The following is a 69,348-nucleotide window of genomic DNA, read 5'->3' on the forward strand; positions in this document are numbered from 1 at the left end:
TATGAAAAGCTACTGGGATGATGTATTTGGGGTAGTTCTTATCACAGCATGTGGCAGAAACATTTCCATGGTTTCAGAAACATGATACTTAATCCTCTTCTTCCAGGTTAACTCCTTTCTTCCTGTGGAGTCCAGCCTGGCCCCTGCTCACCAGCCTGCTTTTGACTTCACTACCGGTGGTATTTTCTCTTTGTGAATTTCTATCAATTTTTAATGCAGCGGTGTCAGTTTTGCTGTAAGATGAGAGGAACTACTAGAAACCTTGAATTATACATGGTGCGGCAGGGGGAGGCTGGAAGCGTTTTCCTTTGGACCCAAAGCTTTCGGAGCCGGTCTCCGGCCCCTGCAGTTGGGACTCTGGTGATGGACGAGCCCCAGAAGAAGGCCGGCCAGCGGCACGAGGGCCGGCCCCGCAAGGTGAGGTTCAGGATCTCCTCGGCCTGCAGCGGGCGGGTGCTGAAGCAGGTCTACGAAGACGGGCAGGAGCTGGAGCCCCCGGCCGAGGAGCACTCGCGGCGCTTCCTGCGCCACGGCTTCGAGCCGGGGCAGCCGCTGGAGCCGGGGCAGCTGCTGGAGAACAGAACGCGCTGGCCCACGGCCCTGACCGCCCGCAGGATCAGCGTCCTGCGCCAGGAGCCCGCGCTCGGGCTGGCGGGCACCGCCGCCCTGCCCAGCGACTGGCCCGGCGCCAGCCCCTGCAGGGTAAGTGCTGGAAAGGATGGATAAATGGAACTGCCTGGCAAAAGATTCACAAGATCAGCCATGCCTACGGGCAAGCGCTGCCCGTGGCTGCCCAGCTCGGGCACAGCCCCGGGCCGAATCCTGCCGGGGAACGCGCTGCCAGAGCCTCGCTGCGGCCTCGGCCACGTAAAACTTCTGCCAGGCCAGGGCTTGCAGAGGGTGCCTGTGACTCCCCAGCCCTGGTTCCAGGAGTTCCGTGTGCTGAATATGCCACGATCCTCAGGGTCTGCAGGCGGGGACAGCATCTGCCAGCTGTGCTCCAGCTGTGCTCTGGCTTCTCCTGCTCCTGGGCTGCATTTGTCCATTGGGTAGAGTAAAAGAGAAGGTTTCCATAGATATTGATATCTGTACATGGGAATCCTACTGCACCTAGATCAGTCAAATGTAAGGAGGATGTTAATTAGGTATATTCAAAATATTAAAGTCGTGTGACTTTGGCTGGCAGGAAGCCAGTGCTGCCATCAGGGTAGCAGGTGTCTGCATCCTCTGGCAGCCAGAATTAATCTCTGGCTACTTTGGCAATCCCAGCTTAGTTTCACTGGCTATTTACCTAACATATAATTAATGCCACTGGCAGAGAAGTGCTTCTTTAGTCCTCATAAAGAGGCAGTACATGCACAATATGTGTAAATACTTTTTATGGCCTTGATTGGAGCACATTGAAAGTCTGTTAATTCCTAGTGCTCACCAAAGCTGTGCGTGGGAAACCCAGGTGGCTGATATTTGACCTGCTGACACACTGGACACGCAGTTTGCCTGAAAACACCAGACCATGATGAATCTCTCCTGCCCAAAGACAGTGTGCTACTGTGATCTTATCCAGCCCCTTAATTTGCTTTGCATTCTTGGGTAACTGCTCCTCTCCCTCCCAGTGTCCCCAGGCACAGATACCTGGAGTAAGCACGGTGTCCAGCAGCAGCCTGTGCTGCAGCAGCACGCACTGGGTGCTTGGAGACGCCGTGTCCCTGTAACACACACGAGGCTCTCACCTCCTGCAGGTGGGCAGCACTTGTGCTCACCCGCCTCCCCTCGTGCTTCTCCCACAGGGGAGCGGGTGCCCCGCTGCCAGGAGAGCACCACCCTCCTCAGGGCAGCTGGTGTGCCTCGGGGCCTTTTGCAGGGGAACATCTCCCTTTGCGTGGCTTCTTGACACAGACAGAGTGAAATATGAAGAGTGTGTAAAACAATAGGCCCCAGTAACTCCATATGACACCCAGGGAGGAGGGGCCAGGTCAGCAAAGTGCTGCTCTCAGGGAAAGGTTTGACCAAGTTCAGCTTTAAAATGACTAGAAAAAAAAAAATACAAATTTACCCAGTAGGGCTGTACCTCCAATTTGCTGGATGCTCTGGGGGTGGTCAGGGGAGCTGGCCTGGTGGAGGGGACACTCTTCTGGAAGCAGGGACCATCAGAGCTTGCAGAGTGAATTTATACTAGTGAGACACTGGCAAATTCTTTCTTCAGTCTTCCCCAGTTGTAGATTTTGGCAAGATCATCATCTACACCAATAACCTGAAAATCATCCGTGCACCGATGGGCCAGAAAGAGCTCATGAGAAGAATCATCCAGACTGAGGGAATAAACGACTGGACGTTCGTGTACCGGGAGAAGAAAGAACTATTTAGTGGTGGTCATAAAAAAGATGTGGAGAATAAGGTCACTTGCAACCAGCATGTGCAGGTAAGAGAAAATGGAAAGTGCTTTTTCCCTTTAACCCTGGTCAAACCACCCGAGCCCCATCCACCTCTGGCTCCTAGCTAAGTTTGGATAGAAAGTACCACTCTGCTCCTCGTTTTCCTCAGGAGATAACGAGCAGCACTGTGCTGAGACCCTGCTCTGGGGACAGCAGTGCTGCCTCCAGGTGCTCCTGTCTCCCCTGGTTGCTTCCCCTGGAGGTGGCTGGCATCTGCAGAGCTTGGCTGGGCTCCATCCCTTGTCACCCCTCCCATGGGATAAGAGCAGGCCGGAGTTTCTCCAGCCTGACAAGGCTAAACACAGCTGCTCTGTGGCTGAGACTGCTTCAGGCTCAAATTTTGGTATCAGCTGCAATAAGGTCGTGCCTTACATTTGCTTTCTCACGGGGGAGTGTTTGTTGGTCAGAATCCCAATTAGTCTGACCATGATTTGATCCCACAAACCCCAGTATTGTCATGTGGAGCTGATACAGTTTCGTGGAACTGAGTCTGGCCCGTGGGTCACAGCGATCCTTCTGCTCCCAGGAATTTCAAGGTGGGATTTGAAAGAGGCTGCCTGGCACAGTGGGAGAGAGGCAGGCACAAAGGACATCTCAAAAGAAAGTGTGCATGATGAGGGATTTGGGGAGACAGGGTAAGGAGCAATCCCTGAAGAAATGAAGCGTGGCTCAAACCTGAGGCTCCAGAGGGGAACTGGTGTGATAAGAAATGACAGGGGCATGGGTGGAGCTGTGCAGAGGAGAAAGATGAGTTTGGAATATTGTGTTATAAACCCAGTGACATTAACTTCTCATTTTCTAGTAGTTGCCACAAATTGTCCCCAGGCATGTGGGAGCCCTTTTGTCCAAGCCCCTGCTGCGGAGAGCTGATTGTCATAGGCAGAGTGGTGTGTCGGAGCAACCACGATGGCAAAGACCGGGAGAGAGAGTTTCAAGAACGCTCCTGACTTTGGTATCCCGCACCCACTAACAAATTCTTTTGTGCTGTCTGCTCCAGGAGGGCGATGCGGAACGCGGCTGCTCCCAGTGCAAAGGCTCGGGCTGCGCTCCCTGCTCGCTGTGCCACGGAAGCAAGTTCTCCATGCTGGCAAACCGATTCCGGGAGTCCTACCGGGCGCTGCGGTGCCCGGCGTGCGACCAGAGCGGGCGGCAGCCGTGCCGGGTGTGCGCCGCCTGAGCCCGGGGACGGGCAGCGGGGGACGGCCCTGTGCGCATCGCACCGGGCAGGGAACGGCCTGTGCGCATCGCACCGGGCATGGGACGGCTCCTGTGAGCATCACACCGGGCGTGGGACGGCTCCCGTGCGCATCGCACCGGGCATGGGACGGCCCTGTGCGCATCGCACCGGGCGTGGGACGGCTCCCGTGCGCATCGCACCGGGCGTGGGACGGCTCCCGTGCGCATCGCACCGGGTGTGGGACGGCTCCCGTGCGCATCGCACCGGGCGTGGGACGGCTCCCGTGCGCATCGCACCGGGCGTGGGACGGCTCCCGTGCGCATCGCACCGGGCGTGGGACGGCTCCCGTGCGCATCGCACCGGGCGGGGAACGGCCTGTGCGCATCGCACCGGGCGTGGGACGGCTCCCGTGCGCATCGCACCGGGAGTGGGACGGCTCCCGTGCGCATCGCACCGGGCAGGGAACGGCCTGTGCGCATCGCACCGGGCATGGGACGGCTCCCGTGTGCATCGCACCGGGCATGGGCCGGCTCCCGTGCGCATTGCACCGGGCGTGGGACGGCTCCGCTGCTCCCGGCCGGCGCTGGAGCCGGGCTGAGGCCGGCTGGGCACGGGGAGTGGGTCCCTGCCCCACCGAGCCCGGTCCCTGCCCAACCGACCGACCCGCGTCCCTGACCGAGCCCAGTCCCTGACCGACCGACTGAGCCCGGTCCCTGACCCAGCTGCATCCCTGCCCGACCGACCCGGGTCCCTGGCCGGCTCCTGTCCCTGCCCGACCGACCAAGCCCGGGGTCACGGGGAGCTCCCCCGGCAGGTGTGCAGGCAGTGCAGTGCAGGTGTGCAGCAGTGCAGTGCAGGTGTGCAGGCAGTGCAGTGCAGCTGCTGCCAGTACTGGGACCAGTCTGCACTGGGGAAGATGCCCAGGGGTGCTGGTACCAGTCTGTACCAGTGCAGGTGCACAGTCATTACTGGTCCCAGTGCAGGTGCCCGGTGCTGGTCCCAGTGCACTCCAGCCCAGGGCTGTGCTCCCTTTGGCCCAGCAGTTCCCCTCCGGGTTTAACTTGCAGAACACCAACAAGGGCACTGCTGCTGCCATTCTCTCTCTGTGCCCTGCAGGGTCTTGGGCACTTCCCGAGGTTTTGCTGATCTGACACCTGCTTCACTGGCACAGGGATTCATTCCTTTGGGGTCTGATTTATGGGGGGAATTGAAAACCCTTCCCAAACCTGGAGGTATTAAAAAATGTATGTGAATTTATTATTCTAAATAGAAGTTATTAAGCTTTAACCTCCCTACAAGGAAGGGCTGAATTGAAACTCCCTGAATGCTGCTCAGCACTTCTCAGGACCAGGCTGAGGGTGAGCAGGACAGCTCTTGCTTAACACTAATCCTGTGTTGTAATCTGCAGCAGGTAAACTCTAATTAGTAAGATGAAGCAATGATGGGGATCCTTTGCAGGCTGCCACTGGTGCACAGAGCACAGGGGCTGTGCTGTGAGAGCCTGAGGCAAACAGGGAAAGTGGTGTTTTTTCTCTAAAGCGCTAACTTATTACCTTTTCTATTCAGGAGTGATGTCAGGGCAGCCTTAACTCCCATATTAGCTCTGAGACCCCGAGGAGACAGAGGCTGCTCACGTGTGCTTCACGCTGAGGCTGCAGGACCAGGCAGGGAAATTTATGGCCAAGTTTCTCTTTCCTGTGGTGGGTTACAAGGTTTCTCTGCAACACTGAAACGATTCAAAACAATACTGTCCTAGCTCCTGCACTTCCACATGTCTTCTGCTGACATTGTGCTGTGGGTACTGAGGGTTTCTTTTTTTAAAAGCGCATCAATCTATAGGAGATGCTTGATCGCCTTCATTCATCATATCAGTATCTGCAATGTCAAAAAAAAGTTGTCCTTGGGGTATCACTGAGGACAGGTGAGACTTCCCAAATCAGAAATTGCTGTCAGGCAGATCCCTTCCCTCAAATGTGGCCTGTTTGATCTCAGTTTTTTTGGGCTTGCTGGAGAGTTTGCTGGCCTAAGATAAGAAAAAAAATAACCAGGCAGAATTGCCTGATAGTGTTTACAATAAAGCTAGACACGAATATGCACTTGTAAAATCAATATTTATTGTTCTTTGGTAATTACAATGTTTCTCAACCGCTGTCACTCCTCCTGGCTGTGTCAGCTGTTCCCATCATGTGGACATGTCACAGGGCCGATGCCTGCAGCCGGGAGCTGAGCTCTGCCCTTGCTCAGCCCCATCCCAGGGGTTCCAGTGCCCTGGGCAGTGTGGGCAAGCAGAGCAGGGATTTGCTTCCCCAGCTTCCAGTGTCCTCCTTTTGTTTTTGGTAATTCGCTGACTTGACTTACCCAGTAAATGCTCTTATTTCACACGGCAAAAGTTGAAATGTCCTACAGCATCCTGGTGAGCTGAGTGCTGAGGCAATGGGCTACTGGCCACATGTTGTTGGTTATTTCTGCTGCACTCAGAGCCCCCCATCCCTCCCTGCATCCCCTCAGGGCTGGTGGCACAGGGGGAGGGCACAAGGTGAGCCCCAGCACTGCTCCATAACAGCCTGGCTCTGTCACCAGCTCCTGGCTCTGTCACCGGCTCCTGGTCCTGCCCTGCTGCAGCCTGGCTCTGTCACCAGCTCCTGGTTCTGCCCCAGTCCTGCCTGGCTCTGCCAGCAGCTCAGCAGCACAGATCTGGCTCTGGCATGGCCCAGCCCTGGTGGGCAGAGCTGAGGCGCCTGCTGGCCTCGGGCAGTGCCACCGTGATCTGCCTGGGCAGCCTGGCTCCTGCTGCTGCCATCCCAGAGCTGGACAGTGAGTTCTGCTGGGTGGCCTTTTATCAAAAATTGTCAGATCTTTACAAACTGGATTGCTTTATGTGTCGGGGTAGGAGTGGAAGATGACGTGTTGCACTTCTGCTGAAAAATAACAAGTTTTTCCTGTTTGCTGAAAGCCTGGAAAGATGACACTGGACTTGCTGAACTCACCAGGCTTCTGCATGTCATCTCAGCGGGGTCAGCTGAAGTGTCTCTGAGGAGAATGGTGGGTGAAATACAGCAATCTCTAAAAAATGTGGTTTTGGTTTAATTGAGCACCTATTATTTTTCTGGCATTTAATGGCTCAATAATAAAAGCTGACCCCTGCAGTGGTGGTGTGCCCTGTACCAAAACCCAAACTGTCCTGTGTGTAATATTAGTTTACAAAGGAAAACCCCAAATATCCCTGCAACTACCAGGACTTTGAACAGTAAGTACAGGCAGAGACACTTGCTCTGGAGTCTATTTCTCGTGGTTTTTGTCAACTTTCAAGGTGTTCTTGTTTGCCCTGGAACAGGAGCACGTGAAAAGGCATTTAAGGGTTTCTCTAAAGAAAAACCCAAGAGCAGAAAAGCGACATTTCTCCTCCTGCCCCGCTGCAGAGCTCGGAGCTGTGTCTCGGGCAGACTCACTCACGGGCTGTTGTTGGCTGCCACACCATGGCGAGCCGATGGATGTGCTCCCAAAGGCGTGGGCAAACTTGGAGCAAACTTGGAAAAGAGAACTCAGGGCCTCCTCCCGCTGACTTTCCTGAGTGTTGGGCAGCTCAGGTGAAAGGAGAAGCAGATGGTGCTCTTTGTCGTGGAGGGTTCGAGCCCGAGCAGGCGTGCAGAGGGAATTGTGTCCCCAGCCCCTGGTCCGTGCGAGCCGGGAAGGGCGGCTGGGCTGAGCGTGAGGCCGGCAGCAGAGCTGGGGGTTAAATAATCCCAGTTTGTACGTGGCAGCAGCGTTGCAGGGCTCTCACCCAGGCGCTGAAGAGGGGATTCCCAGAGTTACTAATAAATGCCGTGGTTAAAGCTCCTGCCCTGCTTCTCTGTGTTGTGACTCTGCAGGTGGAGCCGTGGAATGTTGCTGTGCTGCAGGTCAGGGTGGGAAGGTGAGACCAGACAAGCTCTCAGAGAGACCAGAGCCAAAGCTGCCGGGGCTCTTCAAGGCCACGTTAGTGCCAAGACACCTCCTGGCCCACAGAAATCCCACGCGTGGCCTCAGCTGGGGGATTTTGTGTATCAGCTGCAGCTTGTGGTCCGTGGGGATGGAGCACAGGGGTCCCTTGGGCACTGGAAAGCCCCTCTTGGGTTTGGGACTTTTTGGGTGGCCTCTAATTGATTGCAGGGTGTGTTTTAAAGTGAGTCCATGACCTGGGAACAAAGCACTTAGTTCAAAGGTGATGAATTGATCTGTATTTGAAATATGCGTGTTCATATATGAAAGGGTTTTGTATTTATCAATCTTTATCACAGTGACTAATCTGTGCAGTGGGTTTTTAATTTACATTTATTCACAGCCACCACCCTTCCAAAGCAGAAAACAAGTGGAGGAATCTGGAAAGCTTTAGCTGAATTTGCAATATCACTGCCTTATTTCCCTGCAGTTAAAAAAGAAAAAATTGGAATATTTATGAATTTAAACATTATTATTTTTGCAAGTCTTTGAAGCTGTCGTTTTATGTGGGCTACATTTGATCTGCATGTAAACCCAGCCCCTCATTGCTTTGGAATCTTTTGATTTTATACAAACTGCTCTGTGTGAGCTGCAGCGAGTCTCTGTGCTGCAGAACTCTGTGCAGCTCAGTGATTCCCCTGCAGCAACTTCTAAAAACGCCGCTGGTACCTGCTGGAAAGGATGGCACACGCTGCAGCCACCAAAGGTACGTGGGGTCTGAGCTGCCTGGGTTCAAATAATGGCCAAGGTGACCCCTTCTGCCTGGGGTGTTAGTGGAAAACAGTCTATGCATCTGCTGGGTGATGGGCCAGAGCACGGAAATTCTTGGTGTCGTTTTATCTGCTGGGTTTTAAACAAGGGGAACGACTGGTTCCTCTTGGAGCAATGCGAGGGATGGCCCTGGAGCCACTGGGACCCCCATACTGAGTTGCTGAGGGATTCTGGAAACACTTGAAGCCAACAGTGGGGTGGGAAAAATAATTTGAACCTATGGATGGGTTACAGGCAAAGTCAGTTTTGTGGTTGCTTTAGGTCCAGTCAGTGTGATGGAGGAGAGAAGTCCTTGAAATAAGCAAATCATTCTGGAAAGAAATTTATTGCAGGAGCTCATTAAGGATTTTAAGAGAAGTGTGCACACTGGGGATACCTGTCCCTGTTTCCCAGGCTTTGGCAGGCCCAGGGATGGCGTGTGGGGCTGGGCACTGCTGCGGGCTGGGGATCCCTGAGCCCGGGGGTGTCTCTCCCCCTGGAGGTCCCTCCCCGGTGTCCCTCCCGGGTCCCTCCCGGGTCCCTCTCGGGTCCCTCCCGGGTCCCTCCCGGGTCCCTCCCGGGTCCCTCCCGGGTCCCTCTCGGGTCCCTCCCGGGTCCCTCCCGGGTCCCTCCCGGGTCTCTCCCGGGTCCCTCCCGGGTCCCTCCCGGGTCTCTCCCGGGTCTCTCCCGGGTCCCTCTCGGGTCCCTCCCGGATCCCTCCCGGGTCTCTCCCGGGTCTCTCCCGGGTCCCTCTCGGGTCCCTCCCGGATCCCTCCCGGGTCTCTCCCGGGTCTCTCCCGGGTCCCTCCCGGGTCTCTCCCGGGTCCCTCCCGGGTCTCTCCCGGGTCTCTCCCGGGTCCCTCCCGGGTCTCTCCCGGGTCTCTCCCGGGTCCCTCCCGGGTCTCTCCCGGGTCTCTCCCGGGTCCCTCCCGGGTCTCTCCCGGGTCCCCCCGCGGGCGCTGCGGGACGGCCACACGGTGGCGCCACTGCCCGGGAGGTGCCGGGGGACCGCGGGGACAGCGGGACAGAGACAGAGAGACAGCGGGACACTGGGAATACCGGGAATACCGGGAATACCGGGACAGCGGGGACACCGGGACACCGGGAATACCGGGAATACCGGGACACCGGGGACACCGGGACAGCGGGGACACCGGGAATACCGGGACACCGGGGACAGCGAGACAGCGGGACAGCGGGAATACCGGGAATACCGGGAATACCGGGAATACAGGGACAGCGGGGATACCGGGAATACCGGGACAGCGGGGACACCGGGACACCGGGAATACCGGGAATACCGGGACAGCAGGGACACCGGGACACCGGGAATACTGGGACACCGGGAATACCGGGACAGCGGGAGCAGCATCGCCGGGGGACAGCGGGGACACCGGGGCCAGCGGCGTGCGGAGGGCCGGGCCGGGCCGGGGCCAGCGGCGCTCGGGGCTCTCGGGCTGCCCGGCTCCTGCCCGTGCCCGGCCGGGCCCCGGGGCTGCGCTGCCGCCGGAGCTCCCGGGCCGCAGCGGGACCGGGACACAGTCCGGTCCGGCCCGTCCCGGGGAACCGGACCGTGCAGGGCTGTGCCTGGGGCTCCTGGCCTCTCCCAGGCGTTGTTACAGCTGCTTGCAGACTTGTAGTGCTATTTCTTTCACAGTTAGTGTAGGAAATTGAGTCTACTTCTGTTTAAATACTGGGTAATAGAACCTGCTATTTAGTGAAAGATTTATGTAAATGGCTCTTTGTTTCACACGACTGGGCCTCGGAGAGTGCAAGTTACATCGATAATGTAATTATGCCACTACTGCCATTTCAAAGCAGCACGCAGTGGAGAAGCCTCCAATTTTGGTATAGAACAGGCCTTGAAAACCTTGTGCTTTTAAAATCAACTTGTATTCTGCAGCAGGAAAAAGCAGAAGAGCTACTGGAGTTGTCAACCTTTTTAACTCAGAACACGAGATTCCTTTTACATCAGAATTTTGTTTTATTAGTTTTGGAGCACCTGTGATTGCACATCATAATTGTACTACATCACTGTGTTAGCCTTAAAATGCAGTTTCCCCGCCTTTGCTAAAGCTTTGTGTTTTCTTTCAGAACAGGCTGAAGGCAGTACTTCTTTAACCTGGCACTCCTATTAGTATGGAAGTCACAGTAATGTTCTGGTATTATCTGAGATCACTAAATTATCTTGTGCTTCAGAGTGCAGTTTGTCATCCAGGTGAATGTTGGTTCCTTTTGCAATGGGGAGTCAGGTCCCTTGTGTGTCTCATTCCTAGCCAGAGTTTGGCAAGCTCCCAGGCAGTGTTCTTCCTCAGAAGTGCTGCTCTTGCACGCTTTTCTGGCACAGCATGGTGCCCTGCAGCAGCCTGCACCATGTCCAGGATGTATTAACAGTCGTGGCACCACGTGGGAAACAAGTGCCGTAGGACCCGGGGGAAACAACCCACTTTCTTCCTCCTACAGGAACTGCAATCAGATGCTCATTTTGGATGAAATAGCAGCTCTCAGCCATTATATTTTTAGTCCCCAGTGCTTTAATCCCCAGAGTTTTGGGCCATAAATTCTTTGCCATGCGTTTGGAGATGTGTTTTGGTGTGGTGGTGGTGGTGGTTTCTCGTGCCGGGTCTGTGCTGTTTGTGGGTGAGCTGTTGGTGGGGTGCTGAGGCCCCAGGGCAGTGCTGCCCTTCTCTGAGCTCAGGACCTGTTCTGCCCCAGAGCTCTCCCTGCTCTCTGCTCGTGGAGATGCTTCCTGCTGTCCACACAACGTGCTTTGTGCTTGCTTCAGTTCAGAAACCAAACCTAAAGAAGTTTCATTTCCCGGATCCCAGCAAATGCATCTGTTCCACAAGGTGCTCCATGATCCCAGAGAATTCTTTCCCCTGGGCTGCCTGCCAGCTGGCTGCTCCTCTGGGAGTGTTCTGTTCTTGATCTGGGTCATTAAATATTAAAAGGCAAAGTGATTCTAAAAGGCAGCCGTTTTTTAGAAGTACCAAATAACTGTAATTTGTTTCCTAATAGATAGTTTTGTCCTTGTCACTGAGTGCAACTCAACAGAAAATAGTGTGTGATGAGGCAGGCTGCTCTGTAAATCGGTGTGCTCCCGGGAGCAGAGCTGGCCTGGGGGCAGGAGGAACTCAAGCTCAGTCTCTGTGCTGGGCCGGTCACTTGGCTCCACGAGCTTTCCTCCCCCCAGTGCTGCCAGGGCAGGGGTCTCGGGCTCCTGCCAGCCCCTGCCAGGCTGTGGGAGGGGTCCTGGCCCCACGGAGCTGCTGCAGGGGCTGTCAGTGCAGAGTTTGTGCCTGAGCTGTGCGAGGCCGGCTGGCACAGCTGGGCACAGCTGGGCACAGCTGGGCATGGAGCCCGGGGCAGCCCTGCTGGCAGAGCAGCAGCAGCACCGGGCTGTGCCTAAAAAAAGAAAAGAAATCTTCCCTAAGTGCTCTGTAATTTGTACAAGCATTTCTGCTTGTACATTTCCTGTGCTGTGAAGTCTTCCAATTCTTTGTTTTTATTTAAAAAATGGTAATATATGCTTCTGTGACTCTTCCCTTCTGATTCTCTTCTCTCATCAGGTTTGCATTTGGGGATTACATACTGGAGACTTGCAACGTGCCAGAATGTAATTCCTGAAACTGTAAGAAAGGTAATTGAGTCAAGTTGTAAAGCCTTCGTGCTTTGCTGGGGTTTGTCTTGTTTCAAAGGATCCCATTTGCTCAGATGGCTTTTTTAACAATTAGGGACGCTGCTGTTAAGGAGAAGTCGGAGCCCTTTGCCTGCTCCCGTGGTGGGTTGTGCTGCCCTGCAGGAGCTGCCCGAAATTGGCTTCTCGGACCCTTCCTGGGCTGCCCGGCTGCCCTGGCAGGGTGGAGCATGAAGGTCAGGGTGACCTGTGGGCTCTGGGAGCCCGCCTGGGCTCTGAGCAGCTCCACAGCCCTGGAGTGTTCGTGGGACCCTGGGAGCTGAGCGCTCTGGTTTGTGAGAACCCAGCTGAGGTGCTCTCCAAACCCTCAGTCCTGCCTCTGAACCCAGAAATACGCTCAGATACTGAGAACTAATTCTACTCTATCTTTTATTTTTATTTTTTCGCTGTTTGCTTGTTTAAAGCTGTATTTCTTACATTACCCGGATCAGGCTGTTAAGCTAACCCTAACCTGACACCTGCTTGGAAAAAGAACCTTGTCTTAGCATGCAGAAAAGAAAAATCACTCTGCAAACTCACGGTCTGGCATGGACACAGGATGTGTCCTCTGCCAGTGAGGAGTCTGTGAGGCTGAGGCAGCTGGGAGCACCCAGCCTGGGCAGTGCTGGGCGCTGGGCAGCCCCTGTGCCTGCTCAGGGCTGCAGCTGCTGGCCCAGAGCCTCAGAAATGGCTTTTTGTTGCCTTTGGAATGCCTGGAGCGAGAGGAGGTTGAATAAGATTTCTCGGGCCCTTGAACGCATCTGCAGCAGCAGCTGTAGGTGTCCTGTGGCTCTCCTCTGCCTTTCACACATGAGCTTGGGTTCTTTGGCCAGAGCACAAATAACTGCTGGAAATTAATTTTCTGTGCTGCTCTGCAGCCAGAGCAGGCTGCCTGCTGCTCTGCACAGCAGGTGAGGCAGAGCCTCCACTGTGCTCTCGTGTCTGCCAGCAGATGCTTGGACAGAAGTTTAAAAATTATCAGCTCCCTCCTGCTTGCCAGCCCTTGGCATGGAGCATCTCCCAAAACCATTTCCTTTGCTTTCCCTGTGGGCGTCTGCTGTGCCCCAGGGCTGGAGCTGCTGTGGGGCTTGGCCTGGAGGTCATGCCTTGAGCAGAGGGGAACACAGAAACGTCCGGATGCACATTTGTGGCAGGATCAGAGTGGAATTTCTGATCCCTGTAGCTTTGAAATGAGCAGGTATGTGATACATGTGACTGTCCTTAAAAAAAGGTTTATTTCCAGCTGATGTCAACCCCATTAATTCCTACTTTGTTCTGGTGTCTCTTGTAATTCGTCGCTGCTTTTGCCTGGTGCTGTTCCCTGGGAAGCGTGGCAGGGTTGTCCAGCAAGGTCCACGTGCCTTCAGAAAGCTCTGAGGGTGTTTATGAAAATACCCAGTAACTCCAGAAAAAAACTAAATCCCTCATGGCTTAGGCATTTTTGAAAGCCCACATTGGGATGCTGGACACATTCCTCTGGCCTTTTAAAGTGCTTTGTTTCAAGAGTTTCCTGGACCTCTGTCCTCTCGGGGGCTTCCAGAGCTGCATTGCAGCTGTGGGTGTGGGGCCTGTTGTTGTAGGGACTTGAAATCCTGCAGCTGCCACTGGCTCTGCCCCGGGCACGGTGCCCAGCCCCAGGGAGCTGCAGCCAGGCACGTCCCTGTCCCTGTGTGCTGTCACTGTCCTGTTGGTGTCACCTCCACAGGGACAGGCTTCAGGTGTGCTGTCACTGTCCTGACACTGTCACCTGCACAGGGACCGGCTCTCAGGTGTGCTGTCATTGTCCTGACACTGTCACCTGCACAGGGATGGGCTCTCAGGTGTGCTGTCACTGTCCTGTTGGTGTCACCTGCACAGGGACAGGCTCTCAGGTGTGCTGTCACTGTCCTGTTGGTGTCACCTGCACAGGGACAGGCTCTCAGGTGTGCTGTCACTGTCCTGTGGTGTCACCTGCACAAGGACGGGCTCTCAGGTGTGCTGTCACTGTCCTGTTGGTGTCACCTGCACAGGGACAGGCTCTCAGGTGTGCTGTCACTGTCCTGACAGTGTCACCTGCACAGGGACAGGCTCTCAGCTGTGCTGTCACTGTCCTGACAGTGTCACCTGCACAGGGACAGACTCTCAGCTGTGCTGTCACCTCCCAGGAGTGCCCGGAGCAGGAGTGAGCTTTCACACAGAGCCATGCACGGTGCCACTCCCGTGGGAGCAGACATGGCACCAGCAGTGCACGATGTGCAGTTGCCCTGGCGAGAAACAAGGAAACACGACTGCACTGCAGTGTGCCCAGCTGGCTGGCACTGCCTGTGCCCGGCTCTGACTGCTTCCTGGGGCTGTGTGTGGGGCTCTGTGCCCGGCTCTGCCCGGCTCTGCCCGGCTCTGCCCATCTCTGCCCAGCCCTGCCCGCTCCCAGGGCCGTGCCTGGGCAGCCGCAGGGCTCGGTGCCTGCCGGGCTCGGTGCCACCAGGAGTCCCGGGTGGTTTGGCTCTCGGCGGTGGGATGGGGCCGGGCTGCCGGCCTTTGCATCCTTTCCATGCCGGCCTTTGCAGCCTTTCCATGCCGGCCTTTACAGCCTTTCCATGCCGGCCTTTGCATCCTTTCCATGCCGGCCTTTGCAGCCTTTCCATGCCGGCCTTTGCATCCTTTCCATGCCAGCCTTTGCATCCTTTCCGTGCCGGCCTTTGCAGCCTTTCCATGCCAGCCTTTGCATCCTTTCCGTGCCGGCCTTTGCATCCTTTCCATGCCAGCCTTTGCATCCTTTCCATGCCGGCCTTTGCATCCTTTCCATGCCGGCCTTTGCATCCTTTCCAGGCCGGCCTTTGCATCCTTTCCAGGCCGGCCTTTGCATCCTTTCCATGCCGGCCTTTGCATCCTTTCCGGGCCGGCCCTTGCATCCTTTCCATGCCGGCCTTTGCATCCTTTCCATGCCGGCCTTTGCATCCTTTCCATGCCGGCCTTTGCATCCTTTCCAGGCCGGCCTTTGCATCCTTTCCATGCCGGCCTTTGCATCCTTTCCGTGCCGGCCTTTGCATCCTTTCCATGCCAGCCTTTGCATCCTTTCCATGCCGGCCTTTGCATCCTTTCCATGCCGGCCTTTGCATCCTTTCCAGGCCGGCCTTTGCATCCTTTCCATGCCGGCCTTTGCATCCTTTCCGGGCCGGCCCTTGCATCCTTTCCATGCCGGCCTTTGCATCCTTTCCGGGCCGGCCCTTGCATCCTTTCCATGCCGGCCTTTGCATCCTTTCCATGCTGGCCTTTGCATCCTTTCCATGCCGGCCTTTGCATCCTTTCCGTGCCGGCCCTTGCATCCTTTCCGTGCCGGCCTTTACAGCCTTTCCATGCCGGCCTTTGCATCCTTTCCGTGCCGGCCTTTACAGCCTTTCCGTGCCGGCCTTTGCATCCTTTCCGTGCCGGCCTTTACAGCCTTTCCATGCCGGCCTTTGCATCCTTTCCATGCCGGCCTTTGCATCCTTTCCGTGCCGGCCCTTGCATCCTTTCCATGCCGGCCTTTACAGCCTTTCCATGCCGGCCCTTGCATCCTTTCCATGCCGGCCTTTGCATCCTTTCCGTGCCGGCCTTTGCATCCTTTCCATGCCAGCCTTTGCATCCTTTCCATGCCGGCCCTTGCATCCTTTCCGGGCCTTCAGAGCCCCGAAAGCAGCAAGCTGCCAGTCCAGACCCTGGCTCTGGCGTTGGGCAGACCCTCACCCCTGGGCGTGGCGGAGTTTATCCACTTTAAGACTGACAGGCACATCCTTTATTATTTTCAGCTAGACCTGCAAATCAGGGAGGGGAGACTGCAACCTTCCTGCTGTCCCTGATGCAACTGGGGCAATTGAAGTGACACTTGCTTGGTCCCAAACAGTCAATTTAACCACGGCACAGCTCTTCCTCTGAGTGGCAGGTGCTAGTTTGTCCTGAATAAATGTGTGTGTGGTGCTGCCAACTGCTCCACATTCTAGCAAAGAATTCTTCTGCTTCCAAGCAGGGCGTATAAATGTCTGGAAATATCTAACAGCAAGTAGACGCTGCCATGAATAAACGATGAGCCGTGGAAAAGGCACGGTGGGCGTGTGTGCACATCTGGAGGCCGGGAAGCACTGGTGTCACTGTCCTGGTGAGCTCCTGCCCTGTCCCCGAGCTATCCTGCAGGGTTCTGGGGATGCAGCCCGGGAGGGCTCCTGGCTGCAATATCCAACCAGGTTTGTCCTGTCAGCTGCTCCCCTCTGCTCGCAGGGGGCTGTGTTTGGCTGAGGGACAATTTCTGGGGTAATGCACCCGTGTTTACCCTGAACACGTGTGCTGGGTCAGGTACGAGCTCACCGGGCAGGTCCATGGTGCCAGGGAGGGCCCTGGGAAGAGCTTCCAGCAACAAACCCAAGGGAAGGTCAGTGGCCAAATGCTGTAACTGCCTGGATTTGTGCTGGAGGTGTGTGCTGGCAAATCCCTGTGTGTCTGGGCAGGCGATACCTGTCTTTCTGCAGTGGAGAATCCTGTGCAACCTGAATTTTTGCTGTCGTTTGATGTCCCTCAGCGTTTTGGTTTGACTGCTTTCCCCCTCCTCCCTGGGAACCTTCCTTCACTTTTCATTTGGTATGCTGGGATTGCCACCAGATTTCCACTGCTGCCCAACACTTCCCTCGTTTCCCTGGGAGCTGCAGTCTCACAGCAAGCAGGGCGCAGGAGGAGATGCCTCCCTAGTGGGGAGAGGTGCATGGGGTTCTGAGCAGGACCTGTGAGCTGGAGCTGGGAATTCAAGTGCTCTCCCACACAAAAACTCCCTCTTTTGAAGAGCTTTGCACTGGATGGAACTTTTAATTTGGTTTTGAAAGCCAGGCAGGCTTTGGAAACTCTCCCTGACACTATCTGAACAAGGATATTGCTAGACTTTTCATACAAAAGACACTAATTAAACTCCCATCATGAAAACAATTAGACCAAATTTGCAGTACTTAACTAGTCAATAATTTAGTAGTTGGAGCTCATTAATAGACTTCTCCCCGTGCCTGTGCTGGGCTGCTGCAGCCCTGCCAGGGGATCAATCCGGGGTCAATACCTTCCCTGAGCCTCCCTCTTTGTGCCCTGCACCGGTGCCACGGAGGGCTGGGGGATGCAGGAGCCTGGCAGAGTTTTTTGTGCAGAGGTTTTGTGCGGAGGTTTTGTGCAGAGGTTTTGTGCTGCTCCCCCTCTGCAGCCCATGAGCTGCCCCGTGTCCCCCTCTCGGCTGTGTGTCCCCTCTGGGGTGTCCTGCTGGCCCGGGGGACACCCAGCCCCTGGTTGCACTGGTGCTGCTCTGTCTCCTTGTGTTTGCCTTGGGGTGCTCACAGTGTGTGAAGAGGTGAATCCCCTGCTCGGGGATCCAGCCCCAGCTTTCTCAGGCACAGCTTTCCCAGTTTTTACTAAGTGGGCAGAAAAAGGAAAGGGTGCTCTGCTCTGTCCCCGTTTCTCAGGACAGGCTTCTCACAGACAGGCAGCTGTGTGTTGGAAACTCACAGTCAGTTTTGGAAACAAGGTGTGATGAAGGTAAGTCATTAATTACTTGAATTTCTTCACTGAATTAGATTCTAATTTTTTTTCAAATCACCGTATTATCTGCACTCAAAATTAAATTGATGTTTTGAGTCCTGATTTTTTACATCTTTTAATTGGCAAAAAAAATGTTTGACCCTTTCTTTGTCTACAGAGAATAAGCAGAACAGAAATGGATTTGCTTTTATTATGGTAATCATTTTGTTTCAAATACATTTTAGAAGAGGGCATGTATAACTGTATCAGTTTCTGTAATTCATTCTCATTCCTGATTTCCCCCAGGCGTTGAGGCAGTTCTTCTTCCTAACGCCTCGTTGTACTAGCTAATACTGTAATAACAATTTGTGCTTCTATAGCACCTTTACACTGAAGTAGTCAAAAGCAGGCCCTGGGAATTTATATCATGTCACATCTTTCTGTTAGAGGGTTTTGCAGCTGGGTGTATTTACTGCAGCCCCAGCCACCTCCCCTCCAGCCGTTCTGGCCCTTCAGTGGCTGTGCCTCAGTCAGAATTTGGAACAGGGATAAAAGCTGCAGCAGAGCGCCCCGAGGGAGCTGCAATTCCAAATTGGTTCATGGAGTGTCCTGCTGCCAAAGCAGAGCTAACCCAGCCCACCTCTCCTGCAGCTGCCTTGGGAGTGGGGGCCAGTGTGAGCCTTGTTCTCCAGAGCTTTGGGCTTCCAGGAGATTTGGGGGCTCTGGTCATGCTGTGCAGAGCCTAAATATCTGTGGGGACCCCGTGGTTAATTCTGATGAAGCTTGGCCTGGTTTGGCTTGGCTTGGCTTGGCTTGGCTTGGCTTGGCTTGGCTCGGTTTGGTGTTTAAGGGGCTGCAGCAGTGTCCTGCCTGGTTTCCCACTGAGGTGGGCAGGGTAGGAGCCCCGAGCCCGGCAGCACCCACAGTCCCCATGGACACCCCTGGGGTCTCTGCAGACACCCCTGGGGTCTCTGCAGACACTCCTGGGGTCTCTGCAGACACCCCTGGGGTCTCTGCAGACAATCCTGGGGTCTCTGCAGACACTCCTGGGGTCTCTGGATATTGCCACGGTCCCATGGATGCCTCTGTCTGCTGGTGCAGGGCCCGATGGCCCCAGATCTCTTTGAAGCAGAGGGCAGGCTGGGCACTCAGCAGCACAGTGCTGATGTTTTGGGTTCTGCAGTGCCCCTGGCAGGAGCGGCGGTGATCAACAAATGCTGTTTGCCCCTCATGCCCACCCTGCCCTCTGCCCCTGGCAGCAGCTCTGCCCCCCTCGCACCCCCTGGGACAGGAGAGGCTGCTGGGCCAGCCCGGCCCTGCTCCTTCCTCATCATCTCCCTGCTCCCTCCTCATCATCTCCCTGCTCCCTCCTTATCTCCCTGCTCCCTCCTCATCTCCCTGCTCCGTCCTCCTCATCTCCCTGCTCCTTCCTCATCTCCTTTCTCCCTCCTCATCTCCCTGCTCCCTCCTCATCATCTCCCTGCTCCCTCCTCATCTCCCTGCCCTGACACCCTGCTAGAGCTCAGCACCTAACGAACACCCCATCCTGCAGTCAGCTGCCACCTCCGTGTGTTCAAGCCAAGCAAAAGGAGCTTGAAAAGGGAACCGAGTGAGAATGGTAGAAACGTGGGAGCACTTCCAGGGGATAAATAATGTCTCAACACAGCAGGAGTTTCCTCCTACAAAAGGATTCTTTATTGTGTTACAGGTGTGGCACAGGTGAGCTCCTGTCCCTGTCACCTGGGAGTCAGTCACTCCTGGCAGGTTCCAGCTGCAAACGGGGCTGCAGAGAGCCAGAGCTGCTGGGGGCTGCGAGGCTGCTGCTGCTGCTGCTCTGCGTTTGCCTCGTGCTCCTGCCACCCTGGACAGGCTGTCCCGGGGGCTCAGTGATGGGGTGGCCCTGGGGTGACAGGGTGGCCCTGGGTGACAGGGGGTCCCTGGAGCCATGGTCCTGGGGCCAGGTGAGGACACGGCTGGCAGGGTGGCTCTGCAGGAGCTCGGTGCCTCCTGGGCTCTGCCCTGCCCGTCAGGGGAGCTTTCAGCTGCAGCTCTGGCGTGCAGCGTTTAATGGGCAGGTGGGCTTTGCTCTGCATTGCAAGTGCCTCCTTGCCCTGTGAGCAGTGTAAATTTAGCTCCCTCAGGCCTGGCCTCCCGGGGCTGAGATTTGTGTTTGACCTTTACTTGAAAGGAATACATTGATCAGACTTTGATTTAGTTGTTTCTTGCTGAAAAGACCGGGTAATACTTTACCTGCCCTTTCCTATTTTATTCCCTTAATGGAGTCCCCTCCTTCCCCTTCTCCTCCTGAGGACCATTTTGCCTGGAAGTGTGCAGCACTGAGGAGAAGGAGAAGAAAAAGCAGCTGTCCCAGTGCCAAGGGGAGTGAGCCCACGGGTGACTGCCCTGGCACACCTGTGGGGCCTCATGGGGATCAGGGAGAGCTGCTCCTGTGAGCAGGGCACGGCCGGGTGGGACTCTGGGCTCAGCTCGCAGCCTCCAGGGCTGTGTCGGTGCTGTACAGGGGCTGGGCCAGGTGCCAGCCCCGGGGCAGGGCAGCCCTGCACTCCATGGCCCTGGCTGTGCTGTGTTTGTGGCAGGTGTGCCTTTGGTGGCAGGTGTGCCCTTGGTGGCAGGTGTGCCCATGCAGGCGTGCCCGTGCAGGTGTGCCCATACAGGTGTGCCCCATACAGGTGTGCCCATGCAGGTGTGCCCATACAGGTGTGCCCGTGCAGGTGTGCCCCATACAGGTGTGCCCACGCAGGTGTGCCCGTGCAGGTGTGCCCGTGCAGGTGTGCCCGTGCAGCCCTGGCAGGCCCGCAGGCCATGGGGCACGCAGAGCACAGCGCTTCCCTCCCCACCTCTTGCTTTGCGGTGCCCGCGAACTGGGACTCTGGATGCTGAGCAGTAAATATTTACCAAATGTAATGGCCAAGACTAAACACATTCATTAGCATATTTATTTTTTTTGAGCTGCTGCCTCGTGTGCCTGAGGAAATGATCAAATTGCTTCCATTTCAACTGCCATGGATCATTTTGGTCTGGCATTTTTAGTCTCACAGCGCTCTGGATTTTGGAATTAGAGTGAGGAAGCATTTGTATTTGCCCCAGCCCAAAGTAATTTTATGAATAGTAAAGGTTCAGTAAATCCTTCCTCTTCTCCCGAGCCAAGTTACCCATCTGCTTGGAGCCAGGAACGGGAGGTGAGCGCGGGAGAGACGGGGAGAAGGCAGGGAGCCGGGAATGTGGAAATGTGGAAAAGGAGCCGGGAACGTGGAAAAGGAGCCGGGAACGTGGAAAAGGAGCCGGGAATGCGGGAAGGGAGCCGGGAATGTGGAAAAGGAGCCGGGAATGCGGCAGGGAGCCGGTTCTGAGGGAAGGGAGCTGGGAATGCAGGCAGGGAGCTGTAGATATTGAACTCCAACAAAAGCGGTGTCAGGACGCGAGGAGCTGCTTGGATGGGATGTGGAGCGGGAGCTCTGGGAACTGGGAGCAGGGGGCAACAGAAGGAGTGAAAATAATGCCACAGAAATCACCGTGCAGGAAAGGCAGCTGGATCCACGAGCAGCAGGAGGAGCCGGCGCTCGGGGAGGGGCCGCAGGGTTGGGACGCGGAGGGGCCGCGACCTGTCCGGGGCCAGCCCGGCCCGGCCGGCGCCGCGGAGCTCTGCTGCTCCAGCGAAGCGCCGCTGCAATTTGCCCTCCGCAGCCCTGCTGCTCATTCCCACCCTGGCGGCGGCTGCCAGCTCCGAGCACACCAATTAATGCAGCTCAGGGTGGCTGTGCTGCGATCTAAACCCATCATTTAAACTCCTTGTTCCCGGCTTTCAGCTCTGTGTGATTCTTTGCTGCGTTTATTGTTGTTTTGTAAATCGCTTCCTGTCTGTCTCACTAATGGGACAAACATTCCAGCCGGAGTGGCAGGATTTGGGGCATTACCTGCTTTAATATTTATCAGCTGCCGGATTTGAAGCGGTGCCGGGGCCTTGGGGAGCTGCGGTCCCGGTTCCCTTTGCAGCCGGGAGCCCCCGGGGCTGGTAGCCCGGAACATGAGGCTGCTGGCCAGGGGACAGCAGGGTCCATCTCCGGGGCTGGTACCCGGGACATGAGGCTGCTGGCCAGGGGACAGCACACACTGCATTGCACTGGGACAGCACACACTGCATTGCACTGGGACAGCACACACTGCATTTCTCTGGGACAGCACACACTGCATTTCACTGGGACAGCACACACTGCATTGCACTGGGACAGCACTCACTGCATTTCTCTGGGACAGCACTCACTGCATTTCTCCGGTTTTTTAACTACCAGACACTATTTGTGTGAAATAGAAATCGCTCCAAATGCCAGGAATCGGCTTTCCCTCATGCAGGATGGAATGTTTTGTTCTTCAAGGGCTCGGGCAGGTGCCCGGGGGTCACCCTGTGCCTGCTGCCTCTGCAGGGTGTGCTGGGTGCCCGGGGCTGGTGCCTGCCTGCCCGGCTTTGAGAAAGGGTTTTGGGAGCAGAGCCAGGGCTGGGCACGGGCTGAGCACAGACCGTCAGCGGTGACTTCTCTGACTGCTCTGTAAATTCCTTCATGCTTCTTTTTCTCTTCCTTTGGCTCTCATTTGCTTTGACCATCAGAGAGGCACAGCCCGGGCCCCTTGGGCACCTCAGGCCGTGCAGATGCTGCTGAGGCTGTGAAAGTGCCAGGGTTTTATACGAGTTTCCCATTGACACCGCGGGAAAGACCTTGCAACCCAAGCGCTCTGCCTTGATTGATTCCTTCTCATTACAGCCCTGAATTATTTGCAGAGGGAAATGACAAGGCTTTATTTTCTCGTGGTGCTTTATCTTTCTACAAAATGCATCCAGCGAAGCTGCTAATGGAAAAGCTTTTAGCCCGGGGCGGAGGGTGATCCGTGTCCGGGGTGAGGTGAGGTGGCTGCTGACGATGCTCGGGGCTGCTGCCACCTTCGCAGCTGTCCCCAGGGCACTGGGAGATGGACCGGGCAGCGCCGAGTGATGGCACAGCGGTGAGGATGAACTGTTTGCTTCGGAAATGGAAGAGAACAGAAAAGACCAGCTTATTTCCTTATCCCTCAGAGGCAGGGATGCTTCACGGCGTGTCCTGGTTTCACCCGTGGGGTCCAGGCAGCCCAGGCAGCTGGAGGGATGGTGCTGGCTGTACTCCATGGCAAAACACAAACACATTCCCAGGGGCGTGGGAGGAATTATCTGCAAAACGTTCCCTTCCCAGCCAGGCAGGGCACAGAGGAGCTGGGATGGGGCACTTCAGGTGCATCCTGCGCCAGCGATGCTTCTCCTGTTCCATCTTGTTGAGGTTTACTTTCAAGCTTGCAGCATTTCTAATGATGAAAAAGCAGGCTGGCTGGCCATGTGGGGAGAGATGCAGCTCTGAGGAAAAAGATAAGGAGCTTCTGCAAATATTTATGTACAGAAAATTGAAGGAATTGTAATGAAGCTCATTTCCAGGGGAGCTGGATGTGTTTGTGTGGCTGGAGCAGGTGCAGGAAGGGGCAGCTGCTCCCTGCTGCTTTTGGGGATGCCCAGTGACACGTCTGGAGATGAGGGGAGGGGGTTTTGTGCCATTCCCCGGTACAGCCCCAGCTCCCAGGGAAGTCATGCCGGGTTGTTTGCCCTCGGGTGATGCTCTCAGGTGCCTCTGTGGTGGCCATCAGCACCATCAGCCTGCCCCATCCCGATTTAACCCTCTGCTCCCTGTCCTTCCCCACTCCTGGCCTGGCAGGAGGGTGCAGGGCTCGGCTCTGCTCGCCCACCCATCCCAGGGGCTCGGGCAGCGCCCAGCAGGAGGTAGGAGCCATTGAAAAAGTTCATTTTTCCATGGGGGTGCTAGCGTTGTGTCCAGGGTCAAACTGCACCAGAGCCTCTGCTCTGGGGCTGGGGAGGGCTGGGCAGTCCTGGCACCGCGGGATGCGGGCACAGGGCTGGAGGCTGTGCCCACCCTGTCCCGGGGAGGGGACAGGAAGGGTGAAGGTGTCTTCAGGTGGTTTGCAGCCCTCTGGTGCTGGGGGAGGCTCCAGGAGTGGGGAGGGCTCCCTGAAAGCCAGGGGCCCACAGCTGGATTTCATGTTTCAGATGACCCTGAGCCCATTTTCACCCACAGTGCAAATTTGTTCCCTTCAGTGTTTCTACTAAAAGGTGCAAATGTCTGGGAAATTCCATATTGTGCAGTGACCTACTTTACAGCTTTTTTTTTAATGCACTGGGAAAACTGCCAAAAAGTCAAGTCTTAATTTTTCAGAGGCTGGGCACTTGCTGCTGCCTGTCTGCAGGAGCAGCAGTGGGGTGACTGTGCAGCCCGAGCCTGCTGTCCCTGGGGAGGCAGGGGTGCAGCAGCCCGGGCTGCCTGGAGCCTGCCCCGCTCTCCAGCCAGCTCCTGGTAATAACCCAAATTTCCCTGCTGCTCCCTAGAGCCGAGGTGCCCGTGGCCCTCGGGGTGCGGGGGTGCTGTGGCTGTGCCAGGCTCTGTCCCTGTGCCCATCCATCCATCCCGGGCTGGCCAGCCCCTCCGGGCTGCCTCTCCTCCCCGGTCACTGCAGGGTTTTGACCACCTGGAAGCACAAACAAGTTGGGCTCATCAGTCGCATTGATTTTCTCTGGGTGCATGTGGTTATTTGGGTTTAGAAGGAAGGAGAGGAATTCAATTGAACGTGGCAAGGACTCGGAGCTGTTTTCCATAGCCATCTTTGAGTCCTGCTGGAGACATAAAGGAGGAGAGGGAAGCGGCTGAGGGGTGCAGTTCCAATTAGGGGCCATCTGCTCGAGCTCACGGGCTGCCCGTGATTTGTCCAAAGCACTCACAGGGCTGCAGATGCCTCAGCTGCCTGGGGAGGGAAGGAGGTCAGTGCTTACCTGAGGTACGCCTGGTATTGGCTGTGCTGCTCGCTGCTTCTGCAAGGCATCATTTAAAAACAATTTTTCTGAATTGCACCATCTGGAGGGAGGAAGAAAATCGATGAAGTATTTACATGCGGCTGGGCACTCTCCCCACCTCGGGGCCCTGCTGTTCTCGGGTGAGAGCTGGGGCAGCAGTACGGGCTGTGGGCAAACAGAGCCCAGGCTGGGCTGTGCCAGCTGCCCTGCAGCTCAGGCTGAGCAGCAGTCTTGGCTCCTTCCAGCTGCGCCTTAGGTAATTATTATCCTCCCTCAGCTCCTGTGTGATTCCTTACTATCCTGATAGCGTTCCGTGGCTGTTTCAGACAAATGAGGTCCAGGAACTTCCCTCCTGATCTCAGGGATGGAGCACTTCTGCCTCCATGGCACCAGAGCAAAACCTGGTGACAGGAGATGCTGGGGTGGGCTGGGGCTGGTTTGGTGGCAGTGGAGGCCACTTGTGCATCATCTCCTCACTTGACAGAGCTGCAGCATTCCTTGTGCAGTTCTGTGCCTGGGGGTCTGCTGGGTGCTTTGAAACGCCTTTTTCAGCTGTACCGAAATACCACTGCTGCTTGTTGGCCGGGATTTCGTTGTGCTTCAGCTGGAGATAACCTGAGGGTGAGCAAAGGGAGGATTTGAGCAAGGCCAGGTCCCGTTTTGCCTTTGCTGCCTCCCAGCATGGTGTCTGACACCAGCTGGCAGTCCTGCAAACTCAGAACTGCAGCTGTAGTTATCCTTCTGAGAGTCCATCCTCTGGGATCGCTGCTGAGTGGCACCCTAAAACCAGCCCTAAAACCAGCCCTGAAACCAGCCCTAAAACAACCCCGGGGTCACAGCTCCTCCTGCCCTGTGCCCCAGGCTGCTGCTGCTGCTGCCCTGCGCTTCTCCCCAGGCCCCGTGTCCGTGGAGCATCCGAGTGTGGGCTCGGGTGGGAGCAGGGGCTGGGGTGCAGTGCAGCGGGGCTGGGGCAGCCGGGGCAGCTCTGCCCTCTCAGCTGGGCACTGCCCAGAGGGGCTGCCCTGCACTGGCACCCCTGGGTCGGTTTTTGGCAGGGGTGGCTGTGGCTCGGGACGTGGAGCGGCGCTGGCCGCGGCGCTGGGGGCACGGCTGCTCTGGAGCCTTGGCAGCTGCTGCAGCGCTGGATATTCTGCTTTCAGTGCCCCTGCGGCCGCTGCCTCGCCAGCACTGCTCTGTCCTTCCCCACCCTGCAGCCCTGGCGGAGGCCGGGTCGGAGCTGGGCACCAGGAGATGCCTACAGCCCCGTTCCTGGCAGCCAGGATAAATGCTCCTGTGTTTCACTGGCAGGGAAATGTCCCCAGGAAGGGATGGCCTGGGCTGCTCAGCGTGCCTGTGCTTTTCAGCTGATTGAATTTCATTGACCAGGTTAATATTGAGCCCTGTGCAATTACTGGCTGAGAATGGAATATCATTTTTTTTTGCCTTGCTTTTGAGCTGTGGAAAGAAGGTTTATATTTCAAATGTTCTTTTAATCGTGCAAGCAGGCCCTTGAAAAAGTCCGTTTAATTTAGGGCAGGCTGGAAGAGTGCAGTTCATGAGGTTTTTCCCCAAGTAAAACTTATAATTTTTTTTATTTTTATGCTGAACTATAGCTAGAGAAGGAATTAATCTTCATTACAGAATAAGTTTGATGTGAACCTGTGTGACCAAAGCAGTCTCACTGCGTAGCTCAGGGAGCAGGATTGGGAGGGCTGGTGCCTGTATCTAGCTTTGGTTTTGGGTTGGTTTTTTTTCATTGTTGGCTTTATAGCTGTTCAAAATCTTACTGTACAGGTGCAGTACTCTTTTGAAATGCACATAATCCCTTCCTTCAGTTCACAGCTGCACTAAGAGCCTGTTGGCAGGTTAGGGGCAAGCTGGGTCTGCTCGGGGCAGGGATTTATGGAAAGGACAGGTGGCACCAAGCAGGGAAGGGGAAGTGTCACTGAGGGTTCTGGGCACTCCCAAAAAGGGTCTCAAATAGAGTCCAAAACCTGCTGCTTTGGCATGACATTTGAATGTTGAATTTAAGTGAAATTTTGAACATCTGAGATCAATTGGAATATTCTCTGTGCTGAATCCGTTGCATTAAAAATAACAACAAACATGGAAATTGAAAACGATGGGATGCCTGTTTAGACACTCCTGACGGTGTTTAATGACACGCTGTCAATGGATCAGTCGAGCGTGGTTTGAATGCAGGACCCATCTCCGGTGGAACCGGGTCCAGGCAGCGCTGAGGGCGGGTGGGAGAGGCTGCAGGGTGCTGCAGGGTGCTGCAGGGCTGCTGCAGGGGTGCTGCAGGAACCTGGGGTGCTGCAGGGGTGCTGCAGGGGCCTGAGGTGCTGCTGCAGGAGCCTGGGATGCTGCAGGGTGCTGCAGGGGCCTGGGGTGCTGCTGCAGGAGCCTGGGGTGCTGCAGGGGTGCTGCACCCGGGGCAGTGTCCCGCAGTTCTCCCGGGACAGGGGGTTTGTCTCTCCCGGGACACTGGGGTTTGTCTTTCCCGTGACAGTGGGGTTTGTCCTGCAGCATTCTCAGGTCAGTGGGGTTTGTCCCGCAGCTCTCCCGGGACAGGGGGGTTTGTCCCGCAGCTCTCCCAGGACAGGGGGGTTTGTCCTGCAGCATTCTCAGGTCAGTGGGGTTGGTCCCGCAGCTCTCCCAGGACAGGGGGGTTTGTCCCGCAGCTCTCCCGGGACAGGGGGTTTGTCCCGCAGCTCTGGGGGCTCTGGCGGGGCTGAGCCCGGGTCGGCGCTCGCACAGCCCCCATCCCCTCCCAGCCCGTGCCCCGCAGCCCGGGTCGCTGCTGTGGGATGATTTGTGAGTCAGAGCCGTGAGGAGAGAGCTCCGGAGCGCAGCGGTAGTAAACAGGATCCCGCAGACTGAGAAAACTGCTGACTTACAGAATGCAGCGCTTCCACCTCCCAGAAAAGCACCACTAATAAGTTTGTTTTCATGTTGTCTCTTCATGGTTGCGGCTGATGAATCACGGCAGGTTCAGCCCTGGAAATCACATTCAGACACATGTGCTCATCCCAGTCCAGGAATCCTAATTATCCGGCCTGCCTAAGATTGGTTCCTGGTGTTTTAGCATTAACTTGTGTTAGTCTGAACGAGATTTGGGCAGCCCTATAATCGAGTAAATAAGTTTTTAAGATTCCACACCGTTAATATCACTGGTACTTGTAATTGCAAATCTGTACAGTCCACAGCAGAGCTCACCTGGGCAGCGCTGCCGCCCTGCTCGGCGCACACCTTCCCCTCCTGCACGTCTGCCTGCCACTCCTGTAGTGTTTGTTTAATTTGGGCTGTCGCTGGTTACACAACATCTCACTCTTGCTGCGCTTTTCAAGGTCAGGTTGGGGTTTTATCTGAGCAAGCAGCAAGAGCCTGTGTGGGAATCTGGGTGGAAGCTGTGCGTGGTGAACCCAGGATAGCAAACAGCTCTTGCAGCAGTTGTCTGCTCTGGCTGTATGGGGAGAATTACTTCAGAGCTGGGGCTCTGCTCACTAAAGATGTGCTAAAGAGCTTGTCTGAATTCCAGGAGCTTGTCTGCTGGTCAGCGAGCTTTCCTACATCAGCTCCTCTTTAATGGCTTTACCTGCTCACTGGGAACAGGGACAGGGCCCTTGGCTGTCTTTAAATACAGGGCAGGGAACGAAACCTGGCTGTGGGTAATTCGCCTTGACAACACTTAATTGTAAAACTGGGACAGGCTGGAATTTATCAGCACTGAGTCATCTTCCATTAATTCCACCTGAGGTCTGCTGAACTTTGGGGTGCATCAAAGCTGTCCCTGTTTTCCAGTCAATTCCTGCAATGTTTGAAAGCTGTTGTGGCACCAAAGGCTTTGGACACCAGAGCTGTTCCTTATTCCTGGCACGGTGGTCCTGTCCCTTTGCCACCTCTCCGGGGTCTCTGCAAAGGTAAAGCCAAAGCCAGCTAAGGCCAAGTAATGCAGAGCAGTTTCTGACTGTGGAAAGTGAAGGCTTAAAAATGCACAGTAAATAACAGCAGCAAAATCCTGGGCTCTGATGCATTCTGCCAAGCGTCCGTGCTGTTTTCAGGCTCATGCAGCTGGCAGTTTTGTATTCCCAATATCTTAAAAAGTGGGGCCATAGAATTTCAATCACCTTCCATCTTACCAAGAGCCTGACTCCTCCAGAATAACTCAGAGGGATTGACTCAACCGTATTTTTCATGTTTCCCAAATGAGTAGTGCAATGCCAGGAAATCAGGAAATAGGCAGCAGGGCTATCTCCATCTGAGGAGATGAAGGTCAAAGACAGCTTCATTCTTCTCAAGGCTTCTCCTCCCAAATGAATTGTAAAAATGAGCACAATGCAGGCAATTAATTGTGGAGAAAACAAATTCTTAAGGCGTGTTAAAGATGGAGAGGGAGTTCCTTTGATGGCAGGCTCTGTGTGTGGTGGTGTCACCTCCTGCCGTGTCTCGGATCTCAAACTGATCTACGTGAGAAGTAGCAACATTCAATGGCCTCGTGCATGCTTGACCCTGGTGGTGTCCCTCCACTTTCCCCCCTCTGTGGTGTGTTCTGCAGCGTTCCCAGCCCCTCAGTGCTCCTCGGGTGTCAGGCTGGCAGGAGCCCCTTGTCCCCTGGCACACAGCTGTCACTGCTCTGTCCATCCTCTGTGCCCAGGGCTGTGTGCCAAAGCTGGGAATGCCCTGAACCAGCTGTCATCTTCCCCTTCTGCTCCAGACAGCTTTTACCCTTTTGTGTGCAATGCAGGTAAACAACCCTTAGATTAAACAGAACTCTAAAATTTCAGAGTGTGCGGGTCAGGATCAGTCAGGGCAAACAGCTCCCCCCTCTTACATTGAGGGCAAGACCTGCAGAGCCTTGACTTTGTCCACCTTTGACAAAGAACTGATACTTTTCTTCAATGAAACCTTCATCTTTGCATCCCTTTGCTTTCACACTCACTGTCTAGAGAAATCCTTACTCCTTCATGTAGTCTGAAATAATACCAATGGGCTGCCTGGAAAACAAACTGAAAACCAACCCTCACCTCTCAGGTACCAAAGTTCCAGGTTGGATTTAACCCAGGGCCAGGTTCTGTGTGTTGTGTTTTTGTCTTCACCTGGTTCTCACAGGTACTTATATTTGTGTTGAATAGCCACAGTACAGCAATTCTTTGATGCTAAATCCCAGGGCTTTAGTCTGTCCTCTGCTTTCAGTCCAAGGAATAATCATAACAAAAAGCAGGAAACAAAAGATGTGATGGAGGCTACTTTGTAGAAACAACCCTCTGCGTGGAGGTTTTCATGAGAGGCATCTTGCAGCTCTCAAAGAGTGGCCATATTTGCCATGGCATCAAATCTTCCATCCTTGCTGCCTTGTGATTTTCCTCATGTTTTTGGAAAAAGAGATCTGGAAGTTATCTCCTGAACATGTTTCAAACAAATGTCATCAAACAGCTGCCAGCCACTGGTAATCTGTGCCTTCACCAGGAACTCAGAGCACAGGTCCCGGCACCAAGGTCAATCCCAGTTTTGGTGTTTCTGACGTGCAGAGATCCACCTGCAGCCTGTGGAGGATCCCAGGTGGATGTCTGAAGGAGAATGGGACATTCTGTGTGAGGAGAAGACCGTGCTGACCGTGCTCATGGTGAGGAGGGGCTGGGGTGATGCTCAGCCCTGCTGCGGCACAGCCGAGTGTGGCTCAGGCTGGGCAGGAGCTGCCGAGCCGCTGTCAGGCAGGAATGGCCCTCAGGAAATGTTTTCTTTATCAAGAGCTTCAAAGAAGCTTTTTAGTTGTGGTTGCAAGTCAGATCTTCAGTTTTATTATTCTGAAAGGTTAAAAATCAGCTGAATTGTAGTGGTCTTTCTTCCAGGGTCACTGTGCAGTACTTGGGCTGGAAAGGAGGGAGATGCTTTTCATCTCTTCTGAGGCTGAAGCTGCAGTTTTTTGTAGTAGAAAAACAACCACAATAGCCATGCAATTAATTTTATTAAAAAGCCCAAAAACTGTATGTACGTATGGCAAGTATATTCTATGTGCTCCATGTATTGCAGAGTCTGCTGAGCTGCTCGTATTAAAAATTGGCAGAAATTTATAAGGACTCTGTTTGTTTAAAGCATGGGAAAAAAGCCGAATATCAATTTAAGTATGGGGGTTTTTTTCAACTGTAGTTGATGGAAACTGTTTACTGAGTTTTGTGTGAAAACCTTCAACCTGTGAATTTCAATTTCATAGTTCACTCGTACGTGGGAAGTTAATTTGAGATGGGAGCAGCTCTGATCTGATTAGCAGGTCAGGAGCTCTGGCACCTCTGGATGGAGAAGCAGAGAGCTCTGGCTGGGTTCCGTGGGAGGGCAGGGGCTGAGAGGTCCCTCCCCAGGCAGCGTTTGGCTGCTGGGCTGGTGCTCCTCTGAGCTCCTGGGGCAGTGCTGTGGGGAAACAGGCTGCAAATCACGGAATGGCTGGGCTTGGAAGGGGCCCTGAAGCCCATCGTGCTCCGAGCCCGGCCAGCCTGGCCTTGGGCACTTCCAGGATGGGACTGTTCCTCTTGCCTGCTGGGCAGGTGGGACAGGGGGAGAGCCCGGAGCTGCCTCTCTCCATTTTCAGATCAGGCAATTCACATTTCGGTGTTTGGTTTCTGCCAGGAGCCTCAATTCCCCTTTGTCCCCACCCAATGCAGAACAGAGAATGCCTTTCCATGTCTATTAGCCAGACAGTTGCTGTGGCTCTCCCAGGATTTGATCCGAAGTGACTCGCTCCAGCCTTGTGGAAATTGTAATGATGGAAGATGCATCAGCAGTTTTCACTCTGGTTTTGTTTCCAGGGTGCCCATCAACTGCTCAGCAGCGCAGTGAATGAGCTCACGGGGCTCCTCTGCTTCTCGCTGAAAGGAGACAGGTTTTGCTCAATGAGACAGGTGGGAGAGAGGCAAGGAGAACTAAAGTTTACCTTCTTTCATACATGTCTAACAGGATACGATTAAATATTAAAACTATGCAGTTAATTCTGCTGTATTTACCAAAAGAAGATTTTCTGAGGAGTGGTTGTTATGGAAACAGTAGCCCTCTGTCCTTCCACTTGGAAAGGATTTATTTTAAGGGAGCTAAAACCCTTTAAATATTCAGCAAGTATAAAAAGGTGAGATCATAATATTCATCTTACATATTCTCCGCAAAGCTTCAAAAACTTCCCTGGTACTGAGAAGCAGGAGAGGCTCCAGAGCCTGTCTGTGATGTGGAAAAGGGAAGGGACTCAAAGCAAGGAGCTGGGATGTGGGAGAAGGAAGTGAGGCTGCTTGAGTGGAGACATTGCAGGAGCATGGAGGAGCCTGCAGAGACCCCGCTGGGCACTGCCCTTCCCTCGGGACCCCCCGTTTGTAGGGTTCAGTGGGACCCCCCGTTTGTAGGGCTCAGTGGGACCCCGTTTGTAGGGTTCAGTGGGACCCCCTGTTTGTAGGGCTCAGTGGGACCCCTGTTTGTAGGGTTCAGTGGGACCCCCCGTTTGTAGGGTTCAGTGGGACCCCCCGTTTGTAGGGCTCAGTGGGACCCCTGTTTGTAGGGTTCAGTGGGACCCCCCGTTTGTAGGGCTCAGTGGGACCCCTGTTTGTAGGGCTCAGTGGGACCCCTGTTTGTAGGGCTCAGTGGGACCCCCTGTTTGCTGTTTTTAGGGATGCTGTGGGACACCCCTGTGCTGTTTTTGGGGTTTCTGTGGGACACCCCTGTTTGCTGTTTTTGGGGTTTCTGTGGGACACCCCCGTTCTCAGGGCTCTGGGGCCTCGGGGCCGGGCTGTGCCGGGATTTGGGGCTGCCTGGGGAGCCTTTCCTCCACCGTGCTCACAGTGGGGTGTTCCTCTGTGGGGTATGAAGGGAATTTTGTGTTCGGTGAACCAGAAATCAGCCTAGCGGGTCTCGGGTGGAGCTGCAAACGCTGTAATTTGCTGAACAATCACAGGCGTTAAAAAACCCAACAAGGCAGTTCCTGGACTAATGGCAAAATAACCCACCTGAAGCTGTAGCAGGAAAATTGTTCCCTCAAGTATTTTCAAACTAAAAATCAAGCTTCAGCTTTGCTACATTCCTGTTTCTTTTGTGCTTGCTTTCAGAAAAAAAAAACAACAAAACCATTTAGACCTCAACTATAGGTTAGAGAATTTTTTTCTCCACCGAAAATGAATGATAAATATATCTTGAATTGTAATTTTCTATTTCTTAACCTTTCTTTGGCTACAGCACACATACTAGTGTGTTGTGTTTCTGACACTTTCCTGGCTGGGATTTCTTCCTACAGCAGTTATTTTCAGGTTACCCCATGGATGTGGTGAATCTGAGCATTATAATGAGGTATAAACCTCAAACTGCTTTTTCTTTTGGAGCAAATCCACAAGGATTAACTGCACTGCTGAACTGTCAGGGCTTTGGGGGTGGCGTGGGGAGGAGTGAGGGGCTGGGATGGTCACCAGGGAGCTTGGGGGGGTCACCAGGGAGCTCGGGGGCAAGGGGGTGCCTCTCCTGGAAGGGGGTTCCTCTCCTGGATGTGGGTGCCTCTCCTGGATGGGGGGTGCCTCTCCTGGAAGGGGGGTGCCTCTCCTGGATGGGGGGTGCCTCTCCTGGATGTTGGTGCCTCTCCTGGATGTGGGTGTCTCTCCTGGATGTGGGTGTCTCTCCTGGATGTGGGTGTCTCTCCTGGATGGGGGTGCCTCTCCTGGATGGGGGTGCCTCTCCTGGATGTGGGTGCCTCTCCTGGAAGGGGGTGGCTCTCCTGGGTGGGGGGTGCCCTCCTGGAGGCACTGCTGGTGCAGGGCCATCCTTTGGAGTGCTCTGGGCAGTGAGGCCCTTCCCCTCCCCTGCACGGGTCTGGGTGGGCTGGCAGCCCCCGGCTCCCTCCCACGGGCTCGCCACCAGCCCTGGCATCACATGCCAGGCACAGTCCTCGCCTATGCAAGCGTTTTGATTTTAATTAGGAAAGACACTGCTCGCAAACTCTCATCTGAATTCAACTGGCAATATTTCTCTGTGTGCCAGGAAGAGTTTATTAAGCTTCCAGATCAAACAGGAGCAGCCGAAAGGATGGGAAATCAATGCCGCTTTAATAAATGTTTTGCATTTGAGAAGGGGAGAAGGGGAACATCACTTTCAGTGGGAAACGTTGAAATTAGCCCTCTTCCAAACTCCTCCAAAGGCAGAGCTTTTGGTAGAAGTCCAGGCACTGCAGGTGCAGTGGAGGGAAGGGAGCCCTGCCCCAGTGCTGGGGTCCCAGGGGTGCTGCTCTGAGCTCTCAGCTCTCTCTCAAGGGCTCTGGGGCACGGAGTGGGTGCCCATGTGCTGCTCCTGTGCCAAGCTGTGCCTGTGGCTGGGTTCTGGCTCCTTTTGTTTGGTGTGACCTGGGAATCAGCAGCGTGGCTCCGTGCGCTTGGCTGATCCTCTGCAGAGTGGGAATGTCACCCGCAGAGAGCAGAGAGCAGAGAGAAGAGGGCAGAGAGCAGAGAGCAGAGAGCAGAGGGCAGAGAGCAGAGAGCAGAGAGCAGAGAGAAGAGGGCAGAGAGCAGAGAGCAGAGAGCAGAGGGCAGAGAGCAGAGAGCAGAGAGCAGAGGGCAGAGAGCAGAGAGCAGAGGGCAGAGGGCAGAGGGCAGAGGGCAGAGAGCAGAGGGCAGAGAGCAGAGGGCAGAGAGCAGAGAGCAGAGGGCAGAGGGCAGAGAGCAGAGAGCAGAGAGCAGAGGGCAGAGGGCAGAGAGCAGAGAGCAGAGGGCAGAGGGCAGAGAGCAGAGGGCAGAGGGCAGAGGGCAGAGAGCAGAGGGCAGAGGGCAGAGGGCAGAGGGCAGAGAGAAGAGGGCAGAGAGCAGAGGGCAGAGGGCAGAGGGCAGAGAGCAGAGAGAAGAGGGCAGAGGGCAGAGGGCAGAGAGCAGAGAGAAGAGGGCAGAGGGCAGAGGGCAGAGAGCAGAGGGCAGAGGGCAGAGGGCAGAGGGCAGAGAGCAGAGAGAAGAGGGCAGAGGGCAGAGGGCAGAGAGAAGAGGGCAGAGGGCAGAGGGCAGAGGGCAGAGGGCAGAGGGCAGAGAGCAGAGGGCAGAGAGCAGAGAGCAGAGAGAAGAGGGCAGAGGGCAGAGGGCAGAGGGCAGAGAGAAGAGGGCAGAGGGCAGAGGGCAGAGGGCAGAGGGCAGAGGGCAGAGAGCAGAGGGCAGAGAGCAGAGAGCAGAGGACAGAGGGCAGAGGGCAGAGGGCAGAGGGCAGAGGGCAGAGGGCAGAGAGCAGAGAGCAGAGAGAAGAGGGCAGAGAGCAGAGGGCAGAGAGAAGAGGGCAGAGAGCAGAGGGCAGAGAGCAGAGGACAGAGGGCAGAGAGCAGAGGGCAGAGAGCAGAGAGCAGAGAGCAGAGGGCAGAGAGCAGAGAGCAGAGAGCAGAGAGCAGAGGGCAGAGAGCAGAGAGCAGAGAGAAGAGGGCAGAGGGCAGAGGGCAGAGAGCAGAGAGAAGAGGGCAGAGGGCAGAGGGCAGAGAGCAGAGGGCAGAGGGCAGAGAGCAGAGAGCAGAGAGAAGAGGGCAGAGGGCAGAGGGCAGAGAGCAGAGAGAAGAGGGCAGAGGGCAGAGGGCAGAGAGCAGAGGGCAGAGGGCAGAGGGCAGAGGGCAGAGAGCAGAGAGAAGAGGGCAGAGGGCAGAGGGCAGAGGGCAGAGAGAAGAGGGCAGAGGGCAGAGGGCAGAGGGCAGAGGGCAGAGGGCAGAGAGCAGAGGGCAGAGAGCAGAGAGCAGAGAGCAGAGAGCAGAGAGAAGAGGGCAGAGGGCAGAGGGCAGAGGGCAGAGAGAAGAGGGCAGAGGGCAGAGGGCAGAGGGCAGAGGGCAGAGGGCAGAGAGCAGAGGGCAGAGAGCAGAGAGCAGAGGACAGAGGGCAGAGGGCAGAGGGCAGAGGGCAGAGGGCAGAGGGCAGAGGGCAGAGAGCAGAGGGCAGAGAGCAGAGAGCAGAGGACAGAGGGCAGAGGGCAGAGGGCAGAGGGCAGAGGGCAGAGGGCAGAGGGCAGAGAGCAGAGGGCAGAGAGCAGAGGGCAGAGGGCAGAGGGCAGAGGTGCCAGTACTGGGCAGGGTTGGGGTCTCGGCTCTGCCCGAGCCCTGCTGGGCTCTGCTCCGGAGCCCCATCCTGCCTCTGTGCTCCCCCTCAGGTTTGCCCCTGCAGAGAACGACATCTGTGTGACTTTGGGCATCTTTGGCCCATCAGACCCATTCTCTGCATCCGTTCAGCCATTTCTAAACGCTGCCTTTTACCGCTGAGGGCGGATTTTGAGAGTCTGGTGGCAGGAGGTGCTGGCAGCAGTGTGGGGTGCCTGAGGGCAGCAGTGGGCAGCGTGGGAGGCACCTGCCGGGAGCTGCTGCTTTTCTGTGCAAGGGGGAACCCAGCCCAGTGCGGTTCCAGGTGCGGGACAGCCGGGGTCTGACCCAGACCACCGAGGTGCGGGGACAGCCGGGGTCTGACCCAGACCACCGGGGTGCGGGGCTTTTCACCCGGGTCTGACCCAGACCACCGAGGTGCGGGGCTTTTCACCCGGGTCTGACCCAGACCACCGGGGTGCGGGGCTTTTCACCCGGGTCTGACCCAGACCACCGAGGTGTGGGGCTTTTCACCCGGGTCTGAACCAGCCCACCGGGGTGCGGGGCTTTTCACCCGGGTCTGACCCAGACCACCGGGGTGCGGGACAGCCGGGGTCTGACCCAGCCCACTGGAGTGCGGGGCTTTTCACCCGGGTCTGACCCAGACCACCAAGGTGCGGGGCTTTTCACCCGGGTCTGAACCAGCCCTATTGCTGAGGTCTGACAGGAGTCCCACATAAAATCTGATGGCTTCAGGCAGGTGATTAGTGTAAGCACCGCGTGTAATTAGTGAAGATGCTTATCGTGCAAATTAATGGAAATGAAAGCTTTACTTGTGCACATTAAATTGAAGTGTTTGTGTGGGTACAGATGTGCAATGAATTCTCTCTTTTATATATATATATATGTGTAGTGGATTCCAGTTTTCTTGTATATATATATGTGCAATGCATTCTATTTCAATATATGTATAAAATGTGCTATGAATTCAATTTATATATATATCTATATATTATCTCTTTATATAATGTACAGTGAATTTTATATATATATAAATATATTATCTCTATATATAATGTGCAGTTAATGATATATATAATCTCTATATATAATGTGCAGTTAGTGATATATATAATCTCTCTATATAATGTGCAGTTAATGATATATATAAAATATATTATCTCTATATATAATGTTCAGTTAATTATATATATAAATATATTATCTCTATATATAATATACAGTTAATTATATATATATAATCTCTCTATATAATGTGCAGTTAATTATATACATATAAAATATATTATCTTTTAAATATATTATCTCTCTATATAATGTGCAGTTAATTATATATATATATATATATACACATTATCTCTCTATATAATGTGCAATTCACTGCTCACTATACAGAGAGATTTTATATATATATATATATAAATTCTCTCTGTATAACGCGCAGTGCATTGCCGCGTTTCGCTGCCCCCGGGCTGTGGATGTGTGACTCCTCCGCAGCGCTGCGGAGCTCGCAGCCCGTTCGCTGCTGCTGCTCCCGGCCCTGCCCGGACCCTCCTCCCCTGCTCTGCTAAGGCATCCCAGCAGCGCGTCTGCGATTAAACTTCCAAGCGTGCTCAAAGCTAGGTTTGAATTTTATCTTATTTTGTATTAAAAGCTGGGTAGGGGAAGGGAATTTGGAGAACCTTGTGTGTTTATAATCCATTCAGTGTTGACCCTTCTTATCTCGCACATGCTTTGCCTTGGGAGTCGAGAATATTTTATTAGTTCCTAGGGTTTCATACACTTCCAAATAAAGTCCCTGTACTGGAAAGCTGCTGTCCAAGCACCCTGCTCATATAATCTCCATGAGTGTTGCTCCAGAAAAGGAATGTACTGAAAAAATGTAATTCAGAATGAAATATGAGATGTGGCAATAAACTCCTTGACCAGAAAAGAAGTTATTTTTTAATTCCTTCATTCCCTGGTGATAAAGTCATCCCCAAAATAACTGCTCCAGACAGAATTTTGGCTGTGACTCAGAGAACTGCAGGGAACTCTCTGAAAAGTTGTGAGGATGTAGTTATTTCTGTTGCTTTTATGGAGGATGGACTTGGAATACACCGTGGCAGAGTCGGATAAATAACTGAGAAACCTTTGGCAGCGTTAGGCACAGAACTCTAAACCCGTGAGTCCGGTGTGTGCGTACCAGATCTTTCCTCTTGCTGCTTCTCCCCAGGAGCCCGAGTTCTCCTCTCTGGGCCCCGGTTTCCCGTGCTCTGCTCCCCGCCCGGGTTCCCGGGGCTGCAGGGCACTCTCAGCTGAGGAGCCGCTTGGAAGCTGCTTTTTGTCCCGCTGGGCTCTGCTGGCTGGGGCTGTGCAGGGCTCCCTCTGCATTCCAGAGCCCGTCCCATGGAAAGGGGCAAATCCTGGCCTTGGGTGATGCCAAGGGCTCCCCGGGGAGGTGTGGGGCTCTATCAGCTGTTTTCTTATAGCTTCCTCTTTTCAGAGGCATAGCTTTAAATTGTTTCTTAATTTTTGTATTTGGTTTGTCTTTTTACATTTTTTTTTCTGGTCTGCCTTGAAGCAATGCAGAAGGATGCTTTGGGGTGAAGGAGCATAAAGGTGTCTTGTTGCAGACTTCAAACAAACTGTGCCACGAGTAAATCCATATCAAATTCACATAAAATTGGTTGGCTGGAATGCTTTTGATGTTCCTAAGTTGGGGTACAAGAAGCACTCAGTGGAAATTACCCGTGAAGATCTGTGGGTCAGTGGGGTGCTGCTGAGAGCAAACATCTGGTGATGCTGAGGTTACCCGTGAAGGATTTGTGGGTGCTGCTGTGAGCAAACCTGGCTCTTCTGGTGATGCTGAGGTTACCCGTGAAGGATTTGTGGGTGCTGCTGTGAGCAGACCCGGCTGTTCTGGTGATGCTGAGGTTACCCGTGAAGGATCTGCAGGTCACCCAGGTGCTGCTGTGAGCAGACCCGGCTGTTCTGGTGATGCTGAGGTTACCCGTGAAGGATCTGCAGGTCACCCAGGTGCTGCTGTGAGCAGACCCGGCTGTTCTGGTGATCCTCAGTCCGGCCGGGCAGCCAGTGTGGGTTCCCCACGAGAACAAGGGCTGTGTGTGACCCTGCTGGGGGCTCCGAGCTGCAGCTCTGCAGCGCCAGGGACAGCAAACAGTCCCCCAGCAGCTCAATCCAGGCCAGCCCAGCCCAGCCCAGCCCAGCCCAGGCCAGCCCAGCCCAGCCCAGCCCAGCTCAGCTGGTGTGTGCAGGAGCTGGCCCGGGAGCTGGTGCTGGCCCTGCCACTGTCCCCTGGCACTGTGCTGGCATCTTTTCCACCCGGCTGCACTGCTCTTGCTCTATTACATGGTCCCTTGCCTCCCAGCTGGAGCTATTGCCTACATGCATGGGTAGAGCCTTTGGAAAAAAACTAAGCATGTAATTAAGAGAGTCACTGTATTTTACGGGGATAGTGACTAAAGGAAACAGCTTTTCACTCTAGGATTTGTGAGCGCCTGTCAGAAGCGATTTGTGGCGGAGGGAGGTCAGTTGGGAGGAGAGCTGCTGCCCGAGGAGCGCCGGCTTCCCTCTCAAATGGCTGCGATTGTGTTCGTGGCCATGAGCACTTTTTCCAGCTGCTCTGCGTGCGGGTGAGCTCGGTGCGCCCGGGAGCGGCCGGGACGGGACCGAGCCCGGGAGCGGCCGGGACGGGACCGAGCCCGGGAGCTGCCGCGGAGGGCAGCTGCTTTGGGACCAGCCCTGACGCTCGGTGGCCGAGTGGGATGTCCCCACGGGACAGAGGGATGTGCCCATAGCACAGAGTGCTGGGGACACTGAGGCAGAGCCACCCCACTCCGGAACAAGCAGGGAGAAAGGCAGGGCGTCGCTTGTTCAGCTCATGGCTGGGAGGAACCAGGGGTCCGTGCACCAGCTCTGACACCGTTGTCTCGTCTCCTTGGACAGAGACATCCTCAGGTCCCGCTGCAGCATCGGCTCTGCCCGTCCCGCTGGTATTTTCCCCAAAATGCCCCGAGGTGTTTCCACAGGGGAATGTCACACCCGAGGGAAGCAGAGCCTGCTGCTCCTGGCAGCCTGCTGTGGTTTGAGATCTGCACCAGCTCCTGCGTCTCCGCTTGGTTTTTCAGAGCCTCGCACTGATTTTCTCTCCCCAGTACATTAACAAGTGCTGCGAGGTCGTCAGGCCTTGGTATTTGCCGCTAACCAAACAAATTGGCCAATTTAGCAGTGAAGGAGGAGAAGGGACTTTCAGGCCCTCCTGTGAAAGCCACGTGGAAACAAGCAGCAGTGACTGGATTAAACAAAAAAAAGTGGTTTATTTTTGAGTGGATTTGCTGATATCTATAAACAATGGCAACGGCAGACACACAGATACACAGATAAATAAAGACAAGGTAAAATAAGGAGCTTGTTGAATATTTAGGGGGTTGTGCTCTGCAAATACCTAAAGAAGTGGCATATTAATGTATCTTACTTGTTTTCCAGTAAGTCATTAGTCGCTTAAGTGAAGTTGCTCATGCCATTTTTCCCTTTCATTAAATATTCATGTTTACTAATGGAAATTGTCTTGACAAATTGGTCAAACTGAGCAGTTTATGAATTTATGCCATAGACTAAAAAAAGTTGTTTTGAAACTCCGAGTGAGCTGAAGTAATTCTTGAAATCATTAACACTTCATTGATTTTATAATTAAAAAAAAAAAATCCCTAGAATAAATAGAGCATCTTTTAAATGTAGCATGGCTGTTTATCTCAGTGCTTAGGATTAATATAACATTTTTTCCCCTGAAAATATCCACGAGCTTCTAAAGATGCTTTTTATTGCCAAGCCTGAGGATTCACTCCTCCCCAGCAGCTCTGCCTGGGGCTGTTTCTGTCGCTGCCTTCAAGGGGCACTTTGGTTTTGGGGTGTGGCCCACCCCAGTGCCAGGGAGCTGCAGATAATTTGGGTGCAGATAATTTGGGTGTAGATAATTTGGGTGTAGGTAATTTGGCCTCGGGTCCCTGGGGGTGACGGGCAGAGCCCACCGGGGACAGGGTGGGGTCCCCGAGGGGCGCGTGTGACTCCAGGGGCTCCATCACTGGGAGAGGGACAGGGAGGGAAGAGGGCAGGACACGCTGGGGGTGTGAGGGAAACGAAGGATCCTGCCCGAAAATGGCCCAAACTCACCCCTAGTGAGCCGAAAATCTGCCTGGGGCTTGGGGTTCTGTGGGAGCCCCTGGGTGTGGGGGTGGGAATATCCCAAAGGGAATAAATTCCCCGGGAATCCAGCTGCTGGAGCTCCGGTGGAACCAGCCCACCCGGGGCAGCAATAATTAGCACTAATTAATGGTCTCTATCTCCCCGAGCGTGTGCGGCCAAAGGCTCACGATAAAGCCAAACGGGGTAATTTTTCACGGAGACTACTTTGGCCCATTAACCAGTAGCCCATAACTAGTTTCACAGAGACTAATACTTCAATTCTCTGCCCGAGGCATGGCTCCGGGCTGTCTCACGGACAGGTAAGATCTTTTCGGCGGACAGCAGTGCTTTCCCTGTTTGTATTTTCAGCTTACACCGTTTGGTGCTAACTCAGACTGAGCAAACCCTTCAGAGCCCAGCCCTGTGGTGCCCTGGAGCCGGGGCACACGCGGCTGCACCCCGTGTGCCAGCGGGGACCCCGTCCCTGGAGCTCCCTGGGGATGGGGAGCAGGGCTCCTGCGGGGCTGAGGGGGGACAGCCCAGCTCCGGCAGCAGCAGCAGCTCTTGTCTGCAGCCTGCAATGCCAAATCAGTGCTTTTCCAGCCCTCCAGAACGAGCAGCACTCCTTGGCCCTGCCCCGTGCCCGGCTCAGCCCGGCTGCGCGCTCACGGCAGCTGGAGAGGCACAGGCTGGGAGGGCAGAATGTGTCCAATTCCTCCGCTCGTTCCCTGGGATAACGAGCTCCTTTTGGCACCTCGGTATCAATCCATTTCCTAACTAGTGTTCATCTGCCTGCAGGTAATATTCTAGGGGCAATTGGAGCAGCGGTGAAGCTGCAGCTGGAACCGACCATCACAGACTGTTCAGACAGCCCCGCCGCCTGTAGGAGCCAGGAGCTGAGCCCCGTGGGACACATGGATTAATAGCTCATGGTCAGGAAACTGGTTTTGATAAACAATTGACTTAGATTCTCTATAACACATGATTAGAGGACAAAGCATTCTGCAGTAGACAGGGACAAATCCTGTTTAAAGTGTATTCCTGGGTATTTGATGAAATGGAGAACTTGTTTAACTGGCATTTGATACTTTCTAGGGTGGCTGGTTGGTTTGTTTTTCCACGTGAATTGCTTTTTCTCCAGACACTTCCATGTAGATGGGTTGATGAAGATCTCATGGAGCTTCACAGCTGTTCAAAGGTTGCTGTCTCTGGCTATTCAGCCTACTTCAGAAGGTTTCCAAGGCAAAAATGTCAAAATTAAGCTCAGCGTTAAGCTTTCATTTCTGGTAGTTTATATTTGGGTTCCTCAGGATTTTGCCAGGAGTCTCAGGACCCCACAGGGCTCAGTATGATCTTACTAAGCAAATACTCATCAGTGTTCTATTCCTGCACATCATCCACGATCCCAGGATTTGTCTTTGCTTGTGTCTTTCTACAGCTTTTGTCGATCTTTAGAGAAAGCACTTTGCTGAGCTTGGTTTAACAAAAACAAATATTACATAAAATTTGTTCTGGGTAGAAACGTGCCCCAATTCCAAATCCAAGAAGATTTAATCTAGGTTTTCTCTTTTTCACCTTTTCCTTCAAGAAGGGAATTGTTGCTGGGAAGAGGCTGGATAAGCAAACCAGAGATTGCCCAGCTTGGAGGAGTCCGTGGCAGCCCCTGCTGAGGCTGCAGGGGTGGCTCCTAAGGGTGGCTGTGGGACCAGGTCAGGAGCTGCTGGGCTGTCCCGGGGTTCTGCAGTGAGGTGACCCCAGTGAGGCGCCTGCTCCCTCTGCTGAGCCTGTGGAGCCCTGCTGATGGCCATTCCAGAGGTGCCTGCTGGCGCTGCTTGGCCACGATCTCTGTCCCTGCTGGTCCCCAGCAGCTCCAGGCTGTCCCTGGTCCCTGTAACACCCAGCAGCTCCAGGCTGTCCCTGGCTCCTGTAACACCCAGCAGCTCCAGGCTGCCCTGGTCCCTGTAACACCCAGCAGCTCCAGGCTGTCCCTGCTGGTCCCCAGCAGCTCCAGGCTGCCCCTGGTCCCTGTAACACCCAGCAGCCAGTGCCACGGGCTGTCCCCGCTGTCCCCAGCCCTGCTGGAGCTGCTCCCCTGCCCCTGGGGCTCAGGGCTGACTCGTGCTGATCAGACAGCCAAGTCCTGCTCCCCACCAGTGCTCTCCCCTCATGCCTACAAGGGTTCATGTATCTCAACAGGCACAAGATCAACATTTAACTTGAAATCTTTAAAATGAAAAAACAGGCACAAGGGTACAGGACAAAGGAAGGGGAATTTCTCCCTGGATGGAGACACTAAATGTCAGAGTTATGTAAGAACGTTATCTGGAGTGACTCAGGACAGAAGTGCTCTGCAGTTCTCAAATGCCATCTGCTCAATCAGTCGGTGCTGCTGAGCCCTGAGCGAGGGGCTGGGCAGCAGGGTGGGGCTGTGGCTGAGCAGGGCTGGCACAGGGGGCTCAGCCCCTGTCCCCGAGCCCAGAGGGACCGTGGGACTGGCTCTGTGACTGTGGGACCTGATTTCCATGGCTTTTGCTTTGTATTGCTCTGTCTGATTTCACCCAGTGTTTTAGCTTTTATCATGATAAAATGATCTTCAGTTTCCTCAGAGCAGCTGGCAACCTGAGCAATCTGGTCTGGTGGGGCAGTCCCTGGCCATGGCATGGATGAGATTTAAGGTCCCTGCCAACCCAAAGCACCCTGGGGTTTTGTGACAGTGGTTTTGTGAATTTTGGATTTGCTGCTCCTGGGCTGTGCCCGTGCTGTGAGTGGGGCAGTCCCTGAGGGGTTTCAGTGCCGGGCTGTGACTGGCAGGGTGCTGATGTGGGTTCCCCACTCCCACCCTGGCTGCCCCATGGAGCTTCACCCCAGCCGTGGCACGACCCCTCCTGCCTGCAGGGACTGGATTTATGGCCGGGGAGGGGGCAGGAGCTCCAGCGTCCTCTCCCCGTGCTCAGGGATCATTATGTGCTGCTCTTTCAGCCAGCAGAATTTCATGTCTCACAAATTAAATTCCCGGGCAAAATAATTACATGGAAATGCTGCTGGGCTGTTATTCACAAGGGGCCAATTTTGTAGCCATTTGTTGGCATTTGAAAAGTCAAATTTCTTGCACTGTAACATATGCAACATATAATTCAAAAACAGAGCATGAAAGGCTGCAATCCAGCCAGCAGATGTAAATTTTGAAGAGAGCTGGACATCAGAGAAAGAATAAATTACCCAAGTTAAGCTGAATGAACACTTGATTTCAGCTGTACTTTGTGCCCCGCGTGTCACTGGGCTCCACCCTGACAAGTGTTTTTCTGGATGCTTTTCCAGCTGAAATCCTGTGCAGCCGGCTCAGGAGCTGGGGCTCCCTTCCCTGCCCTCCCCAGGCTGCAGCAGGATTCTCCCACCAGCCCCACGACCCACGGGGGACGGGTGCTGTGGGAGCCCCTGGTGAGGGTACCTGCCCGTGCTCCTGGTCTGGAGGAGTGTCCCGTGCTGGTGCCCCAGGGGATCTCAGAACACCCCAGGGTGCACCTGCTCCCACTTTTGCTGTGTGCAAACGCAGGTTGAAGAGTTGTGCCTGCCTTTGCACCCCAGCCTCCCTCCTGCTGCACCTCCCCATGAAGCTGCTGTTGCAGGGACCCCACAGTCTCTTCTTTCCTCTTGTGGTGCTGCTGCAAAGCCGATCGACCCAAATCCCCGTGTGCCTGGTATGCAGAGGACTAAGGAGCAGTAATTGCTCCCCAGCCCTACAGGAAGTAACTTCAGGAGGGGCTGAGGATTATCCAGCTGTATGTCCCTGGGAAGTTGTTATTGTGGGAAATTAATTGGCTCAGAACTATTAGAAATATAGAGGGAGAACTGAGGATTGCTAGGGCAGAGACAGAGCAATGTGTTTGTTAAAAAATAGTAAAGACTGAGTGAATGGTGTAATTTTAACTTAAAATTGATTCTGCCTCCTTTGGGACTTTATTGTTCTGAATAGAAAACCCTGCACTGAAGTTTCTAAGGCAAACAGCTTTATTCTCTTCTCCTCCTGAGCAAGGCATGTGTAGGGATGGGAGGTGACCCATCCTGCTGGCTCCCTCTGGGATGAGCAGGGTCTGCTCCCAGGCCCTCCCCAGCAGTGGCGGTGACACAGAGAAGTCAGGCAGACCCCCTTGTCCCCCCAGACTCGTGTCCACCTCCAGCTGGTTTCAGCTCTTTAACCTTGCAGAGCATTTAGGGTCCCCATGGAATTCCCTCCATTGTATTTGTCCAATTCCCTTTACTCTTGTTTAACACGGAATCTGGCTGGGCTCTGGGCTGGACTCCAGCATTTGCTGTGGTGTTTGACAAAGAGCTCAGGTGTAACTGAGGGGGTCCAGCTGCCCTGGACCCTCGTTCCACCCTGCATGTTGGGAGTGATCCGCATCCAGAGCGGGACAGGGGAAGGAGGTGGAAGTGGGTTCCCTCCATGGTGTCCTGCTGGGAGCGGCTGGTCGGTGAATCCAGCTTGGTTTTATGCCTTGTGGAGGCAATTTCCATTTTCCTGCTTTAAACTTTGAGGAGAAGAACTTGGCCAAATGTAAAACGTGGCTGGATGGGGTGCTCAGGCCCCTGCTCTGGGAGCAGTTGTGCCAAGAAAATAACAGGCTTTGGGGTTGTTTGTTTCTGTAGATTTAAGCAGCACACTCAGGAGGGGCTTATCTCGGCAAGGGGGTAGATAGGGCCTGAAATGGATTTTCATGCTCAGAGCTTCCAAACACAAGCGCTGTGCAGCTTTCTGTTTGTTTTGCAAATCCTTATCATCCCACAGTTATTGCTTGTGAAGTGGAGCAAAAAATGAAAGTCAGTGAGGGCTGGGTGGCAGGACTCTGCGTTTTCTCCCAGCTTAGCTGTTGTGCTCTGGAAGAACAGCCGTGTGCCTCCAGAAGCCTCCCAGCCAGGAATCTGCACTGAGCCACCCGTGGGCAGGCTGAGCTTCCCGGGAGCTCGGAGTGCTGCACTTGTTTTTACAGACAGCTCCTTTCTTGGGGTCTTCAAAGTGATTCCATGTCTTGGTGTTTTATTAACGCAGTAACTGAATTCTCATTGAATCCCAGAATGGCTGGAGCTGGAAGAGGCCCTAAAGCCCATCCAGTGCCACCCCTGGGTGGCAGGGACACCTTCCACTGTCCCAGGTTGCTCCGAGCCCCATGCAGTGCCTTGGCACTGCCAGGGATCCAGGGGCAGCCACAGCTGCTCTGGGCACCTGTGCCAGGGCCTCACCACCTTCACAGCCAAGAACTTCTTCCCCGTATCCCACCTATCCCCGCCTTTTTCTGCCTCAGTTTTTGATTTGCTTTGACTTGAAGGCAGAAGAGGAAGAAGCAGAATTCCGCTACTTCTGAAGTGTCACAGCAGAGCTGATCTGGGGAGGCAGAGTGTCGGGTGGAAGGAGCTGGGGCTGGTGTGTGAACAGGAATTTGCTGTCCCACAGCCCCTCTCTGCTGCTGCCAGGTTTTCGGGTGTGGGTGCAGGCTCCAAGCGCGCCCTGGCCCCGCGGGTGCAGAGCCGTGGGTGCAGGGGTGCTGCCTGGATGGCACAGCCCTGGCACAGTCCTGCATGCCAGCCTGCTGCTGGCTGCTCTGGGCCTCTGTGCTGCTGCTCCTGGCCCCTGAGCAGCTTCGGGCCGTGCCCCTTCCCTCCCTCTGCACCTCTACAGGCTCTGCAGAGCCCAGCCAGGGTGTGCCAGCCCCATCCCAGCTGAGCATCTACAGTTGTAAAGATAAAATAAAAGTGGCACTAGGAGTACTCACATTCAAGGTGAATGTTTGATATTGTGTTTCCCAGAATGTGTATTTTGTTATTCCTTAGATGTCTTGAGTAGAAGTTTTTGTGGGTAATTGAATCATAACACATAATAACAGTACAATTTTACCAGCAGTTGAAGTTCTGCTGTAGCATCATTATTATCTGGAAATGTGCCTGAACATTTCCTTCCCATCCCACCCTGTTAGGTGGTTTGTGGCTGTTCGGAGTGGCCGTGGCCTTCCTTCAGCCTCAGCTGGTGCTCCTCTTCACAGCCACGAGGAGACACAGCACCACCAGAGCAGATTCTTCCAACGCTGCTTGTCAGCCAGATTAGGCCATGCACGTATGTACAGTGCATGGAAGTTGGAAAAGGATGCCTTTAGCAGGGGAGAGAGGAGGGTTTCTGCTCCCTCAGCTGACAAGGCTGCAGCCCTTATTAGAGAAAGAAGGAAGCCAAAGTTCCGATGCAATTCCAAAACTTTGGTGTTTGGGAATGAGAGCACCAAACACCAGCGGAAAATCTGTCCCAGCTCTGCTGATTTGGAAGTGAAGCTGCTTGGTGTGTGTCTGCAGGAGGCTCTGGGGGGCACAGAGGAGCCTCTGGGCTGTGCCTGTGGGGCTGGGAGGACCTGGACCACTGTTTCTCAATGGAACAATTGCTTTGCAGGAGCAGAGGGGTTTCTGGTTTTTCCAACATTTGGAAATGGTTTCCTTTGTCTGACAAAGGCAAAAGGATATTCTGTTTACAGAGTGACACAAGGCATCCATGGAGTACGTGCACATTGGTTGGAAGTGGGTCATGGTGTGCTCGAGCTGTGTGAGGATTGTTGGTGGAGCTTCCTGAGCAGGACTCAAGCTGTACAAGGATTTTTGGTGGAGCTCCCTGAGCAGGGCTGGAGCTGTGTGAGGATTGTTGGTGGAGCTCCCCGAGCAGGACTCAAGCTGTACGAGGATTTTTGGTGGAGCTCCCTGAGCAGGACTCAAGCTGTACAAGGATTTTTGGTGGAGTTCCCCAAGCAGGGCTGGAGCTGTGTGAGGATTGTTGGTGGAGCTCCCCGAGCAGGACTCAAGCTGTACAAGGATTTTTGGTGGGGCTCCCTGAGCAGGGCTGGAGCTGCCAGGGGCTCTGGGTGGGGAGTGAGGCTGAGCGAGGCGATGGCAGCGTGAGGCCGAGCGGGCAGGGAGCAGCAGCGTGTGGCAGGCAGGAGCTCGTGCTCAGAAGGATTTCTTTCAGACGTGGCAGAGATGAAAAGTGCACAGGGATGAAAGGCTGAGGAGAAGCGAGACTTCCCCAGCAGCAGCACTGTTCAAAGTGCCTCAGACAGAAAAGCATCTCCGCCTGCCCCTTCTTCCCCTCCTCTGCCAGCACCAGGCAGTAAATTACCCTGCTCGTCCTCTTGCTGCTTATTGAGTGCTTGGGCAAGATGGAGTCAAATTATTTGCATGTTCAAAGAGAGAAGCTAAAACTAGACTGCAGCATATTTTATGGCTTTTATAAAATGTCGATGTATGTTGTTGGAGTAGATGGAAAGGCACCACCAGAGCTGGAGGGCAGAGCTCCTCTCTGGGAACCTGGTGCTGAATTAATGTGAGCAGAGTTAGGAAAAAGCAGGAATATGCAGTAAAGTTGGAAAAAATAAATGTTGTATATTTATATTTGGACTGTGTAGTAAGAAAGGCACCTGAAAAAATCTGATTCCAGTGCAGCCTTAAGGTTGTATATTTAGCATTTATAACTCAAATTTGGACAGTTGCTCATTAGAAACCAGGAAGACAGAGTCTCAGGAAAATGGGAAGGGCAGGAAAGGGAATGAAAACAAACAGTTCAAACAGTGTGGGTTTTTTTTGTGGATTTTTAAGCTAAAGTTTTAAATGTGTTTTTCAAAGGACAGGGTCCTGCTGTGGGACTGACACCTTCTCGGTCTTGCTGTCAGCTGTAATGATTTCAGGTGTCCATCTGCTGCAGGGCTGTTTGTGCGTGCACCAGGCTGATCCTGCAGGAGCTCCTCTGCACTTCCAGCGCCTGGACCCGGGGTTTGTTCAAGCCAGGGTTAACAAATATCCCGATTTCCTCCGAGAGGAGTGCCCCAGGTGCCCTCCGGGCAGGATGTGTGGTGCCCTCCCTGCAGCAGGAGCAGTGACTCTGTCCCTGCGGGCAGCTCTGTGCTGGCACTGGGCTCCTGTGCTGCCCTGCCTCAGCTGCCGGGCTCCTGCTGCCAGGCTGGGGTCAGTGGGCACCCGGGTGAGGGCATTGAGGGCACTGAGGGCATGTGTCCTGTCCTGCTGCCAGGCTGGGGTCAGTGGGCACTGCTGAGCCTGGTGAGGGCATTGAGGGCACACTGTCCCTGTCCTGCTGCCAGGCTTGGGTCAGTGGGCACTTCTGAGCCTGGTGAGGGCATTGAGGGCACACTGTCCCTGTCCTGCTGCCAGGCTGGGGTCAGTGGGCACTGCTGAGCCTGGTGAGGGCACTGAGGATACGCTGTCCCTGTCCTCCTGACCACACTGGGGTCAGTGGGCACACAGGTGAGGGCACTGAGGGCACACTGTCCCTGTCCTCCTGCCGTGCTGGGCTGCCCCAGGGCCATGGCAGAGAGCTGGGCCAGCTCAAACTGAGAGCTCCTGCAGGAGCCAGCCTGGGAGCTGCTGCAGAGCTGGCACTGACCTGTGGTGCTCCTCCCTTGTCTGTGAGAGGTGCCAGGGCTCCCTCCACAACAACCTGCAGTGAGCTCGAGCTACACGTGGGGATTTGCCCCTGCTTTATGCACGGCTGGAGTTTCTGGCTGGGCTTGGGAATCAGGGTCCCGTCTCCACGCAGGGTTTGCCTGGTGCTGCCACTGAACACCCTGCCCTGGTGAACACCCTGCCCTGCCCCAGTGAACACCCTGCCCCAGTGAACACCCTGCCCTGGTGAACGCCCTGCCATGGTGAACACCCTGCCCTGGTGAACGCCCTGCCATGGTGAACACCCTGCCCTGGTGGGTGAACACCCTGCCCTGGTGGGTGAACACCCTGCCCCAGTGAACACCCTGCCATGGTGAACACCCTGCCCTGGTGAACACCCTGCCCTGGTGAACGCCCTGCCATGGTGAACACCCTGCCCTGGTGGGTGAACACCCTGCCATGGTGAACACTCTGCCCCAGTGAACACCCTGCCATGGTGAATGCCCTGCCATGGTGAATGCCCTGCCATGGTGAACACCCTGCCCCGGTGAACACCCTGCCATGGTGAACACCCTGCCCTGGTGAACACCCTGCCCTGGTGAACACCTGCCCTGGTAAACACCCTGCCATGGTGAACACCCTGCCCCGGTGAACACCCTGCCCTGGTGAACACCCTGCCATGGTGAACACCCTGCCATGGTGAACACCCTGCCCTGGTGAACACCTGCCCTGGTGAACACCCTGCCATGGTGAACACCCTGCCCCGGTGAACACCCTGCCCTGGTGAACACCCTGCCATGGTGAACACCCTGCCCTGGTGAACACCCTGCCATGGTGAACACCCTGCCATGGTGAACACCCTGCCATGGTGAACGCCCTGCCCTGGCTGCAGCCGGTGCCCCTGGTGATGTCCTCCTGGAGCTGCTGGGCACCCGGGGCACGGCTCTGTGCCCAGGCTGCTCCGTGCCACCGCCGGGCTGGGGTCTGCAGCACTGCTCTGCTCTGGGGACACAGCCAGGGCCAGCGGGGCCACCGGAGGGAGGCAGCAGCAGGGAAAGGGAGCCGAGAGATTTGGGATTGCTCAGCCTGGAGAAGAGAAGGCTCTGGACTGATCCGGCCGTGGGTGCAGGAAAGAGAGAGGCTCTTTCCAAGGGCTGGAGGGACAGGGCACAGGGAATGGCACTGCCAGGGGCAGGGCTGGATGGGACATTGGGAATTGGGAATTGTTCCCTGGTACTGGGAATTGGGAATTGTTCCCTGGAACAGGTGCCAGAGCAGCTGGGGCTGCCCTGGATCCCTGGCAGTGCCCATGGCCAGGCTGGGCACTGGGGCTGGAGCAGCTGGGACAGTGGAGGTGCCCCTGCCGTGGCAGGGTGGGATGAAGGTCTGAGAATTGATCTTCCAGCCCAAACCATTCCATGGTTCTGTGACTCTTGTGTCTTGGGGAGCTCATGCAGCCCCAAGTTCTCTGGTCCTTTGGACTGTAGCCTGAACGAGTTCCTAATGACTCCCTCATGTGCTTCCTTCTCCAGCACATCCCAGAGTAGTTTGTACTTAATAAGATTTAGTATAAACATTCAATAGTTAATATATCTGAATTTCATCATACTTCCTCCATGGTGAAGACCATGAAGAATAAAATAATTTTATTTTCAGTTTTATTGTAAATGGTTTGAAATATCATACTGAGAAATAAACAGGATTTATAATTAATACAGCTATATATTAATATATTAAATATTGTTAATGACAATAGAAGTGTCATTATACACACACAGCTGCTTGGCTGTACATACGAGTGGGTTCTATGATTATGTGTGCCTATACATTTGTAACAGCTGCAGCTTGCTGGTTTCAGGGTAAAGAACTGGAATTTAAACGCTGGAGAGAATATGGAAATGCCTGGGAAACAGGAAGAGCTCAAAGTGCTTTTCAGGCTGAAAACAGTTGGGAGCTGTGGTGCTCCTCTTACCCGGGCACACACCGGAGCCACCCGGGCAGGAATTGTTAAGAGAAGCATCTCTTGTTTTGTTTCCAGTTGCAAACGAACAATCTGTCCATCTGCATATCGACATTCTCCGGCGCTGTAGCAGGAATGTGGCTGCTGCCAGGGGAGGCTGCTGTGAATTGCTGAGGATCTGCTGCACCAAATTGTGCAATTTTGCTGTTGTTTTAGTGAATAAATTCCAGGGAATGCAATCTGTAATTAGCTGCAATTTGGCACACGGGAGCAGCGAGGAGACACTGACTGGATGTGAAGGACTCATCTGCAGAACTTCCAGAAGCTCGGCACGCACCGGGGGAGTCGCTGGCAGTGGTTCAGGGTGTTATTTGCCAGAAAGGTTCCTTGGGAAGGTAGAAATGAATTGGAAATGGGGGGATTCACAGGTAGGCAGCATGGGAATGGCCTTGGGTTTGAATAGATTAAAAAATTTCCAAGCATATGTTGAACTGATGTCCACATGAGCAAGTCTCTAATTTGATCACCACATATCTAATAAACCCGGCAGCTCCTCCCTTCATAGGTGACATCTTCATTTTGTTGCTTCCCAGAGGTGCAACGTCTGTCCTGGCTTGGAGGCTTCTTCGTTTCAGGCGTGGGCAGTGGAGCCCAGCCCGGGGTGGGAGGATGCTGCAGGGACCAGGGGAGCAGCTGCAGGCACGGGCTGCAAGAGGGATGGGCACACCTGCAGGTGCAGGAACACAGACACAGCTTCCCTAAAGCTCTTCTGAGTGTGCCCCATCCCTACGAGCCAAAACACATGGATTGTTCCTGGGAAAGGCTTCCCTAAAGCTCTTCTGAGTGTGCCCCATCCCTATGAGCCAAAACACATGGATTGTTCCTGGGAAAGGCTTCCCTAAAGCTCTTCTGAATGTGCCCCATCCCTATGAGCTAAAACACACGGATTGTTCCTGGATAATGTAATTTAAATCTGCTTTTCAGAGAGCAGCACATTCTGCGGGGCCTGCTCCTTGTCCCTGGCAGCTTCCCGAGCTGTGAGAGGCCTGGAGGTTGCGGCTGGGCAGGGGCTGCACTGCTGGGGCTGCAGGGAAGGGGTTGCAGGGCTGGGGCTGCAGGGCAGGAGCTGCAGCGCTGGGCAGGGGCTGCACTGCTGGGTTCTGCAGGGCTGGGCAGGGGCTGCAGGGCTGCTGGGGGGGTTTTGGGGTGGGAGCCCACCCCTGGTGCTCGTCTCACGGAGGAACCTGCCCACCCCTGGTCCCTGCTGAGCCCGTCGTGCAGGAACCGGTGCGTGAATTATCCCCAGGATACAAAAGTTGTTTTCCTCCCAGCCCCTCCTGCCTCCATGACCCAGTTACCGGCTCAGCACATGCACGAAGCCACGGGAGAGAAAAACACGTTTCTATTTGAATGAGAAAAGTTGATTACTATTTTAAGCCCCTCATCACGTAAAAGCATTCCGAGCTCAAACACCCCACTCATCTCTAGCTGTGAGGTAACCACAAAGGCTTCTCCCTCCTCATCCTGCAGCTCAGAGCCCGGCAGCTGCAGGCAATTAAAATCCCTGTGCGTGTCTCTGGTGTACCTGCTGTAGTCGCTGTGTTCTCAGCCTCTGCCCAGCTCTGAAACAGCAACTTCTCTTCTTTGCAGGAGCCTCTATAGGTTGTTTTACCCCACTGGTGCAAGGTGAGTACTTTGGATGGATTAATTTAATTTATTCAATGCCAGCTGATCTCTGCCTTGCTTTGGGACAGAGGCAAGGAAAGCCCCAGTGCCAGTAAACAGAGCAGCTAAAATGCTGATTCTTTTCCCTGTCCTTTAGAAGGAAGCTGCAGCTTTTCCACTGAGTCCTTGCTGGGAAGGTTACAAATATGCTGGAGATACCAGTCCTTGGCTTCAGAGGATCAGGACCTGCACCTCTGGAATGCTTGGATGGGGCAGGTGTGGCACTGCTGTGGGGCCCAGGTGCTGCCCTGAGGTGTGTGGGCACTGCTGCCGCTCTCTGAGGATGGGCAGCAGCTCTCAGGCTGCCCTGAGGAGTCCAGAGAAGGAGCTGAGATGAGGGATGGGGTCCTTTGGGACAGAGGAACTCAACTTTTACAGCTCTAGGGAGAGCTCTTAGACCTGCCTCAGTTCCAGCCCTTCCCTGCTAGCTGCTCAAATCGAGGTCAGGCTTCAATTAAAGGTGAGCACGAAGTTTTCTCCCCTGGGACTTCAGCACGTGTGTGAAATATGAACAATGCTTCAATTCTTGATTAAAGGAGATCTCTTTTATATTCAAGTACTCCCAAATGGCAGGGCCTTTACTGAGCTGCACAGGGGCTCAGGCTGCAGGAAGAGCTTCAGAGCCAGGCTGAGCCTGCGCTCCGTGCTCACCTGAGCGTGCTGCTCACCGGGGCAGCAGCTCTGGGCACCCCCAGAGCCCCGTGATGCCAGCCCCGGCCCGGGGAGGCAGCTCAGACCCAGAGGGCAGGAGCAGGCACCAGAGCTTGGGGGATTCTCCCCGAGTGTGTGACGAGAGCCCCTCAGCACTGGCTGTGTCCCGTGGTCACTGGCTGGAGGCTGTGCCTGCCAGGGCAGGGAGGGCGAGCAGCCGTGCCCAGGCTCCAGAGCAGCTCGGGGTGGGACCTGTGGGGTGGGACCTGCTGGGGCAGGGCTGACCCTGGTGCTGTTTTCATGGCTGACCCCGGTGCTGACCCCAGTGCTGACCCCACAGCTGACCCCGCTGCTGACCCCGCTGCTGACCCTGCTGCTGACCCTTTGGGCTCTGCACTGGCAGCAGCCCAGCCCAGTCCTGGGCAGCCCCCGCTCTCGGGGGTGTCACTGCCGCAGGGTCTGGGCACCGGGTGACACCCGGTGACACTGGGTGACACTGGGTGACACTGGGTGGCACCGGGTGACACCGGGTGCTGTCTCAGGGATGGGCAGCAGCTGTGGGTCTCTTCAACAGAGCAGAGGGCAGGGCCCCTCAGCCCCACGGCGCGCTCCCTTTGCCCTCCGGCGCTCCCAGAGAAGCAAAGCAGTTTCCAGTTGCTCCTGCTTTCCCTCAGTGCTGTTGGGGATATTCCTGACGGAATGAACGAGTTCTGCCCACAGCCTCCGTGTGTGTTTGCCCTCCCCAGCAGCTGCACATCTGCTCCCTGGGCACCGAGGCGTGTGGGGTGGAGCTGGGCAGCAGCGATGTCGCCGTGCCCATCCCAGCAGAGAGGGACAGCAGGACCTGGCACCTGGACGAGGTACACGGCAGTTTTGGTATCTGACAGGAACGGCCTGGGAGCTGGGACACAGCCCACAGAATAGCCAGGGAATGAAAGGTTTTTGTTCCTTTTCCAGCGCTCCCACCCGTCAGTCAGGGTAAAACCTCTGCAGCCCCTCTCCTGCACCCCTGGGGCCACCAGCGTGTGACCCCAGCGTGTGACCCCAGCGTGTGCCACCAACGTGTGCCACCGTGTGCCACCAACGTGTGCCACCAACGTGTGCCACCAACGTGTGCCACCAACGTGTGCCACAGCGTGTGACAGCAGGAGCAGCCGGGCTGCGCTTGGTGCTCCCGATGTGCTTCCAGAGCCGTGCACAGATTCAGATCAGCCACGGCGATGGGCACAGGTGCACAGCACTAATTCTATATTGCAATTTCATTCAGATAAATTACTCCTGTGAGTTCCTAATAAAAGCACATGTTGGCTTGTGTCAGAATTAGTGAACAACTCTGATAACAGGAGCAGCTATTTTTAGTTTGGTGTTATCCTAGTTCAGCCTCCCATCAAGCTGTATTAAATGTGGAAGATACAAATTGGATCCATGCTGGGTGCTCATTTCCTTCAAAGCATTCCTGTGGCATCTCCCGTGCTTGGCAGGGTGGGTGGATGAGGGGGTGGCTGCCTGGGAGCAGGTGATTTGTCAGGGCTCAAGCAGCACTTGTGCTCGGTGCTGTGCCTGGTGTGGGAGCATTAATTAGCGAGCTGCAGCCCAGTAACGAGCACAGCACCGAGCACAGCACCCAGCGGAGCGGGGGAGGAGCGTCCCTGCAGGGACACCCCGAGGGCAGCGCCCGGGGGGACAGGGGGGACAGGAGGGGTGTTCCCTGAGTGCAGATCCCCCGGGACAGGCAGGATGCAGGGATGGATCCCCTGGCACAGGCAGGATGCAGGGATGGATCCCCTGGCACAGGGAGGATGGAGGGATGGATCCCCTGGCATAGGGAGGATGCAGGGATGGGGCAGGGATGGATCCCCTGGCACAGGGATGGAGCAGGGATGGATCCCCTGGCACAGCAGGGTGCAGGATGGTGCAGGATGGACCCCCTGGCACAGGGAGGATGCAGGGGTGGGGCAGGGATGGATCCCCTGGCACAGGGAGGATGCAGGGATGGGGCAGGGATGGATCCCCTGGCACAGGGAGGATGCAGGATGGTGTAGGATGGATCCCCTGGCACAGGGATGGAGCAGGGATGGATCCCCTGGCACAGGGAGGATGCAGGGATGGGGCAGGGATGGATCCCCTGGCACAGGGAGGATGCAGGGATGGGGCAGGGATGGATCCCCTGGCACAGGGATGGGGCAGGGATGGATCCCCTGGCACAGCAGGGTGCAGCAGGGATGCAGGCCAGGGCACAGCAGTGTCTGTGCCCTTCCCAGTGCCACAGGATGCCAGCATGGTTCGGGCTGGAGGGACCTTGGGGCCCATCTCCTTCACCCCTGCCTTGGCAGGGACACCCCCACTGTTCCAGGCTGCTCCAGGCTGTGCCAGGCTGCTCCAGCCCAGCCTGGGCACTGCCAGGGACGTGGGGAGCCGCCCCCTGGTCCTCCTGACGTGCAGCAGATATTTGGATTTATTCCCTGCGATCCCGAGCCTTTCCAGGGGCACTGCTTTGTGCTTGCTGGGGTTTGGGGTGCTGGGTGGGAGGCACAGCTTATCCAATGAAGTCCTGATCTGCTCCAGACCACAGCAGCTTTTTGGAGACTTCATTTAATAATCTCAATGGTTACCATTGGAATTATATAGCAGAAAGTTTCATTTTCTCCCAAAGCAACCTAAGTGAGGGGAAATGCAATGCAAACACAGAAAATCCCATTTCCCCCTTAGTTTAGAGCACAGAGAATGAGCTTTATAATGATTCTTGAGTTCAATTTTGCTCACTCCCTTTTCCAAAATTTTAGATTTTATTGACTAATAGTTGCTTTGACATTAAGGGCGCTGCTGCAAAAAACTCAATCTATTTCTACCAATTTTTCTTTGTGGAAAAATTATATTTCAGCTCATTATTTGAAAGTGATTTGCAGAAAAAGTGCTATTAGGAAAATGAGGCTGATGGCACTTGAGGTGAGTTGAACACGCTGTTAAGCAAATCAGAAATTAGTGTAAGTTTCTTTCATTTGGCTTCATTTACTGTGGATTAAGTTTGATAACAATGATAAAAACCGGATCGAGCTTTTAAAAATATTGAGTAGTTTTTGTGCCATGGAACTGAAGTAGAGAAACAAAACTTTGGATATTTTATTTTTCTGATCTAAATTGGTATAATTTTAATAATTCTATTGTCTAATCAAGCCAAGGTATGGTCTTGACTGAGAAGAAATATCCGAAGCTGCTGCTGACTGGCAAATTAGCAATAAATACATAATACAGAAGGAGGAGATATACAAATATATAATATTATATTATAATATAAATATATAACACAGAAGGAGGAGATATATAAATATATAATATTATATTATAATATTAATATCTAATACAGAAGGAGGAGATGGAAAATATTTGGAAGATACCGGAGTGCCCAGGAACATTCCTGAGGTGTCGCTGCTTGGACGCTCCCCAAAGGGGGTTGGCTGCAGCGGGAGCATCCAGGGGGGCACTTTGCCTCAGAAAGCAGCGTGGTGTTTACAGGGTAAAGGATCATTTTCTATTTGCCCAAAAGCCCTTCAGCTGTGCCGTGCAGGAGCCCTGAGTGGAAGTTTGGAGCCTGTGCTGCCCCAGGTCTCATTCCCTGGGCAGGTCCTGCCTCTCTGGCTGCTCTGGGAGGTGCTGGAAGGTCCTGGGAGATGCGGAGGAGATGCTGGGGAGCTGTGCAGAGCTCGGAGGAGCTGTGGGGAGCTCGGAGGAGCTGCTGGTCCCAGCAGCAGTGTCTGTGCCCAGGCACACGCAGGGGATGGTGCTGCAGCCCCAGCTGCAGGTGAGCACAGCACCAGGTTCATGCTCCCGTTCCTCACCCAAGTGCTCAGGGGCTGCTTTGCCTCAGGTTCCTTCCCACCCCTCTGTCAGACGTGATGGGACAGGAATTCTTCCATCTCCTCCCTCAGTGTAAAACAAAATGTACTTTGATTTGAGAATGGGATGTAATTTTAACCAGCATAGTGGAAAGCACGTCACTAGTGTAACAGCTGTAAAATTAGAAGGAAAGAAAACCCCTTAGAGACGGGAAAATCGCTGCTATTAAAGGGATAGAATAATCTTAGCCTGTGATGGTGCTCTGCAGCTTGAAGCAGCTCTCCTCAGCTGGTGTCTAGCAAAGCCTATCAGGATGGAAGGTGACATTATGAAGTCTCCAGATGCATTTTCCTGTCATTTAGCTGATTTGTGTCATTTGATGAATTCCATGTTTGGAAAATCGGTGTTCCTCACTGCGTGTCCTGTGGTGCTTTGCCAGCACCGAAGTTCTGTGCTGGAGGCAGCAGCAGAGGTCTGTGGCAGCGGTCACCTGCTGAGACCCTGGCAAGAAGTCAAAACCACCTGTGGCTTCAGTTTTAGCCCATGGAAAGCTGTCAATTTTGTATGAGGAATTACATACCACAGGGGTTTTAGTAGTGTGATATTTGAACTAACACAGGGTGGAAAAGTAGAATTTTGGGATTTTTAGAATGAGGTTCAAGGGGTAAAAGATGGAGGAATCTGGGTGTGTCCGGGCCTTCTTCTCCTTCCTCTTGTCCTCCCTGTCTTGGTGTGATGGTGGCACTTTTCTGTTGGTTTGAAGTAGAGATTCACAGTCTAACATGGATGATGGGAATTGGCAAGGAATTTATAAACACAGACACGTAGATTTGAGTACATAATGTGGGAGCTGCCCAGGGCTCAGGGCAGACTGCTGTGGGCTCCTTGCTAGGCAGAGCTCAGCAGGTCACAGAAGGAATGTTTAGACAGGAAGAGAGAAACAACCCTGAAAGTGCAGGAGCATTCCAGGCTCCTTCTTTGGCTGCGTTCAGGCTAGGGAAGCAAAGACTCTGCCACCTCTCCTGGGGTCACCCTGGCCTGGGAACCCCGGGAGAAACCCAGCCCTGGCTCCAGGGAGTGCTCAGCAGTGCACAGCTGCAGCACAGCTGGGCTGAGGGCTGGGCTCTGCCTGCACCAGGAGCTCCAGTGCACTGCTGGGGGAGCATTTGATGTTGGCAGATGAATGCCATGATTAGTCCCATGAAGGTTTAAATAAATTTGTACAATAAGCTGACTTGGAGAGGAATTTTTAAGAGTTGTATTTTAGCTCCAGGTGCAAAGTTCAATGGCTTTCCTGATGACCCAACTTAATGCCTGACTTGATTAGTAAAAAATCCCCATAAAAATAGCATTTAAAAGCAAATTTCTAAATACTTGTATCAGGAATGGTGTTTGATCACAGATAACATATATTAAGTAATAATAGTGTGCAGCTCTGGGCTGGCTGATTTTCAACACACCAGTGGTGGGTGGAGGATTTTAACAGCATCGCTTGGGCTGTGCTTCACAGTCAAGACCACATCTACTGAAGAAAACGTGCTCCATTTAAATAGTCCAGATGAATAGACTTCGTCCCTTATTGTAATTTAACTGAAGTTTTGAAATGTGTCCTTGTTATTCCAAAGAGGGAGAACAGTATCAATAACTCAGAAATGTGACATTGCATAATTAAGCGTATTTCTGGCTGTATCCATCTATCTAGCTGTCTATCAAACCCCGCAGCTTTCCTTCCCTGGAACAGCAGAAGGCTGCCAGTGCTTTCCACGCCAACGTGTTGGAAACCTTGGCTGGGCCCCTGCCATCCCAGGCTGCTGGGTGGGAGGGAAGGCACAACAAATTTGGTACCGTGGCTCTGCTGCCAGAGAACTGAAGAAGATGAAGTTTGTCAGCCCACTTTTGGGGAAAATAACCCAAGGATATTTAGAAGAAGTGAATTAAAATTCATCATCCCCACCTGCCTCTTGCAGGGAGGTGTTTCCCTTCCCTGCAGCCGAGCTCTGCCGTGAGCTGCTGGAGGGGCAGAGGTGCAGAGGGGCAGATGTGCAGAGGGTGCAGATGTGCAGATTAGGGCAGAGGTGCAGATGTGCAGAGGGTGCAGAGGTGCAGATTAGGGCAGAGGTGCAGATGTGCAGAGGGTGCAGAGGTGCCTCGCTGCCGTTTCTGGAGCTGCAGCACCAAGGGTTTCAGTCACACCCTCACGGTGAGGGAGCAGCATGTGGGAAACGCTGACTCCAGAGAGCTTTAGTGGCAGGCTGGATGCTGGTTCTGGGGCTGGTGGGATGAAAGCACAGCCTGATTCTGGGTCGTGGGTGCAGAGCAGCTGCAGTGGTGTCTCCATGAGCATCCCTTGTCTGGGGCCCTGCTCGCCCTGCCAGGCTGGGGTGGAGAGGGTTCAAAGAGCTGCTGGAACAGTTAAAGTGGGGTAGGACTTATAAGGAAATGGGAAAGAATTAGGCATGTGCTGCCTGGCTGAAGGATGACTTAAGGGGCAGTATGACTCTTTCTGAGCATTTCCAGGCTGCATTTCCAAGCACTGGAAGGTCCCTGCAGCGCATCACAGACAGAATTGCTGAGAGGAACATGATGATACTCGGGAAAAGGAAATTTCAAATGCTGCTGAGACCACTTGATCAGACTTAGGTGTAAAGGAAAACCCAAGTCTAACAGCCTGGAGATGACAGGGATGTCTGAGAACTGTGGAGACCCTTTTTTGATCTCCAGAGTTTTGATTCCCTGAGTCTTTGCATGGAGAGCTTCCACTCTCAGAAAGGTGGCCAGCTGTCCCTTCCCTGGTGGAACAGGAATTATTCTGAGTTAGATCCTTCAAAGGTAATGGAGATCGGGCTGAAAGGTTGTAGTGGATTTAGTCTGGGTTTTTTATTTTTTCTGAAGCCAATGGGATTTTTCCATTGCATTCCAAGCCTCTGCAATTAAACCTGCTGTGGGCCCCTCCCTTAAGCAGTTTGAATTTTTCCCTTCTTTTTCCTTAAATCTCCCCAGCCCCAGAGAGCCTCGCTGCAGGTGTCCCACGTCCCTTCCCAGTCTGAGGCCCTCAGGGGTGCAGTGCTTTGGTGCCCAGCACTCCCTGCCCGGGCAGCAGCAGCTCCAGAAAAGCCTGTGTGTGCTGTGACAGAGGGGGCAGGATGAGCTTTCTGCTGGAAGCAGCTCTGTGCAGAGAAAATTGGATGTATTTATGTATTTCTGCATTTCTGTATTTGTCTTTAGGAAAATGAAGCTCCTGGTAGTGCTCCTGAGCCTGCACGGAATTGTCAGCAGATTCCTTTGGTGCTTTGGTGCCATTTTATCTCAGCTGTCCATAAGGTGGGCAGCGAATTCTCCGTGCCCAGCCGAGGTGCTGAGATGCAGATCTGTCCTGGGAGCAGCCTGTGCCAGCCCTGGGTGGTGGCAGGGCTGTGGGAAGGGCCCGAGCTGATGGAGCTGATGGATCCTGCCCGGCCACCCCGACCCCGCTGCCTCCCGCCCCCGTTACCTCCTGTCAGATGTGCAGTTATGGTGACAGGGCCCCAAAATCCCAAAGATCTGTTTAGTCTTAGAAGATTAAAGGGTGGCAACTATTTTCAATATGATTATCATCATTATCTCTAGGAGATTTTATACTTCAGAAGTCAAAGTCATAATAGCCCAAGTCACCGCAATTATTTGCAAATTGCCTTAATGTATTTTCCAGAAGCTATTTTGGCACTTTGTAATTTATTTATTTGCTAAGCCAATAACACGTTAAAATACTAAAATGTCTCAGAACCTCTGTGAAGCCAGTCTGGTGGGAGCTTGCATGGACATTGCCAGCAGCCCCTCTACCACCAGTGTGCCCACTCTGTTTTTGTTAAAATACCTCTTGGTGCTCTCTGGTAACACACCTTGAAGGACTTCTCCTTTCTTGGTTGAAACTAAAGAGAATTTGTTAATGTTGCAGTAATTCTCCACGCTGATGGAAATGCTTACGAAAACATAGACTTAAACCAACAGAAAGAAACATTCAGACACAAAAAATTGTTTCTCAGAAAAAGTGATTTTTTTCTAGATGTGTGGTTTGAAGAGGAACTCTGGATGTGCCAGGGCTGGGGTGCTGCAGGGGCAGGGGCAGTGGGGGCTGCCTGTGCCTCCTGCAGGAGCCTGGGGCCCCGGGAGCGGCCGGGCACAGCCGGGCACAGCTGGGCACAGCTGGGCACAGCTGGGGAACGCGGATTTTGGGTCCCAGCCCCATCTGTGCCCTTTCCCCTCGCCCCTAACGGGGAGCAGAGAGCAAGAGCCGTGGTGCCCCGTGCATCCCACTGAAACCAGGCCGGAGATCTTCCCAGACACGCTGGGCCATTGCTCAGAGGCATTCACAGAGCGAGAGCTGGAGCAGCAATCGTGAGTAATGGGGAGAGCGCGGCAAAAACCGTAAATAGCTCGCAGCCATTTTGGGAACGGAACATGAGGCTAAATTCATTGAATAAATTAATTGCTATGGATTATTCCTTTAGCTCTAATCTGCAGCCTGCTGAAGGAAGTCTGTGTAAATGGCAAAGCTGGTCCACAGCTTTCATGCAGAAATGGGGCTTCTTCCTGCTGAACAGGAGAGAAAAGAGGCTGGAAGGGAATTTGCCAGGTTAGAAAAGTGTGTCTTGCCTGTATTGCAGCGTTCACCTTCACAGTTTTACTTGCCCTTTGGGAGGGGGCAGTTTTATAACCCCATTTTTTAGTGAGCAGCAGGTGGAGGTCCTGCAGGGAGGAGAGGTGGTTTTTCCCAAGGCCACGTTGTCTCTGGCAGAATCCAAGTTGCAGCTTGGGATTTTGCAGTTCCTGGATGATGCTTGTGATATTTTTCTCTTTGAAGACTTCCCCTTTCTGCAAAAACATCTGTGCTGGGGGCTGAACAAAACAACCCTGAGCAGATTTGAGACTTTAACAGTGAAAATGTAGAGAAAAAGAAGGAATGAGGAACCACATCCCCCAGCCTGTTTTAGAAGATCAATTCTAGTAAAGAGGAATTATATTTTAAGAACCTGACAGATTGTCTCAGATTTACTATCTTAGAGGCCAGCAGTGAAGGTGAAGTATTTTTCTGTCAGGATTACGATTGCCTGACAGGGTCTTACCGTTACCAGGAGAAATGATCCTGATTTGGAGAAGATCTGTTCATTTGTGAGCAGCTGTTGCTTTTTAATAGCACTACTCTTTCTTACAGCTATTAGTAGTAATATTTAAAAATAAGACTAAGGCCTGTATTTTTACTTGCATGAAATTTGTGATTTAAAATGAAGCTTAGAGAGCCTTGTAGATCAATCCTGGGATTTTATAAGCTGCTGTTGGTGATTTATGTGGGTGGAGACCACAAAAGCTACCCACGTTCTGTGCACAAGCCGTTTGTCAGGTTTTAGCTCCTGGCAGCCTGGTTTTTTGTCCCTCCTCGATCTCGTGCCTGCAGCAGCACCTCGGAGCCTGGAGTGTGTGGTGCCAGCTCAGGATGAGCTCTGTGCTGCCAATGGGGTTTGGGGTTTGGGGCAGGTTCTGGGCTCTGTGCTGCTAACAGGACACAGGGCAGGTTCTGAACTCAGCTTTGAGCTGCTAATGGGGTTTGGGGCTCGGGGCAGGTCCTGGGCTCAGCCCTGAACACCCCTGCAGGAGGCTGCAGCTCTCCCTGTCCTGGCTCTGACAGCCCAGCTCTGTTGTTGGGGCACTGAGCAGCTCCAGGAGCTCTCCCCGTGCTGGCTCTGACTGCCCAGCTCTGTTGTTGGGGCACTGAGCAGCTCCAGCAGCTTTGGCCGTGCTGGCTCTGACAGCCCAGCTCTGTTCTTTGGGGCACTGAGCAGCTCCAGGAGCTCTCCCCATGCTGGCTCTGACTGCCCAGCTCTGTTGTTGGGGCACTGAGCAGCTCCAGCAGCTTTGGCCGTGCTGGCTCTGACAGCCCAGCTCTGTTGTTGGGGCACTGAGCAGCTCCAGCTCTCCCTGTGCTGGCTCTGACAGTCCAGCTCTGTTGTTGGGGCACTGAGCAGCTCCAGGAGCTCTCCCCGTGCTGGCTCTGACAGCCCAGCTCTGTTGTTGGGGCACTGAGCAGCTCCAGGAGCTCTCCCCGTGCTGGCTCTGACAGCCCAGCTCTGTCATTTTGGGCACTGAGCAGCTCCAGCTCTCCCCGTGCTGGCTCTGACAGCCCAGCTCTGTCATTTTGGGCACTGAGCAGCTCCAGCTCTCCCCGTGCTGGCTCTGACAGCCCAGCTCTGTTCTTTGGGGCACTGAGCAGCTCCAGGAGCTCTCCCCGTGCTGGCTCTGACAGCCCAGCTCTGTTGTTGGGGCACTGAGCAGCTCCAGGAGCTCTCCCTGTGCTGGCTCTGACAGCCCAGCTCTGTCATTTTGGGCACTGAGCAGCTCCAGGAGCTCTCCCCATTTTCCCCCAGCCCCGGGTGAGCTGCAGAGCAGTGGCAGAAGCTGGGAGGCCAAGCTGCTGCTGGGAGCTGTGCTTGGGAGCTGTGCTTGGGAGCACTGTTACCCCATCTGGCTTCATCATATCCGCTCGGTTTATCAAAATAGATTTTTCCCCTCCATTTGGCGAGGTTTAATAGAGCAGAACAAACGTGCAGATGTTAAGGCTGCCCGTGAGGTGGTGGCAGGAGGTGCAGTTACCTCAGCAGCCCAGGCTCTGGCTCTGCCCCTCACCCGAGGGTGCCCTGGCACACCTGAGCCCTGGGTGGGGAGCTGCCGTGCCAGGGGCACGTCCCACCTTCGGGGCACTGAGGGATGGGCTTTGCTCCTGCAGGGACTCTTCGCTCTCCTTTTCTGTTTCAAACACTGACCGAGAGTCAAACTTCTGCCTTCCCTTGAAATGACAGCGGCATAAAGAAATCAAAAAATCAAAATACGTGTCTTTTCAGGACATGCCCGAAGCCATAAAAAGGGTTGTATGCAAAATCAGACTAGATAAATCAGAATGCTTTTCTCCATGTTTGGGAAGGTTAAACCTCCAGCAGCAATGGCAGCAACACATCGTGCTCCATTTTGCAGACATAATGTCAGTCTTTTATTTTAATATACAATGCAGTTCACCCTAAATTACATTTTCTTCTTTTAATTTATTTTCATGAAAACGATAGCATGGCATAAATCATCTTGTGGAGGTTGCTGGGTTATTTGCATTTCAGAGGTTGATTTTAACTTTGTATTATAAAGGAATTTGCAACCAAGAAGCTCTGGGAGGCATTAACTTGCAGTGATGGTGGTTCTCCAAAGGTGATGAATGACGTTCATTTGGCTCAGGACAAACAGCCTCGAGTTTGTGTCTTTCTGAAAAACCTTGTCAGAGACAAAGAGTGCCAGCCTGTGAGTGATGCTTTCATCCCTGGAATGGATCCCTCCTGGAAGGGTCTGGGGAAAGGCAGCTGCCAGCACAGCTCCTGCAGTGAACCTCTGCCCGAGGAGGGGCCCTCGCCCTGTGCCTCCCCAGGAGGGGCTGGGGGATTCAGGGGGCTGGGGGCTGCCCTGCTCCAGACAGGGGAATCCTCACGGGGTCCTGCTGGGGCTCTGCCAGCCTTGCTGCTGCTCCTCCTCACAGCACGTGTTTCATGCCACCTGACAGAGGGCAACTGGAAGCCTGGAAGACTTTAATGAGTCTTCAGATGTCTATTTTCTGCTAAGAAACGTGGCAAGAAGCTCTATCTTAAATTCAGTATAGCATGGAATGCTCAGGGAATGAAACAGCAGAGTAAAATGTATTTTATTAGCGATGAACTGAGGCTGCACATGAAAGAACCCTTTAAATATCTGACATGTTAAATGCATTATTTTCCCTTTAGGAGAGAAGAAGTCAAAGGGACGGGGCTGATGAACTGTGCTCATTAACCTGAGTGATGGGAACGGCATCGACACGGGCTCTGTGCAGAGTTCAAACACGGCTCCTGCTCAGAAAAACAGGAATTACTGCAGCCACTGCTGCGGGGTCTGCAGCCAGAGGCTCACCTGCAGCTGTGTCAGGAGTCAGAGCTGAGCAAAGCATGCAGCACAGCCACAGAGGGGCTGGAGAGAGGCAAAGCCAGCCCTGCTGCAGGGCACCTGCTGGAGGAATGAGTCCTTCTGCTCCTGAACACATCCACAGCTCTCTAAAACATGGGGAACTCATTTCCTGCCCCCTTAGCACAAAATCATGCTTTGCATTGGGAGCGACCTTAAACCCCATCCCACCCCACCCCTGCCATGGCAGGGACAGCTCCCACTGCCCCAGGCTGCTCCAGCCCTGTCCAGCCTGGCCCTGGGCACCGCCAGGGATCCAGGGGCAGCCCCAGCTGTGCCAGGGGTGTGTTTTGTGTTGGAGATTTTGTGTTGGAGGAGTTTGTCACAGGGAGTGCTGTTGAGGAGCAGACACATTGCACTGAGCGCAGGAGGGAATCAGAGCTCAGGAGCTCAGCCCTACCTGAATGCATCGCCCACACTTTAGACAAAACTTAATGTTCCAACAGGTCTTAACATTGTGCTGCCTCTGAGGTTGCCTCACGAGGTGGCCACACAGGGAAGGATTCTGAGAGCTGGGGACGAGCCCGTGTACAACACAGCCGTGAGCAGCAGCGCCAAAGCCGCTGTGCCCGTGCCAGCGAGGGGCCGGGCACCGAGCTCTCCCTGTAAACCCGTGCCCCTCTCTGCTCTGCCACAGCCACACAGCTCACAGCTGACTGCGGAGCATGCACAGAGGAGTTATTTGCTATTTTTCTAATCTATTTTTTAGGTAGAATGAATATGCGCTGAGTTGACGTAGATGCAGTTTGGTGCTTCCTGCTGCCCGGGGCTGTTCTACTTCGGTCTTTGATCGGATCAGCTCCTGCAGACTCAGCTGCTGGGGCTGCTCAGTGCCTGGGATCCACAGGGTTTGGTGGAGCCCACGGGTACTCCTGGGGTGGGGTGGAGGAGCAGATCCTGCCCTGGCAGGGCTCAGAGCCCACGGGTACAGCTGGGGTGGGGTGGAGGAGCAGATCCTGCCCTGGCAGGGCTCAGAGCCCACGGGTACAGCTGGGGTGGGATGGAGGAGCAGATCCTGCCCTGGCAGGAGCTCAGAGCCCACGGGTACAGCTGGGGGTGGTCAGTGTGTGCACAGAGGGGCTGGGACAAACCAGGTAACCCTGGAGCTCTCTGTTAGCTCCCACTGAAAACATGGCAGGGGGCACCTCAGCCTGGAGATAGGAACTTTACAGTCACCATTTGAAGTATGAATATATTTTAATCTAATGCCATTATAACAATGTTTCCTTAACTAGGGAAACAGAAGTTTCAAAGAGAAGACTAATTTCAAAGAGAAGACTTATTCCTTGCCAGGGCATTCTTCACACCTGGAGGATGGACCCCCTTTTGGTACAGCCCTAATTTTTGTTTTTTAAATTGTGTTCCAGCTGCAATTCCTGCATAATCTCCAGAGGACTGAGGGTAGGGTTTAAGAAGAAATCTCTACAGTAACACAGGGAGAAACACAACCTGATAACTCCTGACAGATTGATGGCTTCTTCCTTCACCTCAATCTTTATAGATTAGCACGTCCATTTCCTTTTCATGGACATGTTTGTTAGCACTGCATGATCGAGCCTAATCTGTGTGGGAAGTTATTTATCCAAGGGCTGGGGGGCATTTATACCGTTCACTTGTCACCAAGAATAATGGAGAGGACAGGTAAGATAATTCCAGCTGTATTAAGAGCTGAGAGATGACTGTTTGTGTTTTGGTAATGGGACACTCAGAGTGAAGGATCTGAAATGGCTTTGTAACATATTTGCTGGAAACACCCATTTTAAATGGATTTCATTCCTTTTATTCCCCTGTTTCATGAGGGTGCCTGGGGTTGCTCTGGGAGAAGGAGACATCAGTTGCCATGCAGGGGTGGCCCAAGGACTTGTGAGGAAAGGTGTGAGTGCCTGGGAGTGTCCTGCTCACCGTGGTTTGCTGCAAGCAGCCCCAAGCGAGGGGCCAGCCCCGCTGGTGGATGGGGGCATGCAGGGGGACGTGTGGGCAGGGGGGCGTTGGGCAGGGGGGATGTCCTGGGCAGGGGGCATTGGGCAGGAGTATGTCCCTGGGCACAGAGCTGTCCCTGTCCCTGGGCACGGAGCTGTCCCTGGGCACAGAGCTGTCCCTGTCCCTGGGCACGGAGCTGTCCCTGGGCACGGAGCTGTCCCTGGGCACAGAGCTGTCCCTGGGCACGGAGCTGTCCCTGTCCCTGGGCACGGAGCTGTCCCGGGGCACAGAGCTGTCCCTGTCCCTGGGCACAGAGCTGTCCCTGGGCATGGAGCTGTCCCTGTCCCTGGGCACGGAGCTGTCCCGGGGCACAGGTGGGTGGCAGCGGAGCAGGGGCTCCTTCCCAGCCCTCGGAGGTGGCTGATCTCCAGAGCCCTGTCCCGTCCTTGTGCTGTGGCAGCTCCTTTGCAGGCCAGGCTCTGTGTCAGAGCTGCTGTTCCCCATCCAGGCACCAAAGGAGCCTTTCCCGGTCCTGCTGCTTCGCCAGATGTTCTCCATTTGCTGCCTGTGCAGTGATTTCTCCTCTCTGAGCTGCCTTCATCTTGCTGATTTCCCAGCACTCCCACGGCATCAAGAGCACTTGGAATTCTGCTCCCGTCCTCCCGAGCTCACAATCACTCCTGTCACCATCAGCCTCTCCTGTGCCCCGGCCCAGAGGGAACAGGATCCCCCTGAGCCCCATCAGCCTCTCACCATCCCAGGGACCCCGGGGCTGGCGAGGCTCAGGGGGTTCGTTCTGCCCCTGTGGGATTTCCCTCAGACTTTCTGTGCCTCCTGAGTTCTCCTGGCAGCGAGTTGGAGGAGCTCTGCTCACCGTGGCTCAGACGCCCTTGCTGGTGGCCATTGCCCCCCGGGACCTTCTCTCCCCGCACTTCCCCGACCAAGCCCTCCTTAAAATTGCATTTTAGTTTTTATTATTTATCCTCGAGAAATTTACAAACCTCTGCTGCCTCTGTCTCCTGGGCCACCATCTAATCTTCCAGGTGATGACAACTTGATTGGTGAATAATGGATTCCAGTCTCTCCCCAGCTGCTGAATGGAGCTATAATTTCTAAATGCATCCTTGAAGAAGGAGCAGAGCTTGTCCTTCTCCAGGGGTTGGTTTTTAATCAGCCCAGTTGTCTTTTCAGCGTTGAAAACTTCTTTTCATTGTAATATGCAAAACCCCCAAAGCTGGAAATGAACCATTTACCTTGTATTAGTGTGCAGATTAGGGCCCCAGTGTTTTGGATGCTGCAGAAATCCTGTAAGTGATATTCTCTGCTCTGGAAAACTTTAATATTAAGCAGCAAGGTAAGCAACTGAAAAGACTGAAAACAGACACCAGGGGATTGAATGAATTGCTGGGGCATAGATCAGTGTCACGCTGGAGATTAAAGTCAGTCTCTCTGAAACCCAGAACAAAACTTTCCTGTTGCTCTGGTCGCTTTTTTTGTTGGTCTGTGGAAAATACAGAAAAATGAAACTGGTCCCTTGAAAAGATTCCAAGTTGGAGAATAACATGATGGGATGGGATGGGATGGGATGGGATGGGATGGGATGGGATGGGATGGGATGGGATGGGATGGGATGGGATGGGATGGGATGGGATGGGATGGGATGGGCTGACCAGGGCTGGTTTGGGCTGAGCAGGAGGAGCAGCCACAGCACCTTTTCTGCCTCTAAACATTCCTCTTCTCAGGCTGCCATCCTCCAGCAGGGAAGGAAGTGCTTCCCTGCAGAAACCTTTTCTGTGGAAAAAGGCCATTCACTTGACAAGCCAATTTGCCATTGAAAAAAAAGTCCTGACCTTAAAAAATTAATTAGTTTTGTAGGTTTGCTGAAGGTTCTTCCCTAAGTTCTGCACTGCCTGAATCCACTGGGACCCTTCCTTTGACTTGAGCAGGAGTTCAAGCAAATCTTCTGTCACAAAAATAACTGGAATCAATACTCAGACTTCATCCTGGAGAATGGGAAGTGTGATCATGTGGTAACTGCAATTTTCACTCCTGATCTACTTTTTACATTGTCAGAACTGATGAAGCATTTTATGGGAGGAAAGAGAAAAACCAACAAATCAGGGAGTATTCCCCTAGGCTGATGAGTGCATGTGGTGTGATAAACTGCT

At 54.1% G+C, this 69,348-nt stretch overlaps 1 protein-coding gene and 2 long non-coding RNA genes across 3 annotated transcripts; all 3 read left to right on the top strand.

The window, feature by feature from the left end:
* The first annotated feature begins 363 nt into the window (after positions 1 to 363).
* GRXCR2 (glutaredoxin and cysteine rich domain containing 2) lies at positions 364 to 3,609 on the top strand. Its single transcript, XM_021543070.2, has 3 exons — positions 364 to 702; positions 2,204 to 2,419; positions 3,430 to 3,609. Exons 1-3 carry the CDS (start codon positions 364 to 366, stop codon positions 3,607 to 3,609), a joined length of 735 nt encoding a protein of 244 aa, XP_021398745.1.
* A 4,555-nt stretch (positions 3,610 to 8,164) lies between these two features.
* On the top strand, positions 8,165 to 51,602 carry LOC116184115 (uncharacterized). The gene is made up of 3 exons (XR_004148855.2): positions 8,165 to 8,293; positions 41,461 to 41,594; positions 51,125 to 51,602. It is a non-coding gene; the product is annotated as an uncharacterized LOC116184115 (long non-coding RNA).
* A 13,978-nt stretch (positions 51,603 to 65,580) lies between these two features.
* Positions 65,581 to 67,772, top strand: LOC144247127 (uncharacterized). The gene is made up of 3 exons (XR_013340825.1): positions 65,581 to 66,589; positions 67,060 to 67,133; positions 67,689 to 67,772. It is a non-coding gene; the product is annotated as an uncharacterized LOC144247127 (long non-coding RNA).
* The last annotated feature ends 1,576 nt before the right edge of the window (positions 67,773 to 69,348 follow it).

Source organism: Lonchura striata, chromosome 15, assembly GCF_046129695.1.
Source record: "Lonchura striata isolate bLonStr1 chromosome 15, bLonStr1.mat, whole genome shotgun sequence".
NCBI classification, from domain to species: domain Eukaryota; kingdom Metazoa; phylum Chordata; class Aves; order Passeriformes; family Estrildidae; genus Lonchura; species Lonchura striata.

Excerpts from the sequence above, each read along its gene's own strand:
- GRXCR2 (XM_021543070.2), top strand. The coding sequence starts at position 364 with ATGGACGAGCCCCAGAAGAAGGCCGGCCAGCGGCACGAGGGCCGGCCC. Across the intron at positions 703-2,203 it reads CCGGCGCCAGCCCCTGCAGG|TCTTCCCCAGTTGTAGATTT; the intron begins GTAAGTGCTGGA and ends TTCTTTCTTCAG. Across the intron at positions 2,420-3,429 it reads CTTGCAACCAGCATGTGCAG|GAGGGCGATGCGGAACGCGG; the intron begins GTAAGAGAAAAT and ends TGTCTGCTCCAG.